The sequence below is a fragment of the Hemicordylus capensis genome, chromosome 3, assembly GCF_027244095.1.
Source record: "Hemicordylus capensis ecotype Gifberg chromosome 3, rHemCap1.1.pri, whole genome shotgun sequence".
NCBI lineage: Eukaryota > Metazoa > Chordata > Lepidosauria > Squamata > Cordylidae > Hemicordylus > Hemicordylus capensis.
The window spans coordinates 302,748,074-302,820,162 of NC_069659.1; the positions used below are offsets into that span (position 1 = coordinate 302,748,074).

The 72,089-nt window shown below is 42.1% G+C and overlaps 2 protein-coding genes across 4 annotated transcripts; one reads left to right on the forward strand and one right to left on the reverse strand.

Moving 5' to 3' along the window:
- Positions 1 to 7,039: 7,039 nt before the first annotated feature.
- MRPS22 (mitochondrial ribosomal protein S22) lies at positions 7,040 to 28,324 on the forward strand. Of its 2 annotated transcripts, none has more exons than XM_053309543.1 (8): positions 7,040 to 7,230; positions 19,165 to 19,328; positions 20,656 to 20,820; positions 22,821 to 22,964; positions 25,907 to 25,990; positions 26,104 to 26,249; positions 27,614 to 27,722; positions 28,145 to 28,324. In XM_053309543.1, exons 1-8 carry the CDS (start codon positions 7,068 to 7,070, stop codon positions 28,235 to 28,237), a joined length of 1,068 nt encoding a protein of 355 aa, XP_053165518.1. In that variant the 5' UTR covers positions 7,040 to 7,067; the 3' UTR covers positions 28,238 to 28,324. The 2 variants fall into 2 exon arrangements, with proteins under 2 accessions (XP_053165518.1, XP_053165519.1); XM_053309544.1 differs by lacking the exon at positions 7,040 to 7,230 and adding an exon at positions 7,480 to 7,619.
- Positions 28,325 to 28,437: 113 nt separating this feature from the next.
- COPB2 (COPI coat complex subunit beta 2) lies at positions 28,438 to 53,655 on the reverse strand. 2 transcript variants are annotated; one of them, XM_053309541.1, is made up of 22 exons: positions 53,503 to 53,655; positions 50,860 to 50,997; positions 48,675 to 48,761; positions 47,108 to 47,234; positions 45,971 to 46,119; positions 43,349 to 43,495; positions 42,787 to 42,886; positions 40,941 to 41,083; positions 40,352 to 40,551; positions 40,057 to 40,167; positions 39,224 to 39,312; positions 39,025 to 39,131; positions 38,670 to 38,813; positions 37,466 to 37,596; positions 36,931 to 37,138; positions 36,539 to 36,649; positions 35,570 to 35,784; positions 33,258 to 33,350; positions 32,998 to 33,178; positions 32,810 to 32,878; positions 30,744 to 30,848; positions 28,438 to 28,752 (listed from the first exon to the last, which is right to left on the reverse strand). In XM_053309541.1, the coding sequence occupies exons 1-22, from the start codon at positions 53,503 to 53,505 to the stop codon at positions 28,660 to 28,662; spliced, it is 2,751 nt and encodes a 916-aa protein (XP_053165516.1). In that variant the 5' UTR covers positions 53,506 to 53,655; the 3' UTR covers positions 28,438 to 28,659. The 2 variants fall into 2 exon arrangements, with proteins under 2 accessions (XP_053165516.1, XP_053165517.1); XM_053309542.1 differs by lacking the exon at positions 30,744 to 30,848.
- Between the last annotated feature and the right edge of the window lie 18,434 nt (positions 53,656 to 72,089).

Genomic DNA, 72,089 nt, shown 5'->3' on the forward strand with positions numbered 1-72,089 from the left:
AATTTAAAACATCACATCAATTAACAATTAAAATCATTTGAAAGATTAAAAACATTTAAAACTCAGTATTAAAGTTATTTAAAACTATAAATCTAATTAAAAGCCTGGGTGTCTTCAGTGCCTTTTAAAAAGTTGCCAGAGATGGGGAGGCTCTTATTTCAACAGGGAGCGCATTCCAAAGTCCAGGGGCTGCAATGGAGAAGGCCCGTTCCCGTGTAGCCACCAGATGAGTTGGCGGCAGCTACAGGTGAACTTCTCCAGATGATCTTAGCAGGCAGTGGGGCTCATGGTGAAGAAGACGTTCTCTTAAATACTCAGGGCCTAAGCTGTTCAGGGCTTTATAGGTAATGAGCAGCACCTTGTATTTTTCCTGGAAATGTATTTTGCCCAGCAGCCAGTGCAATTCCTTCAACACAAGAGTAATATGGGCTCTCCTAGATGACCCAGAGACCAACCTGGCTGCCGCGTTTTGAACCAACTGCAGTTTCCGGACTACGTACAAAGGCATCCCCACCTAGAGCTCATTGCATTAATCCAGCCTAGAGGTTATTAGCAGATGTACCACTGTTTTGAAGTCGTTCATCTCAAGAAACGGAAGCAGCTGGTGTATCAGCTGAAGCTGATAAAAAGCACCTTTGGCCACTGCCTCAACCTGGGACACCCGGGAGAGGTTCGGATCCAGAAGCACACACACACTGTGTACCTCTTCCTTGCGTGGGAATGTGACCACATCAAGAACTGGCAGATTAAAATCATCTCCCAAGTTTCGACCCTGCACAATAAGTACTTCCGTCTTATCTGGATTCAGCCTCAGTTTGTTATCCCTCATCCTGCCCATTACTGCCTCCAGGCAATTGTTTAGGGAGGTTATGTCTTCTCCTGACATAAAACTGCAGCAGAGTACTTCTGATCTAGGTAAAGTGTGCTGTCACGTCAGTTTCAACTCCTGGCACCCACTGAGCCCTGTGGTTTTCTTTGACAGAATACAGGAGAGGTTTACCATTGTCTCCTCCCGTGCTATATGAGCTGATGTTGACATGGAGAAATAGATTTGGGTGTCATCAGCATATTGATAACAGCCTGCACCAAATACGGCCTTCACAGTTTCTTCAAACCATGTATTGGCAGTATATCTTAGAGGTAGCATTATAGCTGACACTGAGCCAGTCTGTACGTCACACACACGCACCAGCCATTTCCAATACAATGCTGATCAGGGCTGCAAGGAGGTACGCAGCAGCTCCATGACAGGGTTTTTGGAGACAGTGCCGGTTGGGGGAAAATGGTGGTGGGAATGGGCACTCTCCCTACTCCTAAAATGTAACGCTCCACCTCCAAACCTATCTGAACAATGGACCTCTGGATTGGTTTGGCTGTCCATAAAATGACCGCCAAACTGGTCCGTGCGCATCTCTGCTCTCGGGAAATCCCTTAATTGTGGGAGGGGGCATTTATGTGAATTGTCCTTCTGCATGCACTCCAAAACCCTCCTTAAACAGGGTTTTGAATTACGTGTAGAAAGGAGGTTCCGATGAAAACCCCCTCACGCAATTAAGGGGCATCCCAACAGCATATAGGGGTGTTCTTCAGTGGCGTCAGGGTGGGTGTGGTCCCGGCACAGCCCTATCCTGATGGGGCCCAGCATGATCATGTGGCCAGTATTCATCTGAATCAGCCCATAAAAGGTTAGTCATTAAATGGTGTTAATAATAATTCTTGTTTTAACCACACATAAAACCAGAGTAATTTAATGCTTGACTAACAAGCAGAAGGTTGCCATTTCGAATCCCCGCTGGTACTATATCGGGCAGCAGCGATATAGGAAGATGCTGAAAGGCATCAACTCATACTACATGGGAGGAGACAATGGCAAACCTCTCCTGTATTCTGCCAAAGAAAACCACAGGGTTCTGTGGGCGCCAGGAGTTGAAATTGTCTTGTCAGCACACTTTACCTAGATCAGAAGTATTCTGGTGCAGTTTTGTGATACCTCAGAGCATTAGATTAGAATTAGAGACCCGAGTTCAAATCTCCATGATACTTGCTGGGTGACTCTGGGCCAGTCACTTCTCTCTTGGCCTAACCTCCTTTGTGAGGAGAAACTTAAGTATGTAGTACAGCACTCTGGGCTCCTTGGAGGAAGAGCGGGATATAAAATGTAAAAAATAATAAATAAAAATAATAGATCCTTGATACAAGCGGAATGGTTCATTTATATTTGCCCTCAGCTATGACTGATGAATAAGGCATTGCCTAATTATTTCTCTATGAGCTGTTTTGTTTCGGTTTTTGTGGAAAATTTGGAGGGGGTGTGTGCTTTTTAAAAAAAGAAGTGAGTCTTCAGGGTCCATATATAGATGACTTCTCCATGTTTAAGTGCACTCAAAGCACCAGAACACCAGCCCTGACCAGTCTCATGTTTAGCCCCGGGGAACTATTCCAATCTGATTTTGAGCTGTGTAAAACTGATCTTTGACTGGATTCAAAGATTAAAGACCATTCTGTTCAGGGCTTGGTTCTGACAAAATATCTTAATGGTAAGTATGGAATATGGCGTCCAAACATCCCACTTTTTAAAGATGTTCCATTATTTGGGGATGTGAAGTACTCCCCTCCCACCATGCACGTATTGCTCACAAATAACTTTATGCCTCCTTTGTGATGAACTAATTTCAAAATAGTGTCTGAAGTGACTGCTGAGTGGTGAATCCACTTAACATGATTTAAATGAACATTCCTTCCTATGTGCTATGAACTAAATATACCTTGATCTATGGTGTGTGTGTGTGTGTGTGCGCGCGCACACACACACTATACACACAAAAAAACTTTATCTCGCACTCCAGTAAAACTAATCCTCCCAGCAGCTGTTACCACTCAAGTTCAGAATGAATATGAATTTAACCTCGCCTGGATCTAATCTAATAAATTCTATTGTTTTCCTAAGCACTTCTGTGAATTAAAGTGAACTCTGGATTGTCATCCAAATGCACGTACAAGGCTGGAGTGGCTTTTAGGCATGTTGCCAAATAGCTTCCCAATTCCCTAATAGGGTATAGCCCTCACTCCAGAAGATCTTTGCCTCAAAAGCTGAAAATAAGCTCTTCTTTATTTCCCTTCTGTTTTTTTTTAAACCTCTTAACGTTGTCACAGGAGGCCCTGACTGCATGTTTCTGAAGTACTGAAGAGTGCAGTCTCTGTGTCTTCCTAGAAAATGTGCTTTCAGACTTCCCCCATTTTCAACTCATAACTCTAAGGATTCTGGAAGAGAACTACCAATAGCTGAATTAGTGTTGCCTGTTGAACTCTCACCACTGATTCAGGCAGCAAACAGGTATTGGTTATATAGCAGGTTTATATGCAGCTCTCTGGTAAGCCTCTTAATGAAGCCCTACAGAAGGGTTTTGCCTTGCTCATGGGGAAAGAAGAGAGGCCTGGAAGTTGTGGTGTACTTAAGGAGACAGTGCAAAGTGAATTCACTGTAAACAAATACAACACTGAGTTTCTTGTGTTTCTGGAAGTCACTCTTCTGGAAGTGTCTCCTTCAAAAGTTGCTAATTTTGTTGCATCTTGAACATGGAATGATCCAGTTATACCCAGTGCAGAATTACCTGCCTCCAGCATTAGCTGATTGCTAGAAAGAGGGCAGCAAGGCCCATGCAATGATTCATTCAGAAATGTGGTGGGTAGACTCTCCTTTGTGAAAGTGATTTAGGTTCATGAGATCCTTTAATTATTGTATTCATTTCTTTTTCATGGTAGACAAGAGTCGTATGGAGATTTTGGCTATGGTGTCACCAATATGCAGATGATATGCAGCTTTATCTCAGTTTGTCATCAGATCCCAGGGTGTCAGTGGACATTCTGGAGAGGAGAGCTGGTCTTGTGGTAGCAAGCATGACCTGTCCCCATAGCTAAGCAGGGTCTGCCCTGGATGTATATGAATGGGAGACTTGATGTGTGAGCACTGCAAGATATTCCCCTCAGAGGATGAAGCCGCTCTGGGAAGAGAAGAAGGTTTCAAGTTCCCTCCCTGGCTTCTCCAAGATAGGGCTGAGAGAGATTCCGACCTGCAACCTTGGAGAAGCCGCTGCCAGTCTGTGAAGACAATACTGAGCTAGATAGACCAATGGTCTGACTCAGTATATGGCAGTTTCCTATGTTCCTATTCTGAACCACAAGTAGTTACAGACTTGGATGTTAACAAACAAATAGAAGCTTGGTCAAGAAAGATTGTATCTTTCCTTGCATCATATTACATTCTCAAAGATCAAGAGCAAGAAGGGGTGAGATCTAAAATTTCTATTGCTATAGAAAGTCCCATGCAGAAGAGGCATACTTATCTTCAGCAGAAAAAGAAATGCAAGTATACTTTGCTGCAACTCCATACTCTGTGGCAAACTCTTGTTGGGCCAGTTTGCACAATACTTGTTCAAATAGTCCGATTCTATGTATCTATGTATCTATCTTATCTTATTTTTATACTACCCTATATAAAATCTCAGAACGACCAAACAAGTAAAACCTAAAAATCATGTAAAAACACTCCCTTGCGGGGAGGGCCTCAGAAGAGAGCAGGTCTTGTGGTAGCAAGCATGACTTGTCCCCTTTGCTAAGCAGGGGCTGCCCTGGTTGCATTTGAATGGGAGACTACATGTGAGCCCTGTAGATAGTCCCCTTAGGGGATGGAACCGCTCTGTGAAGAGCATCTAGGTTCCAAGTTCCCTCCCTGGCATCTCCAAGATAGGGCTGAGAGAGATTCCTGGCTGCAACCTAGGAGAAGCCGCTGCCAGTCTGTGTAGACCAGTGTTTCTCAAACTTTTTGGAGTCAAGGACCGCTAAATTCTTCGTGCAGAGTTTCAAGGACCGCTACATTCTTCATGTGCTGTTTCCCAGACCAGCAGTTAGTAAAGGGGTTTCAAGTCTGTCTATCTATCTATCTATCTATCTATCTATCTATCTATCTATCTATCTATCTATCAGACTTCTCTACTGCCCAAAACTTGCATCTCTGGGCAGTTTAGAATGAAAATAATATAAGCATTAAAATAATTAAATTTGGAATCTTTTGCAAACATGGAATATTAGGGGTTCTTAACCTTGGGTCCCTCAGTTAAACTCCCATAACCCCCAACAACAATGGCATTTGGCCATTATGGCTGGAGATTATGGGAGTAGAAGTCCACCAACATCTGGGTACCCAAGGTTGAGAACCCCTGAATCTAAAAGCCTGGGTGAACAAATTTGTCTCCAGTATGTCTTCAGTATGTGCAGGGTGGGGGTGGAGGTGCTTGTGATTACTCAATGGAGAGGGGATGTTGGGCCATTAGAAAAATCCAAAAGCTACATGGGGCCAATGAAAACAACATACAAGCAAGCCCCACTGATGCAAGAGAGAAACAGCGTTCCCTCTCAAGGCGCCTCGACCACAACAGGCAGCTGGGTTTCAACCAACCAACCTTTGGCTGCAAACAATGAGCATGCAAGAACCAGCAGCACTTCAAGTGGCGCCCACTGCCATACTTTTTCCTCCATGCCCCCGCACTGCATACAGTTTGAAGCTGTAAAGATAGGGAATAAGATAGCTGTAGGAAGATCTCAGCAGCACGTGGAGGCAAGGCACAAGAATGGTCCCATGTCTCCGTGATACTCTTCCTCTTCCGTACCATGTGCAAAATTGAGGAAGTGAGTGCCTTGATTTCAGTTTGGGGGGGTGGGGTTGACTCCCAGTCAGGGACCGGCACTCAACCCTTCGGGGACCGGCAGCGGTCCAGGGACCAGTGGTTGAGAAACACTGGTGTAGACAATATTGAGCTAGATAGGCAACAGTTTCCTGTGTGTGGGAAGAGGGAAAGGATGTGTGTGCTCATGACACATGCATATCCTGGTTACGTGTGCTCAGGCTAGTCAGACAGATATTGTCCGAACCAGCCCATTGTTTGATTGTCACATAATATGTAAAACTGCAGTAATGTTAGAGGGGGCCCACCCTCAGTACCTTTTTGTGAGTACTCCCTTATACTACTACTATTCATCAGTACTGAAAAATATGCCAACCTATATGATATTGGCCTGCAGTCTCTAGGAATTGGCATCAGTCTACAGGAAAGATTGAAAAGCAATCCTGTTCATTGTTCATTCTGTTCAAAAGCAATCCTGTTCATTGCGGGGTGGGGGTGGGGATCAGAAAAAAAAACAATATCCAGGAAGTTTCAGCCATGGGCTACTTAGGGGCTACTCCCTTAAGTACTGATTTTAGAAGGCAAAATGATTTGAATAAAATTGAGAGAAGTTGGAGGGGTAAGCCTTGCGGGTTACATTAAAGCCCTGGCCTGAGTTTCCTTCCATATAATACAAGCACTGAGAGGGTGAAATCAGATTGCCTGCATCCATTGTGATTAGCACCATTGTTTATATTTTGAATTAATTCCCGCCACATTTGGTTTGTTTGTTTATAAATATACATGCCTACCAAGCTCACAATATGGGACAACCTAAGCATGTCAAGAAATAAACACCAGGTCGCAATAACAGCTAGCACAAAGAGGCGCTCTACCCCTGGACTTCAGGGGTGAAGTCCAGAGTCTCCACACACACCCTTCAACTTCCAAATCCTTTTTACTCTGCCCTAGGTGGTGTCATCTCTTCGCCCCTACCACCAACCCGAAAGAAATATGTGGGATAGGAATATCTTAAGTTCAGTGTTGAAATGTTTCTGCTAATGCATATATTTCCATAACGAAACCTGTTTTATAATATTCTTACATTATTGTGAATTCAGTTGCTGTTTGTGCCCTCAGGAACCCACGTGTTAAAAATATTCTTGTGTGTGTAGGGGGGATGATGCTTAACTCGCAGGGCGTGGGGGTAGCAGGACTCCAAAGGCCTTCAGGTCCAGGCTCCAAAATTATCTAGGTGCGCCTCTGACAAACAGAACACCATGTGCAGCGCCGAGGAACTAGGACTAGGGTTAGCAGCAGCTGATCCGGAGGATAAGAGAAAGGGGAGGAGACTGGACTTTCCTGCTGGACTACAAATCCTAGGATTCCCTACGTGACGACCCGGAAATGCTTGTTGGTGCTGTTCCGGATCACTCTGCTATGGCTGCACAGGGAGCTATGGGAGGTTTACGGGACGGGCGGACTGCTTTGGTTTTGCTGTTTACGAGATGTCCACGCCTGTGCCGAACCGTGTGGGGATGGAGGGGACTATGCCAAGGCCCGGAGACCGGTGAGTAATTTTTTTTTTTTTAATGTCATCAATTTTCTACAAACGCGCAAAGGAAGGGTAAAGCGGAGAGGGGCACGCGGTACAGAGATACGTACGTATAGAGTGATCCATCTCATTCTCTTAATCGAGAACTTCCGGGTTTATATTAGAAACAGTTTTCTTGTTTGAGGGGAACTCAACGGAGAAGCTATGGATCTTAGTGTAACTGATGAGTGGTGCGTGTAGACCCCACGCTCTCAAATAAAAATAGCCGGAAGTGCAGGACTTCGTGCTTTGTCTCATTGGGGCGCTCTGTCGTGGGAAAAATATGACTTTGAATTAAGTTTCTAACACTCATAGATTATGCTGCCCGGTGGCGTTTTTAGATTGTTACAAGAATCAAGCTATGCGTAAGTCTTTTTATATCTCTACGGCACTAGCGTGTAGCACTGGCATCATTCAGAGAGGCAGCGAGACTCTCCGCCGCTTCCATGTTAAGTGGTTGGCAAAGATAAACATGTTCTCTGTGTGAAATGTATGTGATTTGACTCTATTGACAAGCATCATTCAGCTGCCGCTTATCTGGTGCACAGATGTTTAAAAAAACTTATAGCCTGCCTTTCCATTTCAAGGCAGTGGTGGCTGGTGCTCTCTCTCTGGGCATGGTTGGGATGGGGGTGGTGGGTGAGGCAGAGGACATGGCAAGGCACCTAATGGTAGGTGGAGCCAGGGGTAGTAGGTAGAGCTAACGGGGGGCGGGGCTAACCGGAGGCATTGCTACCCTGTTTCCCCGAAAGTAAGACCTACCCCGAAAGTAAGACCTAGCAGTAGTTTCTGATGTACCGCTAATTCCCCTAGTGCATTTTTTGGAGCTAAAATTAATATAAGACACCGTCTTATTTTCGGGGAAACACGGTAAGAGTTGTCTGCTAACAATAATATTTTGTTATTGCAAGCATAATACACAACTTCTAAGGTTTGTAGTCTTTTCCCACTTAAAAACACAAACATTTCCATTTTTAAGAAAAGCTATTAGCCATTGATAAAACTGCCACACACATTGCACAGTCCCAGATATAATTCCTGGCGACTCCAGGTTGGGCTAGGAAAGACCCTTGAATGAAAACCTGGGGAGCTTCTGCCAGTCAGTGCAATGTTAGGTTGGATAGACCAATTTTGATTCACTAGAAAACAGCTTCCTAAGTTCCAAAGCCTGCAACATTTCTTCCTCAAATATCCTTCCTCCTTCCTCATTCATTAACATTTTCTTCAAAGAAACATTAGAGTTCTCTTGTTGACAGGCCCATCCAAAAGAGACTCGCACACCAATTTAGCACAGTGGATGGAATATAAACTTTTGATTTCATTTCAGCTCTGTTATTTGAGAACTAGTAAAAACCATTTTCCACCGTAATCGGAGCCCATACTTTAGCTAGGGTATTTCCTTCATGCTATCAGAATCGACAGGAAGTTATCACAGCAGAGTTTTCCTGGAGGCTAGGTTGATGGCTAATCCCCAGTTCCTTTCCTGTCGCCTTCAGGATCGGCAGCAGAGAGAGAGCTCTCCAAACTTTACTTCTTTAGTTTCTTTGTTCTCTTTGTTTCTTTCTTTGGTCGATACCTGCTGGGTCATTTTCAGTCTGTCGCTTTCAGTCTAAGCTCTCCCAGCCATTCTGTCTTTCTTCAGCAGCTGCTAAGCTTCTTTCCCTCTCAACTTTGAATCTTCTGCTCCTCCCCAATCTTATCTTCTGCTCCTCCCCAATCTTATCTTCCTAAACTCAGCAATGGAGCGCGCTCATGCCGCCGCCGCCATCATGACTTCAATGTCGGAAGGGGAGACAAGATCCTCAAGCCCCACCCTTACAACGGGGGCGTTTTCCAGCGTGGGGCAACAGAGCATAGCTCAAAGTGCCACCCTTTCTACGGGGGGGTGCAGAGAAAAAAGACCAAAAAAGCCCCAAAGGCAAAGAAATGAGGGCGGGGGGCGGCGGAGCAGCTGAAGGCTGCTGGAAGCCGCCTGAAAACTACAAAGCCCCCGATCACGAGATGAGCGAACGCCTGCCTTTGCGGGCGGTCTGCAAGCAGCGGCAGCCCCGGCAGATTACTTCCCCAAGGCTACTAGACCACCAGGGAGCGGACCAGCTGGGGAAGGTGGCGGAAGCAGCGACGGGTGCCACGATACCGCCCACGATCGAACCTTTGGGAAACCAGGGCAAGGGAGCCCTGGAAGGAACCACAGCAGCTGCCGCCACAGAAGCCTCACCTGCGGATGCCCAGGGGCCCAACTCGCTGTTACTCATGAGTAATCCCCCATTCAGGGCGGTGTGGAACCACCCATATCAGAGGGGGTGGCCGCAGGGCTGAGGGGTTCGATAGCCAGGGAGTTTTAAAACACCTTTCCCTGCCCTGGCTTTGGAAGCGGGGACGTCCCCACCCCCAGTTGGAGTGGGGCATAGATATGATCCCTCGAGGCCATTCTGAAAATCAGAAAGAGGAGGCGATACCGTTCTCCCTCAACACCCTCCTCAGAGACTGAGGGCGCCTCTCCAAAGAAACCATCTAGAAAGCTCCCACCTATAGCGCCTACAATCCCAATCCCGCAGGGGCCAGGGGCCAAACCATCCCCAACCCCACAGGGACCAAGGGGCCACTCTGAGGTATCCCCCACCTCCTGGGAGGCCAGACACCCCGGACCACTCCTCTTCTGGGACTAAGGAAGGAGAGATATCCAAGGAGGGAGAATCTACTCCCTCAGGCAGGCAGCAAGTTCAATCTGCTCTGGTAGAGAACCCCCTCTTTTCATTATAGAAGAGTGCACAGAGGCACAACACAGCAGACTTAGTTGGGCATGCGTGTATGCTGAGAGTAAAGTAACTTGGAGCCAGTTCATCATTTCAAATCAATATATAAGGTATTTATTAGAGAACTTCATTCTAGATAGGAAAGTGAGGAGTTGGGATTTCTGGTCTGTCTGGCTGGCTGGATGCAGATGGATTCTGAATCTCTGCACACATCATGCAGGGAAAAGAGCTTACTTCCATGTTGCAAGGTAGAGGAACAGGAAGAGAAGAGAGAGAGGAAGGAGGAAGTGTCTCTGAGATCAGCAACCTACATTCCATAGGGATAGTGTCAGAACAGTAGAGAAGGGATCACCAATGTCTTGACCCTCTAGCCCTCTGACTCACTAGTCTGTCCTCCTTTGTTACGGAGACAAGAGACAGTGCAAAGCCCTTCACTACCAACACCCCCTCTCAATGTCTTGTGGCTCAGTTCACTAGGTTCATTTTCTCTCTCAGCTTTTCGAAGCAGGGTCTTGGTAGTGTCTTAGTGAGTAGATCTGCAAGCATTTCGTCTGTCGGGCAGTAGATCAGCTGCATTAGTCCATCCTTTTGCAGATTTCTCACTAAATGATACTTCACTTCAATATGCTTGGTATGCCTCCTTACGTCTGCTTGTCCGGAGAGTTGAATGCAACTTTGGTTGGCTTCATACACTGGTATGGGCTGTGGTACACCCATAACTAGATCTCTCAGTAGTTGACACAGCCATTGTATCTCGTGACAGCCCTGTGCAGCTGATACATATTCTGCTTCACTGGTTGATGAGGCTGTTATGTCTTGCTTGGTGCTTGACCAGCTTATGGCTCCATCTCCATAGAAAATTATGTGACCGCTGGTGGATTTCCTTTCTGTTAGGTCTCCACCCCTGTCTGCATCTACATACCCTTCTAGTTTTTGGTTGAACTGTTAGCTGGTAGCTTGAGCTCAGTGTGCAGTACCCTTTAGGTGCCTAACAAGTCTCTTAATTGCATTCCAGTCCTTGACTGTTGGTGATGCAGTTTTTTTCTGAAAAGTAAGCCAACTGCTGTACTAAGATCTGGCCTAGTGAGCATACTAATGTATAAAGCTTACCCAATGCTTCATGATATCTGTGGTGGTCAGATAGTGGCTCAGTTTGAGCTTCTTGCTTTATGTAGTTCCCTTCCATTTGAGTTGGGGGGATTCACATCTTCCAGCCGGAGCAGGTTTATTAAGTCTTTAAGTTTTCTGTTCTTGGGTGATGAGGAAACTTCCATCTTTCTCTCTGTGTACTTGAATGCCCATGTACTGTGCAATGTTGCCAGGTTGCTTGACTTCCACATCTCTGTTCAGATGGTGCTTTATTCCCTTGATATCTTCTGGATTCTCATAGGCAAGAATCAAATCATCAGGATACGCCAAAAATGTAACTCCACTGCCATCTATGAATGTCGTGTACAGGCAGGGATCCGCATCACTTCTTTCGAAGTTTGCTTGAAGTAACATATCATTTAGTTTTATGTTTCATGCTCTGGCAGCCTGTCATAAACCGTAAATACTCCTTTGCAGTTTGCATACATAGTCCTCTTTGCCTTTCCCCAAGAAACCGGGTGGTTGCTGCATGTAAATGTCCTCTTCTTGTTTGCCAGGCAAGAATGTGTGCATCTTATCAGGTCCAGGAGGCTTCTGTTTTTTCTTCTGAGACTCCATTTGGGACAGATTGTAAGCTACCGTGGTTTGATGCACGATTCCATGTTCTCTCAGGAACCGCGGGGTAGCTCTGGACATAAACTCTTCTCCATTGTCTGTGTGCAGGATCTTTGGCTTCCATCCAGATTTGTTGCTTGCCATGGCACGTAGTCCTGGAGTTACTCGAGCATCTGTGACGTCTCCTTTTCCTGCATGCTCCGGATTGACTCATAGCTCCTGTGTCCCAGATGTCTATGCCACAGTTGCTAGCAGTTTTCATGCAGGCACGACTTAGCGAAGTTCACTTCATTGGACTGGTATGCCTCAGTGTTGAACCAGGCTGGTCTTTCTTTGGCTGTCTTTGATACAGGTTGCTTCTGCACACTGTACAGGCCTTTGCATTCAGAGCCTACAAGGCAAACTTATCCATTCTGGGTAATAACACATTGTCCATTTCTAATATACAGCTCAAAGCCTTGTTTTCTCTAGCTTGGATGTTGAAAGCAACGAGCCTGAGAAGTCAGGAATATACAAGACATCTCTCACAAAAAACTCATTAATTGATCCATCCTAGGAATTGCAACACAAAATTCCTTCGCCTCTCTTCCTTGCTTTAATTGTAGTATTATTGCCCAAATGAACAATCTCTTTGGGAATATCAAGCAATTCAGTATAGAAATCCACAATTTTTTGAGAGATGAACTGAGGACCCACTGTCTAATATGAATCTTCCATTTCCTTGAAACAGTGAGGCACTAAAATTCTTATTGGAATTTGCATGCTTAAAGTTCTTAGTTAAATTCCTCTCAGTAAAATCGACTCTGCTTGTCTGATTCCTGGGGCAGCTCGCCACCTTGGGACCAGATTGGCTACACAGAAAACATCTAATGGGCATGTGTCCCAGTTGCCCTCATTCCAGGATCAGTCTCCCTGGTCATGTGACCTCTCTATCTGGATTGAATATCCTTGGCATAAAACTCTACAAGATCTCAGCCTTCCATGGGGAGCAGGCGGCCTTCGAATGAACTGTCCCTCAGCAAGTTGTCTAGCACACTTCCGTGACCCACCCAGGCATTGCTTACTGTTCATCCGGCTTGGGTATGTCCCTAGCTAAAGGATGGGCTCCAATTACGGTGGAAAAAGGAACATTGGGTCTTACCTGTGAAGGGTCCTTTTTCATCGTAATCGGAGCCCATCCGCCCCGACCCGCAGAAGCAAACTTAATATTGGAGGATAATAAGCATAGTTGGGGCCCACACTGAAACTATGATCATCGGGGCTAGTTCGTGTGTATATATGTGTACTATATAGAGGCGTTGGTGTGACAATGGTTAGTAAATATTAGTAGATATTACCACTCACACGGATGGGCAAGGGCTAATCTAATCAATTTCCAACCTTAGAAAAGATCATTCCTTTTTTGGCTAAGCTAACCTCAAAACAGAGCTCTCTCTCCAGTAGTTTTTCACAGCATCCTTCAGCACGACAGTCGGAACTGGGGATTAGCGATCAACCTTGCCTCCAGGAAAACTCTGCTGTGATAACTTCCTGTCGATTCTGATAGCATGAAGGAAATACCCTACCTAAAGGATGGGCTCCGATTACAATGAAAAAGGACCCTTCACAGGTAAGACCCAATGTTCCTCTCTATTGTAGTGTGGTAGCCCGGAGACTGGACAACAAATCAGAAAGCCCCTGATTTGAATCTCATCTCTATCACAAACTCATGCAAGCAAGTTTCTCACAGCATTACTACCTTATCTGCAATTTGGAGATAATTATCCTTCCTTACAGGGTTATTGTAAGCATTACAAGATAATGTGGTTAGTACATGCTACTCTGCACAAATGTCACCACTCTGGTGATACTTCAATTTGTCCTAATAATTTGGATCTTTTTCCTAGCAATTTTTTATACAATTGCCAAGAATCATTATGAGTTGACATAAAATGTATTTAACACACTTTTAGCACACCTTTCTAGCACACACACACGTACAAGAACAAACCTAATTTTCCCCAAATGAAGAATACCTGCAAGATCTCTGCTTCCACATGCAAAACCTTCAGAGTATTCAAATATTCTGTACAGTAAAACAAAGACTCCTATGTTTCTTTGCATGCAAGACCATTGCATGTAAACTACCACCACCATCACCCAACACATTTACTCTGAACCTTTCTTCAGTAGTACTCAAGGTAGCATACATTGAAGAAAGGTGAAATATAAGTGCAATAAACATAACCCCTAGTAAGGAACTGGGGAGGAGTCATAATCTGAGCTCAGAATCAGAATGAAGATATTTGTTTTCTGAAACATATACAGTGATCAGGCAACAGCTTCCAAATTAACTGTATATTACTTAATAAATCACTGCACTCAAAAGGAGCATAGTATTAGAAGCCTGGCTGAATTCCTTCTAAGGGAGCAAGAGAAGATGCAGTGGGATGTTAAGATTAAGTCCATCCTCTGTTTCATGGCCTTGGAACATAGCTTCAGATCTTGCATGATGCTTCTTCTGACACAGTAATATATGTATGTATGCATCTTTCTGTCTGTGTGTGCACAAAGCCGCTTTATTCCTTAGGGGAAACCAAAATATGTATTTTTAAAGATTTGTAACCAAAGAGCTTAGTAACCATGCAGTACCTTTGTAATATTTTTTTTAAAGTTGAAACTCTGCTTTTCTGCACCCCATCCCAATTAGCCTTTCTCTCTCTCTGGCATATTTACAAGGAGAGAGAGGACAATGCTGTGATCCTTACTTATTGACTTCTGTCTCTAAACTAGTCTAAAAGCACTGCTTGCTATATTAATTTAAAAGGGGAGGGGGGAATCCATCTCTCCTCTTTTTCTTCTCTTTCCCCTGCCCCCACTTTGATCTAGGTCTGAAAGGAGTCTGGGTGAGATAAAGAGTCAGAGATTGGATTGGTTAGATTGCTATTTCAACTGGGGTGGTGGGTGGGGTGTGATGTGGTCCCCAATCCCCATTGCTTCTTTGTCCCTGGTGTGATGCTTTTTCCTGTTGCAGATGTGAAACCTATGCATATTGACTCGGAAGTAAACAGGCATATTTTCTATGAGACCGGATGCAATGCTAAGGGAATTTTGCTCAGTTAATAAAATTCAAAATAGGTTTTAAGGATGCAGTCCTATTCATAGAAAATAACCTAACAAGGGCTTACTTGCAAGCAAACATGCATAGGATCTGGCTGTTGGGCTGCAGTTGTCTGCACATCACATGTGCATTGGGATCTTTACTCAGAAGTAAGTTCCACAGGGATCTACGGAACTTGTCTCCCTAAATAAAGTGTGTATTTGATTTCAGCCACAATCACATCCCATTTTTTAAGTTGCAAACATAAATTGGAGAACACACTTCCCAAGAAGAGTGTTTTAATTGACCCACTGACAGACTGCTGGAGCTCTGAATTGAGTGGCAAAAACAAACTGCTTTCCAAACAAGGGAGCTGGCAGCCAAAGTTGTTTTCATGTCGTCAAAGTGGCAGATTTGGTGGAAAATATTGCATGGGACAAAGCAGACCAGATGCACACACCTTTAGTCCAAGAGGAAGCCAGGTCACTTAGGAAACTCCACAACACCAGTGGCAACATTTGCAGCCACAACATCCTAGCTGAGAAGAGAAGAAAGTTCCCTTTAAATATCGTCAACTTGGGTGCAGCTCTTCACTCTGGAATCCTTTGCAGCAGAGCCAGGAGGCTGGAGCCTGAATGAGTGATCCACTTATGGAGCAAAGCGGAGGACAAGGTTCCACTAGATGGATGGGGGAAATCTTCAGTGGGACCTGTACAAACTTCCTGCTGCTGGGGTTCCTGGCAGAGGAAGAAAGGCCACTGCCACCTCCTTTCCCTGCCCACTTCAGCATGGAGAAGTGAAGCACATGTGTAGACTTGGGACTCAGTCTAGTCTAGTCTGCTGTGGGCACTTTAGGGGGGGGGGGAAATAAGCACACCTTGACTGCTTTTGTGTATGAAACCTTAGAATTGAGCAGGTGCAGAGTGGGTAGTGGAGGCACTGACCACCTGGAGCTAGAGAGGGGAGGAAACATAAGAACTGCCCTGCTGGATCAGGGCCAAGGCCTATCTAGTCCAGCATCCTGTTTCACACAGTGGCCTACCGGATGCCTCTGAGAAGCCCGCAGGCAAGAGATTAGGCATGCCATCTCTCCTGCTGTTGCTCCCTGTAGCTGGTATTTACAGGCATCTTGCTTCTGAGGCTGGAGGTGGCCTGTGTTCATCAGACTAGGATCCACTGATAGATCTGTCCACCATGAATTTGTCTAAGCCCCCTTTAAAGCCATCCAAGCTAGAGGCCATCACCACATCCTTTGGCAGAGAATTCCATATATTGATTATGCATTGTGTGAAGAAGTTGTTCCTAATTTTCCTGGTTTTCCTGTATGGAAAAAAATGAGCAGGAAAAAAGAGCCAGAGAGAAAGCCCTCTGTTGCAAAGCAGTGTCCTCTCTGTCAGGAAATGAGGGGAGCAAGAGTGGGGGGGGGGAGGAAAATAAGCAGAGAGACATGCCAGCCAAGAGAGAAAAGTAAATGGTGTGCATGTGGGGTTTTTTTTTGCCGGGGGGGGGGTGCACTGTATGTCTGGAAGATGGAGCTGCCTTTCTTGCCCACACAGAAGAGCCCCTGCTGGTTCAAGGCAGCTTATGTTAACTGAAAATCCCAACTGCAAAAACAACATGAAGATAGAATTCAGCAGGACATGATTGAAAACCCATCAAAGGCTTAAAACCATCAGAGGCTTTGGGAAATCAGTCAGTTTCCTGTGGTGTCTAAAATATATTTATAAGAACCAAATATGTAATCTGCTACTAAATGAAAACTATCTCTCTCTGGTGTTACATCTGTGATGTACATTTATAGCCATTTTGTGGCTCATTTTCCCCCAAACACACACACCTCTGCAGTTTTTTGTGGAAACATGAGGGAATTTGGACGGGGGGGGGGCATTCCTAGACAGCTGGAGGCCCGCGGAGCATGGTAGGGCACCCCACCCCCGATTTTTGCCCTTATCTCCAGCATCCAGGAACCTAAGCCCCCACCCCACTCTGACCATCCTCATTTCCTCAATGCTTCGGTATTCACAGTTTCGGTACCTGTGGGGTAGCAGAGAATGGAATCCGTCCCCCACGTATACAGAGGTCCATCTGCATTATCTAAAGAGTCAGTGCTCTAGAATTTGGAATAAATTTGGAATGAGACAGTAGGCCCATTCACACATGTTCAACACTTGTACAACAGTATACGCTGGTTCAGTCATTCACATGATATGTTGAACACAGGTACAGAGATACACTTCCTATCTGTACCATGCATTTGAAGAGCCTGTATCCAAGTTCACTTTTAAAATGAACAGAGGTACAATCTCTCTCTCTCTCTCTCTCTCTCTCTCTCTCATGAGTGTACAGACATCTGTACTCTCCTTCAGCATAATTTCTGAATTGGGCTAGTATAATGTCTAAATGTACTATTTCATGCCAGATTATCCATCCGGATTTATAGCTTTATGTGAAGAAAGCATCATGCAATTATGCAGCACCCCCCACCACCAACAATGGGTTATTTAATCCTTGCAATAGGAAGTTCTCATGCTTCATCTGTTCCTTTTTGTGCTTCAGTGACAGGCATCCATCTAACTACACTGGCTGGCAGTGGCCCTCCTGGGTATTTCCAGCCCTACCGGGAGATTCCAGAGATTGAACCCGGCCCTTCTGCATGCAAAGCAGATGCTCGGCCACTGAGCTACAATCCTTCCTGAAATGTCTGGACTAGGTTTGACATAAGGGACAAGGAAATCATGGATGTGCCTTTTTCTAAAGTTTTGAATTGGGGGAAAATTCCATCTGCGTAAAATTAGCATTTTTCACCCTCGGGAAAAGTTTACTATGCAGATTTTCTTGATGCCCTAAGTAGATTGTGATCTGATCTAGCATGTTTTTTTGACCTAATCGTTTTGGTGTTTTTTTTTAAATGCCACCATATTAATTTCCTGTGTTGTATCTGAAAAGTTTTTCCAGTAGCCAAGTAGTTGAACTGGGGTGGGGGTTTCCGTTAAAAACACTTCTCATTCAGCACTTTAAAGTAGCATCTAAACTAGCGCTCGGAAGTTCCTTCTGTGAATAGAAACATCCCTGTGTTCATGTGCACATTCAAAGAAGGAGCTTCTGATGATGGAGCACTAGTCTGGATACTGCCCAGCAAGATTTTAAACAAGAGCAAATCTATGGTTTTCAGAGAATTAGAATTAGGCTTGAGCCTGAAAAGTTTCGGAGGCCGTTATAGAGGCCTCCAAAACATTTCGGCCACCAGAGCCATTTCGACTTTCAGAGGTGACAGGGGTGTTACCTTGAGGGCGGGGGAGGGTGCGCTTACCCCTCCTGCCTCATTTCCCCTGCCGGCGCTCTGTTGGATCAAAGTCCCTCAGGGCAGCAGCATACCTCCCTGCCGCCTCGTTGCCCTTATTGGCCAGAAGTACCAGGCGTCCATGCACACGTGCACAGCAGACAGGCGCACACGTGTCCAGTACTTCTGGCCGATGAGGGCAACGGGGCGGCAGGGAGGTATGCTGCCGCCCCGAGGGGCCTTGATCCAGTGGAGCGCCGGCAGGGGAAATGCGGCAGGAGGTATAAGTGCACCCTCCCCCGCCCTTAAGGGAACACCCCCACCACCTCTGGAACGGTTCCGGGCACATCCCTAATTAAATTTATATGTGGCTATTTAAAAGCCACTAAGCTCATTTAAGAGTGTCACTATATTAAGAAAGTCACAGTGACTTGACAAAGCTGTGTACTTGGTCAAGTACACATTTCATTCATTTGATCCATTGTTTCCTTGTTGCATATGCCAAATCTACTCCTGATACTTTGGGAAGGACTGTAACTCGATGGTAGTGTATCTGCTTTGTATGCAGAAGGGCCCAAGTTAATCCCTCACATCTCCAGGTAGGGATGGAAATACTCTGGAGGGCCACTGCCAGTCAAGATAGACTGGGGTAGGCAACCTGGCCTGTCCAGGTGTTGCTGAACTACAACTCCCATCATCCCCAGCCCCCATCATTCCTAGCTGCAATAAATTGTGGCTGAGGATGATGAGGTTGTCGTTCAACAACAGCTGGAGCACCAAGGTTGCCTACTCCTGATGTAGACTGAGCTAGATATAACTAACTTTTGTACTCTCTGGGGTTGTTGTTTTTTTGCCCCCCTCCCTTGTTTATCTTTAACCTGGTTTACTTTCACCTGTTATCCTATTGGATAGGGAAACATAACATTTTGTTTTTGGTAAAGCAGGGAATACAGTTCACAGTTGGAACTTACTACAAGTTCAGCAGTAATACTTAAAAATAAATAAATTTCAACATTTTGGTGGATACTTCCTGGTGTTTTTGTGTTGTATTTTAGCTTTTCTGCAGTTTGAGCTAACTCCTTATTTTTCAGAGGAGAAGAAATCCGATATTATAAAGCCTTCTTTTATGGATGAGAAAGTTCAGAGCTTGCTCTACAAGATGACGGGACTGGATTTGCAGAAGATTTTTAAGCCAATAAAACAGGAACTTAAACCTCCAGCTTACAAGCTAATGACAGAATTGCAGCTGGAAGAGGTATATCTTCATCAGTTTCCTAGAAATAGATACTTGGTTTTAAGATGTGAATAGAAGACACTTGTGTTGTTTAATTCATACAGACATTCTAAACAATACTGTTACCATGTCAATTAAAAAAAAAAATCTGTTATCAAACATATTACCAGCATAACTAAACACTAAATCTGATTCAAAGCAACCCTTTACATCAAAAAGAACTGATTGAGGATTGGCAAAATCCAATATCATCTTTACCAGTAATAATACAAAGGTAGCCACTTTCTTTCTAATTCACATACAGTAGTTATTTTAGAAAGGAAGTCTTATTCACCACCTTGTTCTTTTGTAAGATTCTCATAAGCCTTGAACAGAACAGAGAGGGATGTATTCAGGGCACTCACAGCTATAAGTATTTCAATAAACACAGATCAGTAATTGTAAAGGAGCATTATGTAAATGGTGTACTTCCTATTTACCATGTGTGTTTTGCCATCATCAGATCAGATGTTTTTCAGATCAGAGCAAAAAAACAACATATTTGTAACAGATGCAGTTTAATGACCTTTGTGTCTGCATCTTGGAATGACTTTGTCCCATGACCTTACCATATTTTGTTTCTTTTTTCCACAATAGATAGGCTCTTCTAAAAAACAAAACACACACACACACCAGCTGACATACAGAGTAAGGGCACTGGTGCAGCAAGAAAGCAGCCTAGCAGAACTTCCCAACTAATTGTACTTGTGCAGTGGGGAAGTGGGAATTTTTGACCCCTTCTCCAGGAAGCTCTCTATACTACCCAAAAGTATATGTCCTTGAAGTTTTGTTTGTCCAATTTTTAATATCACCTTTCATAAGACATCCCAAGGTAGTTTACAAAAGTTAAAATACAATAAAATTCCATAAAAATCACATTTAAAACCTTAAAATCAGTTAAACAGTAAAAACCATCAAACATCAAAAAACCATTAAGAACAAACAACCAGAAGCAGGAAAGCTGAGAGACCCGGCAGCCCCTAAGGGGTAAAAACCTTAACAAATAAAAAAGTCTTTAGATGTTTCTTTGAAAGCAGCCACAGATGCCCAAGAGAAGACATTCACTGGGAAAGCAGTGCTGCACATATTTTTCAGATGGCACAGTGGGCTTCCTGGGAAGGGGAAGGGTGCAATCAAAAATTGCTGCTTCTCTGCTGCATCAGTGCAGTTAGTTGGGAAGTTCTGTTCGGAAGCTATCTCAGTGCATCCTTGCTCTGTATGTCAGCCACTGATGTGAATCGGATCCTTAGTTGCTATTAGATTGTTCTTATATTTTGTCATACTGTCCATAACTTTCTCTTATTTTTAGGCTACAAGAGAAGCTATTGAGAAGGCTAAAGAGAGGTTAAAAATGCCTCCTGTACTGAGTGAGCGGGAACCAATCGATGATGTATTAGCAGAAGATAAGATTCTTGATGGAATTGAACCATTCAAATACGTGTTTACTGACTTATCATACAGCACTCCGCACCGTGTGAGTCTATTAATTACCCAGTAGCAGCACTGCGCTTTCATGTGGCCTGACTTGTTTGATAATCTTAAAATTGACCTGTTGTAATTTGCCTAATGGGCACTATAGACTAGAGGAACTGCAGTGTGTCCAGCATATTATCATGCATAAAGGACCACAACAGTAGTCACAATGGTTTATTATTCAGCAGTTGCTTCTAACATTATTGAGATGTTCCATTTTTTAAAAGGATAGCAATACTTGCTTGATATATATATATAAAATTGCCAGGCCTGGGGGAGTGGGGGACCAATCTTTGTCTCCTACACAAAATCCTTCTTCTCACATAATCTCCTGGTCACAGCAGTCACAGGATTTACATGAGCTGAGCTAAATTTTCTAACTGAGCTTACTTTTCCCCTTGTGCTGGAGCTCATCAGTATGGCATCAGTCACTGAGCATGCTCGAGACAGGCCAGAAATAACTGAACTCTGACTCCTCCCACCAGAGGGTGCTATCCCCAGTTTCGGTCCTGTCTGCTCGAGGCTCGCATGCTGAGAGTTTTTTGCTCTGCATGGATCTTTCGATTTATACTAAAAAATTCTTTTCTTTGCTCCCTTTCCCCATCCTTCGAGTGTGTAAGGGCGGGAAGGGGCTTGCCTTAGGCATTTTTAGTTATTTTACCAACTTGCTACAAACAGTTTTTTCTTTTACAATTCAGCTGATTGGCTTCATTTTATTTTCATTTTTATTCTTTTGGTTTTTGGCTTTTTCCTCCATGGAGCTTGCTCATGCCGAGGAATTGCTTGGAGGGTCTCTCTCTGAGGGCCCTCCCTTGCTTAATCTGGCTTCTCAAGCCTTCCAACCTGCCCGAATGGAGCTTTCAGCTCCTGTCTGAGCAGCCATCCCCACTCAGGCGGCGGCGGCCACCTTACCAGCTACCCTCTGCTCACCTCACAAGGCATCAAAGAAATCCAGCCACACTAAAGAGGGCAATGAAGACAGACTTAGAAGAGGAAAGAAGCTCCTGGCTTCAGTGCGCTTAAGCGAGTGTTTACTAATTAAAGCAGTCTGCAAACAGACAAAGCCGCTTGCTAAGGATCAGAGGGCAAAAAAAAGGAAACATAAGAATAGCCTTGCTGGATCAGGCCCAAGGCCTATCTAGACCAGCATCCTGTTTCGCACAGTGGCCCACCAGATGCCACTGGAAGCCTACAGCAGGAGTTGAGGGCATGCCCTCTCTCCTGCTGTTACTCCCCTGCAACTGGTACTCAGAGGCATCCTGCCTTTGAGGCTGGAAGTGGCCTTTAGCCCTCCAACTAGTAGCCAATGATAGACCTCTCCTCCATGAAGGAAGGACGACCTTCACCCGGTGGGCGATCCATTTACGTCCAATAACTTTCCCTGTGGTGGTTGTTGAGGGGGAACCGTCTGGTCTGCTCAGTCCCCCACCCAGGCAGACCAACAGGAGATGGTGAGGATCTCTTGAGTAACGCTTCTGGCGGACACTGTCATTCCTGAAGTTTTTATTTCCTTTAGCACAATCTTAGCTGTTGGTTGCCACTCTTCACTACAGTCCCGGTACTGGGGATAGCACCCTCTGGTGGGAGGAGTCAAAGTTCAGTTATTTCCGACCTGTCTCAAGCATGCTCAGTGACTGATCCCATACTGATGAGCTCCAGCTACAGGGAAAAAGAACCCTTTACAGGTAAGACCAATGTTCCTTTCTCTAGATACTTCCTGGGTGGTTGATAAAGGTCTGCCTTCTTTATTTTGGATGATTGAACAGTGTCCTTTACTCTGGTCTTTAGAACGTTTCAAAGGGCAATCCCAAAATTCCATGTCTATATTCTGCTGTGTAGAAAACTGTGATACAAGTTATCTTTTCAGATAGGTTGATATGAATCTGCTGAGCAAATTTTGGTCTTCTAGGTTTGTACCACTAGCCATTATCTTCAGAGTCAAAGGAATGAATAGAACTGATGATCAAGACTGCAGCTTTACTGAACTCTTTTCGATTTCAGGAACGATTCATTGTAGTTCGAGAAAGAAATGGAATATTACGCAAGGCCACTTGGGAAGAACGAGACAGGATGATACAGATCTACTTCCCAAGAGAAGGGCGTAAACTTACTGCTTGGCCTGTGTTCAAGGATGAAACCCTTATGGTAAAACCTGCTGCTGAATCCTGTAAAAGTCATTAACTTATTGTGAACCACATCAGGCCCATTCAAGCGGCCTATAGGGTGTCTGATACACTCCCAGTGAGTTACATTCTGCTCAGCATTAGTTTGGCGTAATGTGTGCAGAAAAGCTGTATTGGGGCAGGCAAATACGGGCAGAGGACGTGGGGAGCGGGTTTTTTGCTTCTCTATCCTCTACAAAATTTTGAATTCAGAAATTTGTTTTTGAGAGTTACAAAGGCCTCAAGGACATATTTCTGAAGCCAAAAAGTACTATTACGGGGAGGAGAAAGAAGCAAAAATGGCTTCCCTCCCTAATGATAATTAGGGAGCCTCAGAATTGATAATGAAGACTTTGAAGTGGTGGATAGCTTCTGCATTTTAGGATCAACCATCAACAGTCAAGGATCCAGTGGTTAAGAAATACGCCGTAGACTAGCACTTGGTTGGGTTGCAATGAAGGCCTTGGAAAGGATATTTAGATGCCGTGATGTGTCTGCACCTACAAAGATTAGAATCGTTCGGACAGTGGTTTTCCCCGTGGCACTCTATGGATGTGAAAGTTGGACTTTGAAGAAGCAAAATAGAAAAAGCATTGACGCTTTTGAACTTTGGTGCTGGAGAAGACTTTTGAGGATACCATGGACAGCCAGGAAAACAAACAAATGGATCCTAGAACAAATCAATCCAGAATTTTCACTTGAGGCACAAATGACCAGGCTCAAACTATCATACTTCAGAACATTATGCAAAGACCCAGCTCCCTTGAGAAGTCTAGAATGCTGGGGAAAGTTGAAGGAAAGACAAGAAGAGGACAACCAGCAGCAAGGTGGATGGTCTCGGTTACGACAGCAGTGAATGCACCATTGAGAGACCTTAAAGGCCAAGTTGAAGACAGATCATCCTGGAGAGCATCTATGTGGTCGCTAAGAGTTGACACCGACTTGATGGCACTTAATCAATCAATCAATCACTTCTCCCCACCCATGTTTGTCTGCTCAACAGGATGCTAGGCAGAGCTCTGATACAGCATTTCTGTCCATACGCTGCTCTTTTACAGCCTACTAACACTACATAGAATGTGAGCCAGTGTTTTTATATGTTCCTGTAACAGGATGACCTTCAGTACTCTTATCATACTGTTCATACATGTACAATGTTGTAAGGAACTCTTGTAGCTAGGCCTTAAATACGGATGGCTACAGGGTTGGTGAAGGCTCCCAGTGGTTTTGGTGTGAGATGGACTCACTTCCATTCCAGCACAACTGAACTGGAACCTCAAGGTTTAATTCTCTACCTAGGCAGATAAATAAGGCTGCAGTCCTATTCACACTTACCTGAGATTAACCCTCATTGAACACAGTGGGCTTTCCTGCTGAATAATTTTGCCTAGAATTGCATTGCACAACTTCACGGCAGAGCAAAATTTGCTCCCCAATAAATCACAGGGGCTAATTACAAGCACACACACTAAGGCAGGCCTGCAGAATCTGTGACCCCCTAAAGCAAAAGGAGCCATATACTATGGATCACCAGCACCGGACAAACTTGATTATGTTGTCTGGGATTGCAAAAAAAGGGTGGTGCGGCGACTGTTGAGCACCCAGCAGGCCATAATAGTCAGCCCTTCACAAGTTGTACAGGTCTGCTTTAGGACTTGGAATTTCTAAGTGCCTCAGAGGCAAGGCCCTTCAATGTGGATGCAACAGAACTGTTGTGTTTTAATGTAAACCACCCTGAGTCATTTTGGAGAGGTGGTATAGAACTCAAATAAACAGCTTATTTTCAAAAACCGTACTCCCCCCCCCACCACCACCCCCGTTTGCGTTTAAGGTAGTATGTAATACTGCCACACTGAAGGCTCAGCTTTTTTTCTGAAAATAATGGCTGGTAGCTGAAGCAGACAATGTTTTTCTAACATTCACATCAGTGTGTTGTATCCAGAAAAAAGTGGATCATGGCTATTCCTGACTGAAATTGATGGGACTTAAGTTAGTTGTTCCTAATGTGTGTCTTGATTTCAGTGGCCTAATCATGATAACTTTTTTTGGATACAACACAGTGGCTGACATCCTAACAAGTGCGTATGTAAGGAAGGACTACAGGGATGTGACAGGGTCTGTTCTTTCTACAATGCATGCTTTGCTTTTGTTTAAAGTTTTTCTCCTTCCTTATAAGAAAAACTGTCTCTTTTTCCTACAGAATCCTAAAAAAACTTACACAATCTTTGAAAGATTGCAATTTCATTATAAAGCCAATCCAGCAAGCGCTAAAGTGTGTTTTCATTTGCCAGCCCCAAAATGGAACATTACTGGAATATGCTCATTGAATTGCTGTTCTTAGAATCCCATTGCAGAACTGGTCCAAAATATATTCCTGATTGTTGCCTGGTGGGATTTTCAGTCATATTATTGAACAAGGCTGTTTGTTTGTTTAACACATTTTTATACCACCCAAAACATTTCTCTGGGTGGTTTACAACAAAAACAAAAAGTTAAAACAAATACATGATAAATTAAAACATTGGTTAAAATAAATGACGAGATGACCCAGAGACCAACCTGGCTGCTGTGTTCTGAACCAGCTGTAGTTTTTGGACTACAAACAAAGGCAGCCCCACATAGAGCGCATTGCAGTAGCCCAGTCTGGAGGTTACCAGCATGTGTACCACTGTCCTGAGGTCATTCCTCTCAAGAAACGGGTGCAGCTGGCATATCAGCCAAAGCTGATAAAAGGCACCTCTGGCCATGGCCTCAACTTGGGAAACCAGGGAGAGGCCCGGATCCAGAAGTACCCCCAGATGGCGTACTTGCTCCTTCTGGGGAAGTGTGACCCCCATCCAGAACAGGCAGATCAAATTCATCTCCCGAGTAGATGTTGCAGGTGGTTTGATGCTGAATGCTCAATTTCATTGTTTTTTGTTCTAGACTGTGTTTCTCCAGGACCATCATGAAAAGTTGCTTAATCTCTGCCTTGTACAGTTTGAGCCAGATTCACCTGACTATATCAGAGTGAGTTACCAGTATTATGGTGGGGCATTTGACACTTCTGAGCTACTTGTGTTTGTTTCTGGAAACCTACATTGAAAGCTACTAGAGTGATTACATTTCAATTTTCTGGACAGGTTCATCATCGGACATATGAGGATATAGATAAACATGGAAAATATGATCTCCTGCGTTCAACAAGACATTTTGGAGGGATGGTGTGGTACCTTGTAAATAGGAAGAGGATAGATGGGTTGCTGATAGACATGATCCAAAGAGATTTGTAAGTGCTGTTTGAGTCAAAATGGTTTATGTACAAATTACTCTTGACATGGCCTAGCAGTTCAAGAGTGCAAGTTTGACCTATTTTCACTTCCAAGCCTCAACTTTTACACTTGTATCAGTGCAGCTGAAATGGTACATTAAGATCCATGTATGCGTCTCAACAGTTTGTTAGTACAGCACTTCCCAACCATTGCACTGTGGTTACTAGTACGCTGCTCCGACTCAGCTGCAAAAGGGAGTTTCCTGCTTTTGCAGATAACTTGACCCATAATGCACTGGAAAGGAAGCACCCCCTTCCCACTGCATAAAGAAATGAGTCAGCTGCAAAAGCAGAGAGTTTACATGTTTGGATCTGACTTGCCCCATAGTGCACAGGGTAAGGGGGTGCTGCAGCTGATTTGCCCCATAATGTTCGGTGGGTATAAATCTTGTGGTAGCTCTCCTGTCACAAAACAAATTGGGGATGGATGGTGGTGTGCCGGGGTGGGGAGAGAGGTTGGGAAACACCATTAGTATTATCCTGGAACACTTCTACCTCATCTGGCTGTACTACATGAACAGAGGTCTACCACCTAATCATATTCCAGCTAGGATAATTGGATTTTTTAAAAGCCACAACCAATTATCTGGTTTCTATAACTGAGTTCCAATCCCTTTTAAATCAGTGGGCTGTAAGACTTCTTGAAAATGTGAACTCCCAAAGGCAAAGAAGAATACCATTGCCATTATTGGTATTGGCAGTGTGATAGGTACTAATTAAGACAAAGTAGCTCTTATGTATAACAGAAAGGCCAACAAGTCAGGATTCAGTGTGTGGTGTGCAGAGGAGCATGCGTAACTAAAATATGCAAAGATCATTGGGTTGCCTAAGCATTGCTTGGCAAGTGAAAGACTAAGTAAGGCGCTTTTGGGGGTTATCTAAAAACAGGTTATGATGAACTGAAATAAGTAAATTGCTTTGAAATAATTCTGACTTGTTCTGAAAGCTAGGATGTGATAACTCATTGCAGAAAATTCTATGCAAGAGAGATCTGATGGTTAAATGGTTATGGCACTAATATGGAGATGGACATGAATAAATGAATGAAGCCATTCATTTTGGTAGAAATTCATTGTGTGTGTGTTTGTGCGTATGTATACACATACATACTCACACTCTCACTTTGCTTAAGCATAGAGGCTTACATTAACCAGCATTTCCTCATCTTGGAAATATATAAACTGTAGGTATAAAACTGTCAAACAATTAGTTCTTATAAATTGGTAATTAAAAACTCAATCTAGATTCCAATTAAAATGTAATTGATATTACATATTAACTATCTGAAAGTTTCTAAAAAATCTGCTTCAAACTTATTTCAGGATTGATGATGCTACAAGCTTAGTCACCCTCTATCACATGGTGCATCCTACCTGCCAATCAGCAAAAGAAGCACAGGAACAAGACATCCAAGGACTAGACTTAATTAAGGTATGGTACAATTGCCTGTTTCTGAATATTTAATTAAAAAGAAGATAATACTCTGCACAGTACATGGGGTCTGGAGTCCTACAGTATCACTTGTTTACAGTTGGGCTAAGGAGGACATGATCAAGTATTCTTGATACTTGCTGAACCTACATAATGGCCATCCTAAGCACTATTAGTTTGTTTGTGGGAAAATCTGCTTTTAAAGAGTTGTGTTACAGCTGTAGCTATCCCTGTTGAATATCAGAATTCCTTTCATTGACTGACAGAGCTACGGGGTCATTGACTGGCTTTTTTCTCTCATCTTCACGTCATGACAACTGATCAAATCAGTTGACATTTCAGACCAGTGTCATTGTTTCTAGGTAGCATGTTACTTTGTAACAGTTTCCAGATTACCTCACTCTCATTTTAATTCTTTACAGGCTTTTGTGAAGACAGAAGCACAAAGAGCTGGGTACATTGAACTTGCACTGCAGGCTTATCAAGCAACTTTGCCTCAGACTGCAGCTTCGTAAAGAGATGGCTAGTTTAGTCAGCCCTTTTAATGTAACCTGGAGGGAGGATGTAAAATGTACATAGTTAAAAATAAAAATTTCATTGTACTGAAGTAGTTCAGCTGCTTTTCTTGGCCTGTTCTTGATCAAGTGAAGTATTGTCTCTCAAATCAAATTGTGTAGGTATAATTCTCAGTAGTCAAGACATTGAAAGAGAAGCGAAATGTTAAAGACATTTATTAAGGGTATTTCTCTTGTGACAAGAGTTTGCAATATTTAAAGAAACTGACACATAACAAATAGACTCTTTAATGCATTCTGAGGTATCTAGCCCTGTCTACTTTATCCAGCTTAAATATAAAAATCAAGCAGCTTTCAGCATGATGACTGAGAAGTGTAGGAAAAAGCAATGTATAAGAAATTTGGTCATCTAAAAAAAAGCCTTAGTCAGATATCTCTTCATCCAAATTAATATCGGTAGTATCAATATCCTCCAGGTCTAAGTTATCCAAATCTTCATCCAGCTCCAATAAGGCCTAGGGCAGGAAGTACATAGTTAGATGCTTAATATCTACTAAAGCATTCCAGTATAACCATAGATTTTTCACTCCTAACTTCTCTAGGGGGAAAAAATCAGAGACTCTTGTAGGCAGTTATTTTTTGTACAAAGTGACACTGTGGAGCAGGTTAGTAAGTCAACATGTTGCAAAATGCTGGTATTTGAGAGCGACATCTGAACCCACCCAAGACAGGTTCCCATGCTGTGTTACCAAGAATTGTAGTTGGGCAAATGAAGTCGGGAGAATCTTGGTGATGCAGCACAAGAATTGGACTTGGGCAGGTTCAGACATCATGCCTGCCAGGAGCGTGCATTTGTGTCTTACTATGTTATGGGCTTCTTGATTAAAGGTGTGTCATGTGGACCTGCCATTACAACAAAATTACAACTCTGCTACCAGGAGCATTCTAAACTAACATTTCATAACTAACTGGTATCCTACAATAACTATAATGCAGCCTTTATTCAGTGAGTGGAAACAAGCTTGCTGTAGTTATAGAAATGGCAGTCGGACAAGGACTGGTAAAGTACAATGAATCAGTGGCAAGATTAAATCCACAATGGTCTGGAGTCACAAGATGTTCAGCAGATAACTAAGACAAACCATAAATCACAAGCATGATTGATCAGTGTTACATATAAGGAAAACTAGGTTGGAAAGCTTTCATTCAGGATTGTTCTGTGCCCTGCGCATGTGTATAGAGCTGTTTTTGTTCATTATCTTAATGGCACCAGGATTAGTTGCTGCTCTGAAGTCAATGAGAGAAGTTAATCATTACTTATTATAAGCTACAACTTTCTTCTTTGGAAACGAAATATTGCTGTGAAGGGAAGACTGTGTACATAATAGACTCTGCTGGGGTTGCTGTAATCAAAGTAACTAGAATCTGAATGTGTGGAGGATAACCTTTCAAAACTGTCTGCTTGGCTCAACTTTAAAGCAAAGATTCATTCATGACTTCAACTGGAGAGAAATACTCAAGGTACAAAATGCATTAATTAAGGCTCTGTTTCGAGGATTGAGATGCCGCTGCCCCCGCTTTACAGCTTGACTCATACCTAGGATATAAATACAGTTGTGGGGTGGGGGGGGCAGCTGAATAGATGTCTTATTTTGACACACTCTTCTGAACAAGTATGTAGCTGAGCTAAAAACATAGGAAGCTGCCTTATAACAAGTCAGGCAATTGTTCCATCTAACTCAGTATTGTCTACACTGACTGGCAGTGGGTTCTCCAAGATAATTACTAACTTCCTCTTAGTAATTACTATTAAGATATGACAAGTGGTCACCATGAGGTGGCTTTTCCTAATAGGTGCATTACAGAGAATGCACAGAAACACATTGAAGACAGCAACTTACATGATGTACAGTGTTATAAATACACACTCAGTTTGTTCAGAGCAGTGTCAGCTCTGAGATGTAACACTGCAATCCACGAAAACCAGGTTTTAATAATTCCTCAATATGGCTAAATGTAAATTTAATTATAGGTCAAATCTCAAAAATGATAATGTGCCATGGGAAAATGATAGTAAAAGTATGACAAAATGCTAACCTGTTATTGAGAAGTTGCTCTACTCAGAGACTGAGGTGACAGACTGAATTCTAGATTGTACCACCAGAAGGCAGAGGTGTAAGTCATTTTTGAATGCTGACACTGTCTGTTCCACCCCAACCCCCATGCAATGTTTAGGAAGAACTAAAGCAAACTTTTCTCCCTCCTATACTATGCAAGTTCCTGCATGTAGCATGTTACAATATGTAGGAGAACATCAAAAAATGCAGACTCACCTACAGTCTTAAATGGTAAAGCCCCCAAATCCTACCAACTCACTACCACCTGACTCTGTGTAACTTATAAAACAGCTCTAATCTGAAACTACCCAAGACAACTTGGACTGCTGGTAGAATCATCGCCTCCCAACTGAAAGATGTTTTTTTGTTTGGTCCATGTAAGCCTTTACCTTGTCATCTTTTATTATTTCAATTGAGTCGTTTTCGGCAACTGGAAGCACTGTCACAAGCTTAGGAGATGGAACTACTTCTTCTTCATCATCATCATCAGACTCCTTATGATGAAAAATAAGACTTTAATGTTTGGTGGATCTTGTCAAAAGAAAAGTGGGATGGTGGTGTATCCTTTGCATACAGGAGTTCTAGATCAAAGGCCTGGCATCTCCAGTACTGCACTGAGATAAATCAACAGGAGTTGCACCCTTACAGAGAGATTGCTTTGGAGCTCCAACAGCATGTTGCTGATCAGCAGAATGCAAACACAGGGAGAGTGATTTTCACTGCTCTCTCCTCCTTCCAAAAATACTTTGTGGCTTCCAGACACATGTTCCTAAGGGCTGTGTGACCCCCAGGGACATATTCCTGACAGTTAAAAAAAAAAAAAAAGTACTCCTGGAGGGAGGGAAGAGCTGTGAAAAGTTTTCAGTAACACACTGGCTGAGCTCCAAAGTGGTCTTTCTACAAGAGTGCAGATCCTGCAGTGTTGGATGCCCTGAACAGAGACCATGGAGAGCGGCAGCTTATTAGTGTCAGTATGAACAATACTGAGATAGATAAACCAATGTCTTGACTCAGTATAAGCTGAATCCTGGGTTTAGGTTGGATAATCTTTCCAATAACATGGATTTCAATTGATGCATCCCATCATATCTTTCTACTGTACCAAAGGCAACTGGACCCTTGGGTTTCCTGTTCTTCTCTTATGCCTGGAATACACTTCTAGAACTCTGAAGTATTGCTACAGTGTGTCGTTATAGCCTAACCAGTTAGCTGACATCATTCACTGAAATAAAGCTCAACATGAATAAGTGCATTTGCTCACATCTGTTCTTTTTACCCTTATCTCTGCCTCTCGCATTCTAAATTTACAGCAGAAGGAATCTTCTTTACCTATGCTCTAGAAAGTGCCATTTAGATAGTGGTGCTATACAAATAAGAGGAGATGGGCTCTGTCCCATCTCCTTAGCAGCTGAAGCCAAACCACTCATCTATACACATGAATATGACATTTATATACCTCTTTTTAACAAAGGTTATCCAAAGCAGTTTACACAGAATAAATAAAATTGCTCAAATGGCTCCCTGTCCCCAAAGGGCTCACAATATAAAAAAGAAAGACAAGATAGACACCAGCATCAGCCACTAGAGGGATGCTGTGCTGAGAATGGATAGGGCCAGTTGCTCTCTCCCTGCTCAATGAAGAGAATCACCACTAAAAAGGTGCCTCTTTGCTCAGTTAGCAGGGGATATGATGGAAATAATAGACTTTCACAGACAATTCTTGTGCATATAGCTACATTTACTTTACTGGTAACTAAAGTCAAGAACACAGCTTCTGTAAATTTGACAATTTATATTTATCTACACAATTTCCAGTAGTAGTAGTGAAATCAAATACATCTTTAGATATACACATACACACTTTTTAAAAAAATTCAAGATCTCTGCTTTAATGCACTACATATTTAACTTCATCTTCCATCTACAAGTTACACTCTAAACCGCTTATATTCAGCTATTTAACTTAATTGCAAAACTGCCAATTCATTACTTATAGTCAATATTGACTGATACACAGGACTGTTTAATAGGACTTCCCTCAAAAGGTATAAAAACCTTTAAGTGTTGCTTTTGAAGTCTCTGCCCAGTGATAGTTCGGAGTGCCTGAAGCAACTCTGATGAAGAGAAATACAGCAATGTTCAGACAGATGCGATTTATTCAGGCGAGACAGCAGCAACAGAGTTAATTTACATGACTCAAAGTGCCACTAAGAATTCCTTTACACAACACAACACAAAACGTATGTGTTTTGAGAAGCAACAGTTATAGAGCAGTCTCTTTATCATCAAAGTGAGTTTCAGAGGGGAGGACAAGTAATCTATTTGACAAACTCGAGCTTTCTCTCTCTCTCTCTTTTTAAAATTGTCCATAAAAAACCACAGGCTACACTGTTGAAGGATTCATAACACTCAGCAAAGATAATGACTGCTATCCCAGAATATCATTAACACTGACCTCTGATACTTCCCCTTTTTGTGGTATGAAACCTTTTGCTTCTTCCAATACGTTTCTCTCTTCATTTGGCTGCCAAAGAAAGAGACAATATTATGTAAGCAGGCACATTACTGTTGTGTAACTTGCTCAAGATTTCTTGCGGTCTGCCAGATTTCATATGAAGTTGTTCACAATTTGCATCTACTTACAGTGACAAGTGGATATTCATTGGCTGGCCGCAAGCAAGTATGTGTCTGCTTGATGTATTCTTCAGCAACAAAGGCTTCTTTTAATCCTGGAAACAAATTTTCATATTCTGTGGGATCAGCCAGAGATTCAGCAGCTTTCTGGTTTATTTTAGAGAGGTTTTCTCTCCACAGTTTCACGACCCTGTCAATAGAACAGATGGCTGTTGTAAGCAGTTCAGTAATAAGCAAAATATGTTTACTGAACACACATTTAAGGTTACCTTGAAACTTGGCTTGGCAAATATGTCCGTGCTAAGAAAGCAGCTTCTGGTAAGCGTCCAGTTCTAATCAAGAGCTCAAGACAACTGTCAAGCCTATGAAGAAACATTTGAAGTAGTTGTCATATTTGTTTAATTTCTTAACCATACCCAAACAAGGGGGAAAAGCTTCTTGCACTAGAGGCTGATAGGCATTGACTGCAGAAAGGTCTTTTTCAGTAGTGGCCCCGAATGTTTGGAATCGTTTACCAGGTCCGGTATGAAAGACATAGAATGACTCTTAAAATGAGCTGCCAATATCATTCTCTTAAAGCAAGTTTTTAATGGCTAATTTTATTCCATTGCTAGTCTCTGGTTTTTGTTCACACATGTTACTGTTTCCACTATAATTTTACTGATATTTTTTCTTAACTGTTTTCTTGTGAAGCCATTCTCAAACAATCGCTGAAAAGTGGGTTATAGAATGCCAAATACACAAATGTAATTATATAATCTAGGATAATGCTGTTTTTCCTTACATGAAGGCTAGTATTTTAAAGACTAATCACTGTTGGATACCCCAGTTCTATGGAGTCTTTATATAATCCATGGACTATTAAGAGCAGTCCAGGACAAAAAAAGTAATCATTAGGTCTCTACATCAGAACATGCAATTCCAATAAATTTTTAGCAACCAATCTCAAGATATGAAATAATGCATTTTTAAGTTTTCAGAACTGGAATACTAACAAAATTTAATGTGTGGATGGATTTGGGGAAAGGTGAGTAGGAGTTCAGTGGAAAAAATGGCAGTTATCAAGTAAAGAGTGAAAAAGAAAAGGCTCAATATGCCATTTTAAAAGTGATGCATTACATTCAAGATAGCAATAATTCATCTTGCTTACTTGAATTACACTTCAATTCCAGAAGCAACAATCTCTGGACACCTAGATGTCCAGATTAAGCTTACTTCTGCAGCTTAATCATATTCATAGGATCAGCCAGGACACCTAAATATATGAATTGGTGCCAACACAGCATCTATTACAGTAAGGCTCAATTTTTTAAATTTAATTTTATCAACAATAAAGACCACAGGGCACTTGTTCTCTGCTGGCCTCCCTTTATATGCCTTGCTTCTTTCTACAAAAACACATGCTTTAGAACTCTTAAGAGGTAGTCATGCTAAGTGTTTTAAAAGTTACTTCCATAATTTTTACTAAAACTTAAAGTACAAAGAGCAGACTCAGCACTAATGTAAAGCTAACGATGCTATTTATTCTAACATTTTTATAACTACAGACGGAATACTGTCTGGTCATGAAGAACAAGGCAGTTAATGCATTTCAGTAACTCACACTTCTGGCTGGCAGCTCATCTCTAGATTTTTGCATCAGCTAATAGTTTCGTTTTTGCTATAAATAAAATTGTTAAGCCAAATGAAATTGACAAAAATCATCATAAGTAGTGTGGTTGCCTAATTAACTGATTTTCAGCAGCCAAGCTGACAAATTCAGTAGACGAGTGACATTTTTTCTCTCCCTTACTCTGAATTACATTCCATTTAAATCTTAGCTAATGTACATTCAAAAAATAGGGATTAGCTGAAGCGACCTAGTTAATTGTGCCAACTCAGACTCACTAAAATCCCTACTCCGCACCCCTTTCCAGATTTCCAATTTATTTAGGCAAGACCAACTAAGCATTTGAAAAAGCACACAGAATATTTCTCAAACTGCCAGAATCCCACTAGTTCATGCTGAATCTCACACAAGTAATCCAAGAAATGTAAGAACATCTTCTTCTCCATGACTCCCACAACCCTTTGAGATAATCTGGAGAGGTTCATCTGCACTTGTCAGCAGCTTGTCTGGTGGCTACTCAGGAATGGGCCTTCTCCGTTGCTGCCCCAAGGCTTTGGAATGTACCCCTTTTGAAATAAGAGCCTCCCTATCTCTGACAACTTTTTAAAAGGCAGTTAAGACACATCTGTTCACCCAGGCTTTTAATTAGATGTATCGTTTAATAGTTTTTAACCATTTTAACATTGTGTTAAATTGTAAATTGTTTTAATGTTGTAATTTGTTCTGTTTTTATTGTAAACCTCCCAGAGACTTAAGTTTTGAGCAGTATAAATTTGTTAAATAAATATTAAATAAATTAGGCGAGTGTGTGAAAATTATAACCTTTGAAATTGACTTGAACAACCATTAACATATGGCAACAGCTGATTGCTTTAAGTTGCCATAAATGCTACTCAGCTTAAAATAGTTATATTTTCTCATATTTACTAACATTAAGTTAACACTATATATGGTAGATTGTTTGCTACTTACTTTCCTTGCAGGAAATAGCTCATAAACGCTACATTGTTCTTGCCATCTTTTTCTGCGCCTTCGGCTAACTTGTTCACCATGCTGGTATTTCCTGAAGCTGTGGCCAAAAGCAATAAGCCACCGTAGTCTTGTGCATGGTGCAGGCACTCCTGGGCAAGGCCAAACTGGCATTTACTTATTGCAAGCTCAGCCAGTTGCTTCCACTTCTGTTCAGACTGCAAAGATAAGACAGTAATTCCACCTCTTAAGCATCAGTGATGTTTCCAATTGCTTTGAAAACTATTCAGACGACACTGAGCCCAGTTAAGAGGCCTCATTTTAGCCATCTCTTCTATACTTCCTCTCTTGCACTTAATATTTTACTTAAAACATAAGGTCAATTTATTTATAAAGAGAAATGCTGATGTCACTGTTTTGTCATCAAGGAGCTAAAGATGCATATCCTCTAAAAATGCAGAACACAGTTCAGCTAGAGATAGCTCATCAGAACTGAAACATATCACTAGAATAAGAATTTTCTTAGCAATTGTGGATTTGATCAGCTTTTGAGGTCATACCAGACATAATGACCACTTTCTATTTTGAAGACTCCAATGGAGCAATTTGGATAGAATGTTAAGATAGCCTTCCCCGGATTTTGGCAGCACCTTTATTCAAGTGTATTTCTAGGAACACCCACTTTTATCTATACTACTTGCTATCAGTTCTGCTATTGCTTCTACACTAGCAGAAAGTCAAATGAAAGATGAAGTAACATAACTTGGGCCAGCAATATACAATGCTGTTATATGTTCTGGACAGAATCCTTCCATAGCCCTTACTTGAATGCAGCTCAACCCTGACAATAAGTGGTCCTGAAGTTTACTTTGCTTTGATGCATCCGGAACTCCATTTATTTCATATGTGTCTGCTCTTCTGCACCTTTTGCTTCTGAACTCCTCTTGCATTGAAAAGAGGATGCTAACTTACCTCTGCTTCCACTGCAAGCTGATATGCAATCTTAAGTTCCCCAAGCTGAAGAGCAAGCTCAAAGCGGTGTTCAGGATCTGTTGATACTGCAAGGGCTTGCTGTTTGAAACCCTGGTCAAAAGTTCAAGTGACAAGTCAAACCGGTGAAGGAATTTTCTTAGCAACCCATACAATCTACATCTGAAGCACCACACACCCACTTTTATCTGACCAAAATTCACACCGTTTGTCCTCAACATATACTAATGACTATCCAGAAGAATTTAAATGCCTAATTTATATGTATGTCAACCTTGCCTAGTCAAATTAGCACTATTCCCAACAGCAGTATACTGGATCTATAGTTTTCATTAGCAACATTTGCTTTGGTAGATATGACCTTTTTTTTTTACCTGCTTCTCAAGGAAGTGTGCAACTCTGGTCCTCTGTTCCTTTGGAATGGTAGGAAGAACTTTGTCTGCCATACTGAAATCCCTTCTCATCACCGCAGTCTGATACTCTAGCACTGAGACTAGCAAAGCATAACTCACTATGTTTAATTCTTTGTCACCAAGGTAAAGTCTGTTGTCTTTGGGGATATATCCTAGTAAATACATTGTCCTTTAAGGAGATAAAGACAAAGAGAATAAACATGAAGGTGTTTACCTTCATGAAGCAGTGAAGGTGTAAAATACAAGATTTTGAATCCAAGAAATCTTCTGAAAATGTATGCCACCTAAAGTAAATATTATGTAAAGCTGCACGTTGCTATGCCAAGCTCATGTTTTATTTATTCAAAATATTCAAAAGGGTCAAACTCCTGCAATTACTCTATTACATTAACAGTCTCAATTCAATATGTGTTGAACTGTAAACAAAGTAGAACATGCTGCAAGACATTAATGAGAGGATGATTTTGCACCAACTAGAATTCTGCTGGCTACTCACCGGTCCAAATGTGCAATGGTGACTATTTCTCCCCCAACATAGTAGTTCAGTCTGTTCACAGAGCTGGTATAAATAAAACAGTCACCCACCCACAATCCTGTTTTCACAATCTCTGGAATTTCACCAAGTACCTGCAAAGAAAGAAGGTTTAATTTCAGTATTGTCCTCTATACTGAACTATCTAAATGAATTAGATTGATCAAAAACAACAGGAATTTTGCTAAGTGGCAACCTAGTGGGCCTACTAGGTCACCACATTTTATTTTATTTATTTATCTATCAAATTTGTATACCACCCCAAACTTTTGTCTCTGGGCAGTTTACAATAACACATGACCTTAGTAACGAAGTGTTCTGATATTTTTAATAGATATGAAGACCTATTAAAAATCCTTGCACTGCAACAGTGATGAAATTCTTCAAAAGATAAGATACACTATTCACCACAGTGGTGTATGGCATAACAAGTTCCATATTAAAATTAAACATCCTGCACAGGAATGTTTAAATGTTTCTGCATTAAAAAATGCATCATGTGGTTAATTCACTATCTTCATCAGGATACTTTTATGCAAATGTAGACGGCCATGTTAAGATTACAGCCACGTAACTAACTTGAAAACTTATGGTTGTTAAGATATATGTGCCAAATGGCTGATTTTCCAAGTCAATCTTGTCAGTTTCCAGAAACTGAGCCAGTTCAACTGTAACCATGGTTTCCCACAATGTGAATGTGACTCAATTCTTCCAAGCAAGCATGCTCCCTTCTTCCCTTACTACTTCGGCCCCAGCTCATCAGCATCATGATTTGTTTAAATCACAGCTCATGCAAAGCTGGGAACTGTGGTTTAACTTTGGTTTGCAAACCAGGATGTTAAGCCAGACTTTAAAGCTGGTTTCACATCATGGGTTCACATCATGCCAGAATTAAACCACAGTTTCCAGCTTCATGTGAGTTGTGGAACAGCACAATATGGGCTTGGAAGATTTAGAAGCCACATTCATATAGTGGGAAACCATGGATTCCTATTACCTTTGAATCAACACTTTGTGTCAGAAGTCACTTGCAGTTATTTTGCTGCATGGCAGCAATACAAATATATAGGATACATTGATTCACCTATCTTTAAAATGTGTCACTAAATTTGTCACTACTAGTATCCACACTGATAGCCATAGGCTATCAATCTTTAAGTGAAGTTACCTCAAAGGCATCTTCAATGCCGTCTTCAGTGACTCCTTCATGTGTCTCCTGAGCTGCTGAAACTTTTTCAGAAAGATATTTCAGAATGAAGAATGATTCTTCGGTGGCTATACAGACAAGTTCACCAGAATCAGACCAGAAAATCTACAAAACAAATAATGACGGTAAAGTGTTGGCTGTAGCATGAGCAACATTAAGCTTATCAAGTTACCCAAAGAACAGAACTTGCAGCTTTAACAACGATTCTTTAAAATTCTCAATTTGCTTCAAAAGTATTTTTAAAAATTACCACCATGTGGCCTTGTAAGAAATGATATTTAATTATTCTGTATGATGAAACTGGAACATAACTCACATGTTTGGGCTGGATTTCAATTCTGCGTATCAGTTCTGTATTTTCCCAGTCATAAAATGCCAAGCCATTGACAGATCGGACACCCAGTAAGAAACCACCGTAGATACCTGAAAAGGACATAATCAGAAGAAACAAACATGTCACTAGAAAATGCTCCCAATGGCCAAGATTAATATTAGGCATGAAATACATAACGCACCTTCTGCTCCGAAGTCAGGTTTGAAGGACTTCTTCTCTTTGAAGTTTTTAAATATCTTGACACTGCTGTTGCTTTCCCTGATTGCATACCTATATATAGACAAAAGAATTCCATGTAACAAAGCTCTTACTCGGAGCCAGATTCAAACACAAGACCAAGAGCAGGCCCTGCCAAGTTTCTATCCCAACCTTCATAACAGAGTCTACTTGCTTACCCACCAGCTCTGATCTTCCAGGGCCTAAGAATGGTACAAAGATTGCTGGAGCGAGACCTGCATTGGCTTGAGGTAGCCAATGTGCCCTACCTGCCTCTCCAAAATGAGGCCATGCAGTTATTATAAAAGTTGTGCATACTAAACCTCTGAAATATTTTGTACCAAAGGTCTTAACCTTTAAAATAAGTAAAATATTGAAAAAACAAGCTTCATGCGTGAGAAAAAGACAATTCAGTTTTTAAGGGCTGAGTCACATGTGCTCGTTTGGTACAGTAGGAGTAACTCATATCTGCATATTCCCTATAAGACAATAGTCAATTGCACCAGTAGTCACACTTGTGTACTCTACATTTCTTTTAGTACACAGTTCTGATCACCGGAGAAAGCTGTGCATTCCCTGTTTTTTTCACTTGAAGGAGGAAATGTAGCTCTGCACCTTTATAGTCCTATAACAACTGAATGTGTTAATTGAGTCAGACCATACAAGTAACTTTCAAGCCACAGTTTCTGAAAAACTCCCACATGCTCCAAAGAGATAAAAGAAATTACCGAGGATTGCAATTCACAGTATGAAACCAGCCACCATATATTTAACAACGTACAAGGCAATACCACTTACTCTGAAGAATCATGAGCCCATGCAAACTCCTGCGCAGAACCAAAGCTCTTGTTTCTCAGTGCCATAGCTGTGTAAATTATGTATTCACCATCTCCACACACCACTACAAATCTGGGAAGTGGAAAGAACAAAAATGTTCATTAGTTACATATACAAAAGGAGAAAAGCAACAAGAAACTTGTATGCATGATTTAAAAAGCACTATAAGAAAAAACAGCAAAATGTCTCTAGCCCTAAACATAATTTCAAATCAGTAGAAGAATTTAAACACTTGTCTTCTCAAAAAGCCTCTTACCGTCCATTAGGATTGTGCTGAATAGTCTGAGGATATATCTCACAGCTACCCATATCTTTCACAGCAAGCGGAAGTCTCTCTCCATCTTTAATTTCAGCATCTCCCATTGCTTTCAGGTTAGCCTGCTGGATTTCTGAGTGCTTAGCCCAAATAATCTTTCCATTAGCATCCATGGACATGGCTGGCTCTTCACGACCAAGCTAGCAAGAAGACATTCACAACAAGTTGGTCAGTCTCCAATGCAGTATTCCAAACAAGACTCCCATTGCATACTGCTAACTTGGCAAAGAGGCACCTTTTAACATGGTGATTTTCTTTATTTAGCAGGGGGAGAGTAACTGGCCCTATCCACCCCCAGCACAGTACTTCCAGTGACTGTTGCTAGTGTCTATCATGTTTCTTTTTAGATTGTGAGCCCTTTGGGGACAGGGATCCATCTATTTATTTATTTATTATTTCTCTGTGTAAACCGCCCTGAGCCATTTTTGGAAGGGTGGTATAGAAATTGAATGAATGAATGAATGAATGAATATTAGTTAGATATGTCAAATAATCTGGATGCTCAGGACATGTTTTCCACAATACACACCTTAACAATGATGCTTCCTTCATCGTATCCCAGAGCCACATTATTGGATCCCCTCAGGCTAGCCACACACCACACCCGTTCCATGCCATAATTAAGTGTGCTTTCCAGTCGGTAAGTGCTTGAATGCCAGATCCGAACAGTTCCTATATAGAAAAGAGAATGGGAAGGAAAGAAAATAAGTTATTTGAATTGAACATTGACAGAATTATATGCAGTATTATTCAAACGTTTGTGGGGGCGGAGGGAGCTCATAATAATTAATTCTAAAAAATCATCCTCCCAAAGTTGGAAAAGAATTGAAATGGAAAGATGACAGAATCTGAAAGGAAAAGAAATGGGAAGAACTCAACTTTACTATAATTTGACAATTTTATGTGCCATAATAGTACAGCTGTTTCCAAGGAGTCCACCACACATGTACTTCTGCTCCTAATTCACTCTCAAGTGGGGACTAACCCAGACTAGTATAGTTTCACAGTTATATCCTTTATGCCTTTTATGTCTTTCATGACTTTAAAGCTTCCAATTTATTTCTTGCCTTGTACTTTATGCTAGTCTATGACCACAATCAAGATGATTTCATTTGAACCCAGATTCCTGGAAAGGTTACTTAGGTTTTGGGTAAAGGGTCCATCAAGAACTATAGATTCCTCATCTAGACTCTTACTGGCATACACAAAAAGAACAATGACAACTTGAAATGCGTAAATGACTTTTTTTTTTTAACAGAAAAGAAAAATCCAACTAAAAATGCTAAATGGAGAATGAAATACATGTAATTAAGCAAAAACTGAAAAACAGATAGCGATGTTGGATATTGGTATTTAATGAACATGAAAGAAAGAAAATGGCAAACTGGATAAGCAGAACAAACAATACATGACAGACACATTTAATTCTTAAAACAAATGTTAGCTAAGGTCTTAGGAGTTTCTGCAGAAGCAGATCTCAAAATACAGTAGGTGTTCCCTCTAAGGTGTGCGCACGCTCACACGTTTTTTGAAGTTAATTTTAAATCCTGCTCAGGTTGACTCAGGAAGGCCCCATTCTGAATGCAGGTGCACACACACACTACCTTGATACTGCCGCCCAGAACAAAATTCATTCTGCACACAGATGAAAAAAATAAGAGAGAATACTGGTCGGTGTTTGTACTCCCCAAAGGTCTGCTCACACTGGACCAAAGCAAACATTTATTTGATAATACATCGATCTAAAAGAGTTATTTGGGGGGGCAGTGGAAGGTGGAATAAATCTTCAGTTTGCTGAGCTACCTAAAATATATATTGGTTGATCAATCAGTCATTTGCTAATTGAGAAGAATTTTAAATTTCAAACAGGGCAGATCTCTATTTAAAAAAATTAGGTTTATAATTAAGTATGTAACAATTAGGTATGTAAATTAATGTTTTACATTCATGATTCTTGCATTTAAGTGTTTTTAGTAATATATTTATCTTTTAAAAACCAACATGTGATTTATTTTGACTATATGTAGGCCTACATGCATAGCAAAGCTTGGCAGCCTCTCCAGCCTTTGCACCTTGCACTTGTGTTTACAATGCTCCTTTCATAAAAAATCAGTTGAAAGGAAAAAGTTTCCAAAGCAAACCATCACAAGTCTACACTTCTCAGCAGCTACTTGTGCTAAGTTCAAAAAATGCTAATAGGCTCTTTACTCAGTCTTTCCTTTAATTAGAAATCTGTAAGCATCTGAAAGAAGTAAATTGAAAATTAACAGACTCTTAATAGGCATTGAATTCTGTAAATCAAAGTAGAAAGGTAAACAAATTCTCTAAAGAATATGAAAATGAGTTTCATGGCTTATAGATGAAAACTTAATTACCATCTTCAGAGCCAGTGATGATGATGGGCAGCTCAGGGTGGAAACTAACACAGGACACATTTTGTGCATGTCCCTCCAGAGTTTGCACGCAGGTTTTATTCTGGAAGAAAAGGTGAAGATGTCAATAAAAATGCAATAGCATTCCTAACATCTGTGCTCCATTTACTAAAGGATTTGCTAATGGTAGGGTTATGAACACCCACACCTCATCCAATAATATCAATCTTTAATTAAATATCGTCCTGTTACAAGCATACACACATATGTGATTTTCAATTAAATCACCAAACATAACTGTTTGTCTATTTCAGTTCTTAGCCCTTTTGCACCTAGGTCCACACTCTGATCCTCAAGTATTACCATGGACCCACATCCTATTTATAATTAACATTCGGGGAAAATAAAGGACATACATCATTTATAAGAAAACATAGTATCTGAGGAGCTAGCTTTACTTATATATTTAGTTTTCCATGAACCACCTGGACCTACCCCAGGTTAAGAACCCCCGGCTTATTTTCTACTCTCCCCAAAACTTCAGAAACAGGAGGACACAAAATACCTGATAATCCCAGATTTTAACAAGACGGTCATCTGCTCCTGAAATTAGGTATGGTTTATCTCCTCCACTGTAGTAGTCAATACAATTTACACCCTTTTCATGGCCTTCCAAAGTGAAGTTGGGTGAAGATGATCCAAGCTGCCACACCTTGCAAGTATATGAAATTTAATCACACTGGATCCTTACAAGTCATAGTTTAATAAAAACTTGATAAGCTTTTTAAAAATTTAAACAGATGGGAAAGCAAATCAAACGATACCATCCACTAACTTCATATACGTGTTTTGGGTGGTAGAGAAATGTATTAAAACAATCAACAAATAAAATATATGTAGTACAGCAAATAAAGGTACAACTAGGTTATGAAGTCTTCAAATGAATACAAACTAAACACAGAAGCCCTACTCACACATTATGTACAATGTACAAACTGTGTGCAGTGTATTCACATACAAATCTATATGCACATACAGCCATTCACATATAAACACACGTACACTTCCTATATCTACCCTGCATTTGAGGCAGCCTGTACCCAGGTTTACCTTTAAAATGAATGCACATGCAGTCATTCATACAAAAATATGTACATGTGTGCAAGTGTCTGCACACATGTACAACAGAATGACTGGATAGGGCATGACATTATCTCTTTGCCCATGGCTTTCATTTCCCTTTCATTTCAGGCAGCGCTGAATTTCATTTCATTTCTCTCTGAGGGAGAGAAAGGGGAATAGATGCTTTCAGGCAGCAAATGCTGTCACAAAAAGATCAGCAAGAGCTCGCCGGTTCCCGGTAGCCTGGGCGGGGGGCGTTCGGGCCAGGGCGCATGTCAGTATCGTGGGCGGGGCTGGAACCAGGCTGCAGCTCAGCTGGCTCTGCGCCTGGTGTCCGTAACCCTGCATTGCAGGGCTGCTGCAAAGGCAGCATTGGGGCTGAGTAGCGATGTGCAGAACTTTCTGGCTCGTAGTGTTCTGACTCAGAATGGACTGTTTCGAGTGTTCTAAGTTCGGAAAGGGGTCCTGTTCCAAGATTGGAACAGAACAAGCCTATTCCGTTCGGAACATTCTGAGTGTTCCAGCTTCCCCAACAAATTAGAATAGTGAGGGCAGTGCTGGGGGGTGGGGGTGGTACCTTTAACATTAAATTAATCAAAGCTCTTACCAGAGGTACTGCCAGCACTGCAAGCCTCCGGCACAGAAACCCAGGTGAGCTCCGGAGATGCGCCACCGCACGGGGTGGTGGCCGGAGTGCCGCATAGGCAGCTTTCAGTGCAAGTGGTACTGCTGGTAAGAGCTTCAATTGATTTAATGTTAAAAGTACCTCTTGAAGTCACTGTCCTCCCCCCGCCCCCAACAGCGCCATCCTCACGATTTTAATTGTTTCTTTAAAAATGCTGGAACACTCGGAACATTCCAAAAAAAACAGGATTCTTCCACAGAAACACCAGGTTGCCCCAGTGTTTTGGTTGGAACGTGAGACCATATTGCCCTCTGTTCCGAGCTCATAATGGAACGCAAAGCCTGCTCTGTGCACACCTCTAGGGCTGAGCAAAAGGTGTCATTGCACAAGCAGTACTTCTGCAGAGTCCCTATTTGTGATCATGGAGAAACCTGCAAAAGTGCTGCTTGTGCAACCACTCATTTCGTGCAGCCCCAACACTGCCTTTGAAGGGCACAGCACAGTGTTACAGACGTATGTATAGCTGTCTTATACCGAGTCAGGCCATTGGTCCATCTTGCTCAGTACTGTCTACATTAACTGGCAGCAACTCTCCAAGGTTACAGGCAGGAGTCTCTCCCAACGCTACTTCAAGATGCTAGAGAGTGAACCTGGGACATTCTGCATGCAGGCAGATGCTGTTCCACTCAGGAGATCCTGTTCCACAATGGTCCCATATTCCCGTAAGGGAGTATCTTACAGCACTCACATTAGTTCCCTCTCCAAATGCAAACCAAGGTTAGACCCTGCTTAGCAAATGAGACAATTCATGCTTGCCTCTGCAAGACCAGCTCTCCTCCCCGTGTAATGCTGCACTGGATGTTGGCCAATGTCTTTATGTAGGGCCCCAAAATAATTTTAGAATATACTGAGATGCAACCAACCTAATTCATGCAAGTTACTATAAAAGCAGCGAACCTTTCCCAGTGTATTGGGGCCAGTCTACACACTCCATTCACTTTGTGGACGCAACCAAAAGTAGCATCCCCGTGGCAAGCGATTCCTGTCCCATTCATCAGCATAGTCACGTAAAATCTCTGTGCTCCCTATTAATTGTCTTAGGTGCGAGGAGGTGAATGTGATGTAAACAATCCATGTGAAAAGAAGGTCTAAATATTACAGTCAGTGATCAATCACATTGTTTTTGGAAAAATCTGCATGGCAACCACAACAAAAACAGAAACATATTCAGTGCGAATACACTTTTTTAAAATCCAAAAGTACTAGTTGCTTAAACAGTTGTTTGTCACATAAACACATAAACAGTAGTTTGTTAAATCTGCCAGTTTGTCCACAGTGAACAGCTGAAAAGCATCTAGAGTGAACACATTGTAGCATCCACAAAATAACACATTTTACTTGAAATTAACATTATGATTTTCAAGTAACCACTCAACCTACCTTAATTGTCCTGTCCAGAGAGGCACTAGCAAACTGATTATTATCCTTAGGATTTATGACAATCTGCATAACGTAGTGAGTGTGCCCTTCAAACACTTGGGAACATGACCATTTTTTATCCCAGTCCCATAGTTTAATAAGCATATCATCTATGGAGAAAAGTGTAATTAGTGTAAAATTTTCAATTCATTACCTACTTCATAAACAGGTCTGTTGGTTACACAGAACAAAGAACTACATTTTCAACAAAGTACTATTGATTATTTTCTTTTTCTTGAATCCAGCTTGAAAAGTTCTGTGTGACTCAAAAACTTACTTATTCCTCACCTCCTCTATTTTTTTAAATATAGAACCCTTCTCAGAAGGCTGCTAACCTATTAAGAAGTCAGACCATATCTTTTAACAATGTGCAAGTTGGAGAGCATTATGTCTAAGTGTCCTTTGCTTGGAAATGTCTCAGCTCTTCCTTAGAGATCCTGCTGGATCCTCTCCAAGAAGGGTCAGAGCCAAGCTTCCACTCCCCCTCTTTGCTCCCCAATGGCTGTTTTGTTACATGAAGATATGGCACAGGCAATCATGTGCTGTTTTCAGCCAGATCTCCAGCTGCTGCTGTTTTATTGAAGTCTGGAGGGTTTAAGATTTTTATTTTTAATCAAATATTTGTGGTATATCCTTAGAGTTTCTACTTTGCACAGATCTACTAGGCATACCTTTAGATCCCTCTGAAGTTCTGGATATTGTGCGGGGAAATTGCTAATGCAATATGGATACCTGAGGCCCTGTTAGTACTTATATATGGGGAGTCTACATCTGTAAAAAGCCGCCTCTGTGACAATATAGCATGGAACCGGTAAGGGTGAGGGACTGGCATAAAATGCAGACAGAGTACTGTACACTAACGATATCGAAGGAAATAAATGGGAAGTACATGAGGTAATTTCCTACCTAGTAGTAGAGCCTTAGCTCTAAATGTTAACATTTTGCCAAAATAAAAATAAAAAATCTGGTATTAAATTCCAGAGTCACCAAAACGGGCTATTTCCTCAGGATAATACAGAGCTTAATTTCTCTCAAAGTTAAAAACAGCTGCCTAGAAATAACTGAGATAGCAATAAAAGCAAAACATTCTACTCTTACCACTGCTAGTTAGAATGAAAGGCTGCGTTGGATGCACAGCAATGCAGCGGATATAATCTGAGTGTGCTTCAAACATATGAACTCTTTCCAGTGTGTTGTAGTTGAAAACTCTAATTTGCATGTCATCCTACAGAACAGAGAAAACCCAATGAATATCAGCTCTTATATACAAGGACTGAACATTCAACAGTGAATTTACAACTCTACATTTGGACTCCAAGAAATTTCAGAGTTTCTTTATTCTTTTAGAGAAAAATGAGGCAATATCTCTTCAGATTTTTAATAAAAATGGTAAGAAATAAACGTTATTTATCTATCATATTTATAAACCACCTGATATATGCATCTCTAGGTGGGGTATACAATTTAAAACACAACCAATATAAAACAGAGTAAAACAGTTAAAATAACTTCACAGAATAAAATGTTAAAACAATCTCAAGGGTTAAACACATTAAACAGTTTAAAATTAATTTCAGTTAAAAGCCTGAGAAAAGAGGTATGTCTTGAGGGCCCTCCTAAAAGCAAACAGAGAAGGAGATGCTCTTATTTTGACAGGGAGCATATTCCAAAGCTCTGGGGCAGCCACAGAGAAGGCCCAGTTCCCAAGTCTCCACCTAAAGAGCTGAAGGCAACTGTAACTGGACCTCTCTAGATGATCTTAATAGGTGACAGCGTCCATGACAGAGAAGGTGCTCTCTTAAGTACCCTGGACCCAAGCCATTTAAGGCTTTATAGGTAATAACCAGGACTTTGTATTTTGCTCAGAAACATATTGGCATTAGACATGTTTATCATCATATGACACCAGACGCACATGTTTTGGGCAGTATATAAATACTCTAAAATGCTAAATAAATATTGTCTTTTCTTGGGTGCACTGTGGAGGTTTTTTCTTTCATTTTTACTAACCACATAGTAAATCATGTTTTTCAAATTCCCACCTCAACCCCACCAAATATAAAAATCAGTTTGAGAGTTCAGTGCAGAGAAGCTCCAATAGCAGAGATCAAAGAGTCATATATAGGCAATCATGTACAGTGGTCCCTCGACTTACGAACTACTCGACATAAGTATTTTTCGAGTTACAAACGACAGTTTTAGATCCGGTTTTAGATGCGGTTTTTTCGACTTACAAATTTTTAGATGGGGTTTCCTCGACTTATGAATTTTACATGCGGTTTCCTTGACTTGCCTGCCCGTTTACTGCCTGTTTATTCTTGAAAAGAAATGTTCCTGTGCAGTTTGCAAGCCTTACTGGGGGTCTGGGTCTTTTTTCTAGGCTCCGGAACGCATTAATCCGTTCCCAATGCATTCCTATGGGAAACCGCTTTTCGACTTACAAACTTTTCGACTTACAAATGTGCATTCGGAACGGATTAATTTCGTAAGTAGAGGGACCACTGTATAAAAGATCATAATCACAACCCATAACTGCTTCAAGACCACACACCTATAAAATTAGCAGAAAGGTTCCAGAAACAATATTCAGGTGATTAACAACGTCAAGATTCAAATACAATTAAAATACAGAAAGTAAATGGTAGGGGGGAAACTGACAACTTACAGCTCCAGTAACAACCCAGTTCTTTCTTGCCACAAATTTAGCTGCTCTAACTGGCAGGTCACATACTTCAAAGGTTTTCACTAGTGTCTGAAAGCAAAATTGTGAAAATTATATAACATAGTAATATTCTTGAAAATAGTTACATCACAGTCTTAAAACGGTGGATGCCTATGAACCAGCACTCTCATTCATGTGGTTTTATAACACTTGTGAAGTATACTGTATATTTAGCATACAACATTCTGGAACATGTAGAAGAGACTCTGGCTAGGGTGGTATAAAAATGTAATAAATAGGTATTTATTACATTTTTCTAAACTCATATATTATCCTTTTTTACTCAGTTTTTGGTGCTGGGCTCCCAGCCCTGTTTTCCAGAACATGTAGAGGAATGAAGACTGAGCCTCAAATTTGAAGGCAATGTGTTCAGATAAGTTTTTATTTTCATTTTTATTTTGCAATGAGTAAACTATGTTACACTCACAAATATCAATCCAGCTAGGCCACACACATGCATGGATGCAGGCTTTCATTAACATATCCTATGCTGAATGGGAAACCGTGCATTCAATCAAATACTGTGCATATCATCTCTCCCATAATGCAGCTGCTTGCACACAGCCCTGTTCAAAATTCAGCAAGAGCACTTACTGGTTGTTTGGGAGAGTACTGAATTTAGCCTACTCTTCTCTAAACAACTGGCCAGTGCAATTGCTGATTTTAGGAAAAGATACCCAGGCTATTGTGTGCAGGCGTGCACATATGGATCAAGACTGATATATTGAAAACTAGTAGGCGAGGCCTGTCATTGACTGGGCAGTCATCTTGCATAGACTACACTGATAGGAAAGTTCAAGGAATTAAACATATAGATTTTTAAAGTAACAGAACAATTTGAAATTTGTAGGATTTCAACTTCAGACTTTATTCATTTCATTGAATAATTACCATATATTAGGGATGTGTACGAACCATAAACGGGCCTCCAAACTGGTTTGAAAGTCTGGCGGTTTGGCCAGTTTGAAGGTGGGCCAAATAGCTTTAAGGACTGGGGAGGGTGCTCTTACCCCACCTGCCACGTTTCCCTTGCCAGAGCTATTCTTTAAAATGGTCCCGTGGGGCAGCAGCATACCTCCTTGCCGCCCGGTGCGTGACAGACCAGAAGTACTCGGAAGTGCCCAGTGTGCGTGCACACATCACAACGTGCGCACACACACCAGGCACTTCCGGTCTGCCATGCACTGGGGCGGCAAGGAGGTATACTGCCACCTCATGGGACCATTTTAAAGAACAGCGCCAGCAGGGGAAACGCGGGTGGGGTGGTGGTCCTTAAAGCTATTCCCACCACCACCACCTTCGAACCGGCAGTTGCTGGTTCCGTGCCCATCCCTACCATATATGGTAAGTTTGAATCACAGTACATCTGAATCTGAGAAAAGTCTTCTGCTTCTGTTGGGCATGTGATTTATTGATCTGATTACTGAGGATTAAATATCTCGAGAAATAACAGTTAAAATATTATCTTCAGCATTTCTGCTAAAAATATATATAAAAAATATATATTTAAACTTTCACTGAACATATTCCAGTGTAAAAAGTAATGCATTCAGCTAATTTCAGTGGCAGGACTGTGTATGCAAAATTTGGTATCTGTAGGTCATCGGGAAGCATGACTTTATTTAACACAAACCAATCAACAATCTAATTATTCAAAATATATATAATTGGAGTTAGTCACTGCTTCTTTTAGTGGCCCCAGTTTTAGTAGTATGAACACCATGGGTGTGCATGGACTGTTTGTTGCGGTTCAGTTCCAATTCGGTTCGAATTTGGACTTAACCTCGGGTATGCGAACTGGTTTGGTAGAACTGATTGGCTGGGCTGGTTGGTTTGACAAACCAGCTTGAACCGGTTCACAATTGAACCACTCGAACCAGCCCAGTTCATGATCAAACAGATCCTGCACATCCCTAATGAACACTCCTTTAAAGTCCCAAACAGATCATCTATATTCAGCAAGTATAAAGAACACTTTAAAAAGCAGCACTCCTTTTAAAATCATGCTAACATTTTAAAAATAATTATTGAAAGACAGTTGGAAGTTATTCTATTTCATACTTTAAAAACTTATGGGACAAACCTCAATCATATTGTTATAGCTTTTCATATATTTATCAACCCTTACCTGAGTTTCATGATTCCAAACACAGACACTACCATTGTAAAGACTAGCCAACATCCATGGCTCTGTGGGATGCAAATCCACACTCTTCACTCGGTCAGAGCGTGCTGTTAGCTTACGCTTTATATCAAGTCGGAGAGGCTAAACAGCAAGGTTATAAAGTAGACTATTTCAAAACATATAAACACTGTTTAATTGTTTACTATACAGAAAATCTTCAAATATTCCAAACACATACAAACATATATATTCCTTATTGTTATTACTGTGCTTTCAACCTACAGTGTTGTTTCCTAGTTGCAGATTTTGTTTGATTATTTATTTAGAGTTAGTACTTCTTTTATTCTGTTTTGTGTACGTTTTAGAAATATGTTTCGTGCATATCAATTTTATGTTCATCTACAGTTTAGAATCAGCAAGTTTTCCCCACCTTTCTTTTTCTTTGCAGTAATATGCTATAGTAATAACATATTACCTGACATAATAATATGTCAAGTTCTTCTTCTTGACATTTGTATTTTCAAATTAAAAGCTTAATGTTTAAAAAACCCCACTAACATTTAAAGTAGTCACACCTTAAGTAAAATGAAAACTAGATCTAAAACAACTGGGCTAGATGGACCATTGATCTATCTGAATATAAAAGTTGCTCTACATATTATTATTATTAACATTTTATATCCCGCTCTTCCTCCAAGGAGCCCAGAGTGGTGTACTACATACTTAAGTTTCTCCTCACAACAACCCTGTGAAGTAGGTTAGGCTGAGAGAGAAGTGACTGACCCAGAGTCACCCAGCAAATATCATGGCTGAATAGGGATTTGAACTCGAGTCTCCCTGGTCCAAGTCCAGCACTCTAACCACTACACCACAATGACTTCATATATTGATTGAGCAGATCTTGAACCTTCTTGGATACATGCATCTCAATATAATTATATTTCCACACAATTCAGGAATGATACATTTTTAACATATTAATCATAACAGGCAAACACAACTGACACTAACTCTTTCATGCAGCTTGTCCATTCTGTGCAAATGTCTAAACTATCAACCAGCTATCATGCACACCTCACAGCCCTTAAGATGTACACACCGGCTCTGGAGGCTACTCAGCAGAGCAGTGACAGTACCATCACCTATGAACTTCATACAACTCCAGAGTTAGATAAGCAGGCAGTGCAAAATGACTGTTTCTGCTTTGTTAAAGCAAAATCAGCCTATGTATCTGCTGCCCATATCTCCCAGTTCTATCCTCCATTAATTTGTCTAATTCCCTTCTATCTATGGTAATCACCATCACCACAGCTCACATCTTAAGCAAATTAACTAGGTGTTGTGCAAAAAACTACTTTTATTTGACTGCCATAAATTATTGCCAATCAATTTCACTGGATGAACCTTAAGTTTAGTATTATGGGAGAGGGAGAAAAGTCTATCTTGACCCACTTTCTCTACATTCTACAACATGTGTATAAATCTCTATCATGCTCCTTATTAACCCCTATTACATTACATTATATATGTATATGGGTGCACTTTTGAACAAATGCTTGTACATAACATTCATTTTAAACATGAATCTGGGGACAGGCCCTGTCAAATGCAGGGTACAGATAGGAATTATACTACTATATATGTGCTGAAAATAATGTTTGAATAACTGTACATGTGCACACCCTGCACAGATTGGTGTGTTGAACATAACATGATGTGAATAGGGCTTTAGTCACCTTCCCCCCCTCAAAACTAAAAAAACCCCAAACAATGTAGCTCTTCTTAAAGGGAAGATGCTCCAACTCTTTGATCATTCTGTTTGACTTTCTCTGCAGCTTGTCCAGCTCTACAACCTCTTTTTGAAGATGGAACGGCCAGAACCATACACAATGTTCCAAAGGTGGTCACACCATAGATTTATATGAAGGCATTCATATCAGAAGTTTAATTTCCAATTTTTTTCCTGGCATGGAATTTGTATTTTCTCTGTTGCTATACACTGAGTCAACATGTTCACTGAGCTATCTACCCCAAACCTAAGATTGTGTTTCTGGAGAGTCACAGCCAATTCAGAGCTCATCGGTGCACAATCTCAATGACAACAGAAAGCCCACTTACAGAAGAAGAGCCAGCAAACTTAGGAGCCCTTAGGCTAGGGTTTCTGTCACTTATGTCCTGTGCAGCAGCTCATGCGCAGGTTGGGGGTTAAAAGCAGCAGTCGCTGAGCATAGCTTTTGCTCTCTTGGACTAGGACTACCCTCATTTTTTTGTATGGACAGAGGTTCTGTGGCCCAGCAGGCAGAAATCAACTGGTACAGCTTCTCCTGTCACTTAATGTCCACGCTTGGAAAGTCTGTACCCACTGAACTTGTGAGCAGCTTTTAAAGATGCAGAGCCTCCCTCCATTAAAAGGAGGCAATACCGCTTCAAAGAATAGCGATGGGCTGGAAGATCTCACGCCACCCCACAACCGCAGAAATAAACCGCCCCTGAGCTGTTCCCTTCTGCCTTTCGCATCCCCACCAGCAGGCCTCTCCCTCCTCCCAGCAACGCCTCGATCCCTACCCACTGGCCATAAGGAAGGATTCAGTTCCTCCACCCCACGAGGAATAGCCACTCTCCAACTCCTGGGAGCCCACCACTCACCATGGCTTTGGCTCCCACGCAGGGCTACAGCCACTTCGAGATGCCAGGTTCACGCACACACACACACAGCCCAGTCCACTGACGTGGAGCTTCCGGCTCTATGGTTCACGCGAGAGCATGAAGAGCGAGCGAGAATATCGTGCACGGGTCTCTTCCGCTAAAGTCTTGTGCCAGCAGCAACAGGATAGGAGATAGAGATAGGAAAAGAAAGACTAGAGATCCTCCATAGAGATAGGAAAAAACGAGAGCACCCATAACACCTTCCTCCTACTTCCGTTTCATGGCGGGGAGGGTTCTCATTTGACTCTGTTTAAAAAGCGCAACGTGAATGCTTTCATTTGAGCTCCGGCTTTGGGTTGGGGTGATTTTTAAGTGAGCAATTTAACTAGGCTGCTTATACAGCCTCAGATGTTTGGGTGTTGCTTCAAGCGCCTGTTTTCAGCAGATTGTGAGTTCATTTTCGGCGATTAAAATATCCGGGCTCTAGCCAAATGAGTTCATTTGAAATATTTGTGCATTTTTCCGTGTCCCGGTAACTGTCCGCATCTTGAGAACGTGTCTGTGTATTGGGTGGGTAATTAGAGCTGCCAACTCCAGGAGTCTCCACAAATTAGCATTAGTCTCCAGGTGACTACTGCAAGAAATCCTGGAGATTTTAATGATCTGATATTGACAAAAATGTGGGGTGGGGGGTTGGAACCTCCGAGGACACCTTCAGTCAGAGTTGGCAATCATATGTGTGATAATGTAGTGGAGGCTACTAGAGATCATTGCTAGTAGGAGGTTCTTACAACCTTTATTAGAGAATTATTGTTTATATCCTGCTCTTCCTCCAAGGAGCTCAGAGCCGTGTACTACATACTTAGGTGGTTTTTCCTTACCACCCTGTGAAGTAGGTTAGGTTGAGAGAGAAGTGACTGGCCCAGAGTCACCAAGTATCATGGCTGAATGGGGATTTGAACTCCTAGTCCAGCACTCTAAGCACTACACCACGCTGGCTCTTCATTTAGAGCAGAGTTTCTCAACCACCGGTCCGGGGACCGCTGCCGGTCCCCGAAGGGTTGAGCGCCGGTCCCTGACTGGGAGTCAAACCCCCCCCCCCCAACAACTGCAATCAAGGCACTCACTTCCTCAATTTTGCACATGGTACGGAAGAGGAAGAGTATCACCTTCTTGTCCCTTGCCTCCACGTGCTGCTGTGATCTTCCTACAGCTATTTTATTCCCTATCTTTACAGCTTCAAACTGTATGCGGTGTGGAAGGTATGCCACCTGAAGGGCTGCCACTTGAAGGGCTGCTGGTTCTTGCATGCTCATTGTTTGCAGCCAAAGGTTGATTGATTGAAACCCAGCTGCCTATTGTGGTTGAGGCGCCTTGAGAGGGAACGCTGTTTCCCTCTTGCATCGGTGGGGTGTTGTGGTCCCTCTGCCCCCTGTAACCCCCTGGTCTGCACCGCCGGTGGAGGACGGCGGTCCCCTTCATTACCTCGCCGGGTGCGGGGGACAATCTCTGGCCGGGATCATGCCGCGGTGAGGGCTAAGCAGAGGAGGGAGGGAGGAGGGCCGCCTTGGCTCACCTCGCAGGTATGCGCGGGCAGCATGTGGGACCACGTGAGCTGCGTGGCCCCAAAGGCAGGCTGGTGTGATTGGCTCCCGCAGGGGAGTTGGGAGGGGGGCACAGAAGTGCACATTGTGAGAGAGGATGGGGAACACTTGCTACACTCTGGTGCGCAAGCACAGTGGCGGCAGCTCTTGGACCCAGGCGACCTTCCGAGTGCAGTCCGGTGCACCATTGCCTCACCCACCCTGAACAGTGCCTCGTCTCCCCAGCGAGGAAAATGAGGCATCTACCACTACAACGCCCCACACCCTCCGCCATCTCAGAATCACCCCCTTTCTTTTAATGCCAGGTCTCCACCGCTCTTCTTCACATTTTCTTTCACCATTAAAAAAAACCCCATTCCCAGCACCTGCCATGTAACGAATTTAACGAGTTTTGGAGGAGCTGCACGGGTTTCATTAGGTCCACCTCACAAAGTGCACATCTAAGAGCAGGATCCAGATCAAGTCAGGTGATCATGACCAAGCAGCATTGACACAAATGAGAGATGACTAAATTAATTTCAGTGGGTGGTCGTGACTAACGTTGTCTGGATCCTGCCCTGCGACTACACAACTCCTGCTAAAACTCCACCTCCATCATGAGAGGGTTAAACTGTAGATTTCCGGCTCTACTGAGCTTGCCCTGCTCTCCTCTCCTCACCTCCTTTTTGCTTTGCTTGACATCCAGCCTGATGAAGCATTTTGGGGGATTCAAAAGCTTGCTTGTGCGTTGTTTTCATTGCCCCCATGTAGCTTTTGAATTTTTCTAATGGCCCAACATCCCCTCTCCATTGAGTAATCACAAGCACCTCCACCCCCACCCCACACATACTGAAGACATACTGGAGACAAATTTGTTCACCCAGGCATTTAGATTCAGGGGTTCTCAACCTTGGGTATCCAGACGTTGGTGGACTTCTACTCCCATAATCCCCAGCCATAATGGCCAAATGCCATTGTGGTTGGGGGTTATGGGAGTTTAACTGAGGGACCCAAGGTTGAGAACCCCTAATATTCCATGTTTGCAAAAGATTCCAAATTTAATTATTTTAATGCTTATATTATTTTAATTGTAAACTGCCCAGAGATGCAAGTTTTGGGCAGTATAGAAGTCTGATAGATAGATAGATAGATAGATAGATAGATAGATAGATAGATAGATTTGAAACCCCTTTACTAACTGCCGGTCCGGGAAACTGCGCATGAAGAATGTAGCGGTCCTTGAAACTCTGCACGAAGAATTTAGCGGTCCTTGACTCCAAAAAGGTTGAGAAACACTGATTTAGAGTATCATGGCTGAATGGAGATTTGAACTCAGGTCTCCCCGGTCCTAGTCCAGCACTCTCTAAGCACTACACCACGCTGGCTCTATATTGCAAGTATCCTCCAAGAAAATCTACAATAGTGGGATAATTAAGTATGTAGTACACCACTCTAGGCTCCTTGGAGGAAGAGCGGGATATAAATGTAAAAATAAATAAATAAAATAATGCTAACCCCTGCTCACTGGGCAAAGAGGCACCTTTTACAGTGGCGATTCTCTTTATTCAGCAGGGGGAGAGTAACTGGCCCTATCCACCCCCAACACAGTACCTCCAGTAACTCTTGCTGGTGTCTATCTTATGTTTCTTTTTAGAATGTGAGCCCTTTGGGGACAGGGATCCATCTTATTTATTTATTATTTCTCTGTGTAAACCACCCTGAGCCATTTTTGGAAGGGCGGTATAGAAATCAAATTATTATAATTATAATTATAATTATTTATTAATATTGCGCTATGTTATAATGTTATTGTTAGCCACTTTCAGTCGTTTTCCAACCTGCATTAGGAAATAAATACTAAATAGTGTATGCCTCTCTTTCCTGTGCAAGAATGGCAATTTCTAAAAAAAACTATTCAAAATTTAAAAATCACCCCCCCTCCCGCACACACACAATACACACACAATAAGACTCGAGTGCCAAAAAGCAGAAACGGCTTGCCCTCAAATCACAACTGCAATAAAGTCCTGGATTCCTTTGCCTTCCACAAATAGCTGTCATTTGCCCTTCTACGGAGAAAAAAAAACAAGCGTCAAAGGTTACCAGGAAGTCCTTTCTACAAAGGTACTATCAATCTACTACTTTTTTGTGGTCTCAGGATGGTTTCATCTTCCTGCTTTCTCACCACAAAGCATTTTGGGGCATGTAACCGCTCTGAGCCTTTTAGAAGGGCGGTATAAAAGTTTTAATAATAATAATAATAATAATAATAATATTCTGCGACAATATCTATAACAACTGACAATAAAATTCAGCCATCCCAGGTCCTTGGGAAGGACTCGATGTCTGGATAAAACAAACCAGTCAATAACACCTGTCTGACTGTGTAAACAAGAAATAATAATAATAATGTAGTCAAACATTTGGACCACTCATCTGAAGAGGGAGGAGGAGACATCTTGTGATGGGATCTGTAGTTTCCGAAAGTATAAAGGAATAAGAGGACACAACTCTCTAACCGATTAAACGACATGTTGCTTGCTGTCAAGGAAGGAACCATAGCTATAATTCTAGCAAAAAGACACTTCGCTTGAAAGAATGCAAAGCAAAAATGCCCCCCCCGCCCCCCGTTTGAGATCGACACAAACACACACGACTTCTATGACATCTAGAAGATTCTCTCTGTGATTACAAGCACAGTGTTCCCAGTCATGGGGAATAATCTTTCCCAAGTAGAGTATCTGGACATATGCAGTACTTGTAAATAGTGTGTGGGATGAAGCACATCAGCATGACTGGCAAGTTTGCTAGTGTTCTACTACTGTGGACACTGTACCTAGGTGCATCATACTTGGTATAGTGACTGAATAGGTTTTGTACTGTCTTTTCAATCTCTACTAGCTCCCTTCCCCACTGAAAATAGGTGTAGGGGTAGAGCTGAGGTTCACACTTACATGAAGAATATCATTATGGGAATGTGCATGCAACTGTCCGTTAGGAAAGGAGATATTACCGATATATTTTGCATTTTCCTCCCAAGTCTGAAAAAGTGTGGATATTAAGCTAGTATTCAAACCTGAAACATAGAATTGTGCTATAACCATGTGTAGTATACCACATTTTATTTTAATAGATTTTATTTATGTTTGTTTATTTATATTTATTCATATCTATGTAAACTGATTTGGGAACTTTTGTTGAAAAGCAGTATATAAATATTTTTCGTATTCGTAGGTCATGTCCAATGAATTATCACATTACAAACAAACAAGCATGGAATGTCGAACATTTGAGTTAAACCAAACATTGCATTTGACTTGTCCCTCATTTTAATTATCTTCTTTGTGAGAACAAAGGGATCCTTCAAACCAACCATATTAAGAGGTAATTTAAATACAACTAGTCTATTTTAATGATTTTAGTATATATGTCCTGCCTAGGAATCTGATTCTCCTGTATAACTGTGTTTTTTCCCCATGCCCATTATGGATTTTGGATACATCTAAAAATTGCCAGAGGCTACTTTCTTGCAGAAATATGTTGCCTTGTAAATAATGCATACCGGTAGTAAAATATGCCTCTTCGTTTTATTTCAAATGTTGGAAACAAAATGAAACCCTAGCCTATAGCAATTCCAAAACTAAGAATACAAGTTTTGTCTGAGTGGAAGTAGGGGATTAGTGACATATATTTTGGGAGCTATACTACAACATCTAGTAATGACTTTCAGTCACACTCCAATGCTTGTTTGAGGGTACAAAGATATGTAAACATCAGTTCCTTGTACAGGATGCTCTTTCAGTTTTGTCAAATGAGGAACAGAGGACTAGGGACCAAAACCCCTGTTAATTGAGGAAAGAGGTACCTTGTAAAGTGGTGGGTATTTTCCTGTGTAGCAGGGGGAGAAGCTAGCAACTGTCCAACCTCAGCATAGCATCTGCAGATCTCTGAGCCCTTTGTGGACAGGGAACCATCTTGTATGCTTTTCTATGAAGACATTTTGTTTGTGTATTAAGAACATAAGAACAGCCCTGTGATGGATCCCAAAGCCCATTCAGTCCTGTTTCAGAGTGGCCCACAAGATGGGAAGCCACACAACCAGGAGATGTAGGCATGCTCCCTCTCCTGCTGCTGCTGCTCCTCTGCAACAGGTATTCGGTGGTAGGGGTATGCATAAAACTGGCTGGTCCGGTCCAGTTTGAGTCCAAACTGGACCCGAACTGGACTGGGCTAGTTCGGTCCGGCACCCCCTCGTACCCCATTCGGTTTGGTTCACATGGGGTTCGCAAGTTTTTGCTGTTAAGATTTTTAAAAACAAAAAACAAAAATCTTGTGTACTTACCCCCTCCAGGGGGCTTCTCTGAGGCTGAGGGGGGTCTCAGTGTTGTGTTTCCCCTCTCCCTCCATTATGCCTCCAATTGCCCTGTTCAGGCAGTCTTTGGCCCATTCCAGGCTTCACCCCCATTGCGGTGGCCACTCTGGAGGCCGATGCGCATGCCCAATGGGCCACTGCGTGACCCAAATGGGGCAATTTGAGGCATAATGGAGGCCCATGGGAGATGGGGAACCTCCAGGAGACAAACACACACACACACCACAGCCTTGGAGAAGTGCCTCCCCACAGAAAGGTAAGTAAAACATTTTTTGTTACAGCAAAAGCTTGTGAACACCCCTCCCCAAAACACCCCCGCTCTGGACGGATGGGGGTGGGGGTCCAGCCCAGAGCTGAACTGAACCAGGGGTGGTTCGGTTCAACATCAGATCATTGAACCTGTTTGTGCATCCCTATTCGGTAGCATCCTGCCTTTGAACATCAGAATCATTAGCCAGCCACTGATGAACTTGTCCTCCATGAATTTATCTACATCCCCATATTCTATGGCAGAAGATTCCACAGAATTATTATGTGTGAAAAAGTACTTCCTTTTGTTGGTCCTAAATTTCCTAGCAATCGGTTTTATCGAATGGCCCCTAGTTCTAGCGTTGTGTAAGATGAAAAAGAGCATTTCCCTATCCATGTTGTCCAAGCCATGCATAATTTTATAACCTTCTATCATGTCTTCCCTGCCTTGCTTCTAAACTAAAAAGCCCAAAATGTTGTAGCCTTACTTTGTAAGGAAGGTGCTCTAGCTCCCTGATCATCTTGGTTGCCATCTCCTGCACCTTTTCCAGTTGAAGAATATCCTTTTTGACATATGGTAACCAGAACTGTACAGGGAACTTCAAATGTGATTGCACCATAGATTTGTAGAAAGGCAAAGCACAGTTTAGAGGATATAAACATGGATTAGACAAATTAATAGAGAAAGAGAGGTCTGTCACTAGCTGTGAGTCATGATGGCTATAATGTGAATCATCCAGGTTTAGGGGCAGTTTACCTTTGAATACCACTAAATGTGGTCAAGATGTTATTCAGATTATCAGACAAGTAGACAAATACAACTTCTTCCTCACAAAAAATTAGGTTAGGATTACCTTGCCAAAAAATCTGTCAAGACAGAACAGACACCAAATTGCAAACAATATAGGCAAATACATATTGACCACCAATCAAATTTCAAGCCATACCTGGATTTACCCTTATTCTTTCATTCACTCTTTCTTTCTTATTTAAGAAACAGGAAGCACTTCAGTGGCAGGGCAAAAGGGAATAATTTTAAACAAGTCTCCATTATTCATTTTACAAAATCTTATTTTGATATCACAAAAAAGAACAAGTCACAGAATCATGTATTTATTAGTGAAGGGGGTGTTATAGAACTCTCCCTGGGAATTGACAAGTACCCCTGGCAACTAGGCTTGTGTGGAGGAATTAGTGAGCTTGAATGGAGCAGCCCACCTTCAGAGTAAATTTGTTCAAAGCTTCGGTCGCGGAAAGAACTGAACAGAGAGATTAAGGTTCAAAAATTAGAGTAAGGATTTTTTGAGGGTTTTTAAGAGTACAGGAAGAGAAAATAATGATTAACTAGCTGATTCGGCACAGAGCATCTGCGCCCCTAGTCCCCCCTCCCCCTGCCACTTTTTTGCTTGCCACCCCTCTTCTCCCCCTGCCCGCAGCCACCTTCTTCTTCTTCCCTGCCGGTCTCAGCCGCTGCAGATGTCCTGCCTGCCATTTGTGGCTTGCAGCAGCCGGTCAGATCAGATGCTTGTCAATGCTGGTTCTGCCGTCCCCCACATCACCCTCAAAGAACCATTTATTAATGTAACTTGTTGAATCTGCCAAATGATGGAGGAAATACAAGTGTGAGGTAGTGGTTTGTTTGTGAGCGGTTTTGTTTGCAGGCGGTTTGTTTGCAGGAGTCCGCTTGCTTTCTCAGCCAGCCAATGGATGGGGATTTGGGGAAGGAGGAGGAGCCCCCACGATGCAAAGGGTGGACTCGAGGAGACAAACAACAAGGAAATAGCAGGCAGCGCCAGAACAAGGAGGAGAAAATTATTTTTAAATCAATTCACAAGGAAGATCGGGTAGGCGCTGGGTGGGGGAGAGCCTCTGAGGGCCCCCCCCAAGGCGGGGGGCCCCGAGACAACGGCCTCCCCCTGCCTAATTGTAATTACGCTCCTACTGCTGCAGCCGCCCACCTGCCAGGCCCACCTGCCATTCGCGTCCACACGTCTGCTGGGCCCGCTTGCTGGTTGCAGCCACTCCAGCCGACCGCCTACTGGGGCCACTTGCCTGTCCACCAGCCGCCCATCTTCTCCCCACCACTCCCGGTGGCCGACCATTCGCCAGGCCACCACCGCTTCTCCCTCCCACGTGGTCCCCCGTCGCTAATTGGCAGCTCTAGCGAGAGCTGCCACACATGGGGTTAGCGACGGGGGCCCTTAAGAGGATTAAATATATAGAAGATAGGCAGCAATATTTAACTAATAACAATAGCACTAGCAAGACTAAAATATTACAAGGACTATGTTATAGCTCACAAGGAGGCAATGTGGCATGGGTTTTCGAATTATGTTCACTCAAGGCTGGCGAGAAAAACAGGATTTGGATTTTAGAAGAGAGGGAGTGAGAGGTTTGAGAGCAGGGTTTAGATACTACCTCGATCCTTCTGGTGGGGTACTGTCAAACGTAGTTTGGTTGTTACTAAGGGACTTCTCTCCTCCAAGGTAGTCAGGAAGGCAAAAAAGTTGGATCGGGAGTGTAGGGACCAGACAGAGGTCCAGGAGCCAGAAAAAACTCCCCAAACAACCAGAATCTTGTAGCCAGGAGTGCTGTGCAGACCATGTTAGGAAAAAGGGACAGTCTGGAGGTGACAAGCGGGACAGGAACGAGAGGCAAGGCAAGGCAAGATGGAGGTGCCAATGCCAAGATGTAGTGAAAAGCCGCTGGTGGAAGAAACACCTGGTGAATCTGGGGTAGAGACTCTATGTCTTGATTGTCTTTTGGTTCACCACATCCCCTTCAGGATTGTTTGTGTCTTGGTCACTTATAGAATTTTTTTTTTGTCCAAAGGCATTATGCTGATCACACCTTGAAAAGGTGGTCAATAGGGACAATGGACAGATTTCCCTATTGAAGGGGGAGGGCTGCTGATTGCTGGAGGATGTCCAGCCATTCCCAATTCACACCTGCATATAAAGTCACTTGGAACCTTGAAACATGTTGACTTTCCCATCTAGCTTATCTCCATTTCATGGGCGTTGTTAGGTACTGCAAAGACCTGGGGACCACAGATCCTGGCTCAGACTTCAATCTCAATCCCATCCCCCATTAGTACAGGTCTTGTGGCAGCAAAGCTTACTTAAGAATCCATCAAAAGTTTTCTGTGTATTTTTACTTATTTAAAATTGGCTTGCGGCTTGTCTTGTTTCTTTCAAAAAATGTCAGCAGTCTTCATTTTTTGATAGCAGGGCAGATAGAGAGGGGGCATAAGGACAAAGAAGGGTAGGCTCATTGGTGAAGTGGGGCAAATATGAGCCTGGCTTATATTTGCTCTGGAGCCTGCTTTCAGTTGTCCTGCTTGGAAAGAAACATCCAGAGTAACTTTGTCTAGTATTGGTAGAACTAAACTGGTTGTTGAGGGCAAAGCATATCTTAAAGCAAAGGTTCTCAGCCTTGGGTCCCTAGAAGTAGTGGGACTACAACTCCCATCAATCCCAGCCCTCATCACTTGTACACTTAGCAATCAGTGGAAGTGTGGACATCTCAGAGCAGCCACTGTACAGGAAAGAGAGCAGAAGCAGCGGTTTCCTCTCTCTCTCTCCCACTCCTTAGCAGACATGGCAGCTGCTCCAGCTATTATTTGTCTGTTCGCCAGAACAAGCAACAATAGTGAGAGCAATCAGGAGCAGCCACTACCCAGAACAGAGCAAGTGAGTGGATGCCATTTGCTGTTCATGCCCTTCCTCATCTCTTGCCTGTTTGCTTGCAGTTGATCAGGCAATCAGTAATGGAAGAAGGAGCAGTAACTGCCACTACTGAGGCCACAGTTGGGTGGTAGAGCTGTTGGAGATGGAGTTCCAGTGCATCCACCTTTTGCACCAACTATCCTAATGACCACTAGGGGCATTGGGAGTAGATTCATACATCTATACATCTATACATCTAAGCCACTGCTATAATAATTCAAAATATTCAAACTGCATTCATTACTGCTCAATTTTTACCCACCGCAACCTGCTGCTATTACTATATTTCAAACCCTACTGAAAAGTCCATCTTGGGAAAATAATTCTTTAAATAAATCAAAAAAGGTTCCCAATCTTCTTTAAAGCATTTCAAATTATCATCTCTTATAAATGTTGTAAGCTTTGCCATCTCAGCATATTCCAAAATTTTTATCAACCAGTCTTCTTTTGAGGGTATTTTAGTGTCTTTCCACTTTTGCGCATAAATTATCCTGGCCACTGTGGTTGCATACATAAAAAATGTTAAATTTCTTCTAAGAAGCTCTTCTTCTATTATTCCCAGCAGGAAGGGCTCTGGCCTTTTGGAAAATGTCATTTTGAGAATTTTCTTTAGTTCATTTTATATCATATCCCAAAAGGCCTTCACCCTCCTGCATGACCACCACATATGTATAAAATTTCCTTCATATTCTCCACATTTCCAACATTTGTTTGAAACATTTTTATACATCAGCGCTAATTTTTCCAGTGTCAAATACCAACTATACATCATCTTATAATAATTTTCTTTTAAGATATAACATACAGTAAATCTTAAATCCGTTTGCCATAATTTTCCCCAAGCATCCATATCTATATTGTGACCTACATCTTTAGCCTATTTTATTATTGTCATTTTAACCACTTCATCTCTTGTTTCTTTTCTCCTCCAGAAGCAACAACTTATACATCTTAGAGACTAATCTTTCATCATTTTCACACATCTCCTTCTCAAATCTCATCTACAAACTCAACCTTAAGGTCCTTTTTATAAATTTCATTTAGCTGATGATACTGAAACCAATTACTAACCATACTTTGTCCTTCACTCAAATTTTTTAATTTGCAGCTCTTCAGGGAGGGCGTTCCAAAGCCAAGGGGCCACAACCAAAAAGGCCCTGTTCACCGGCCCCAAGCCTTATAGATCTTTAAAGCCCCACCAGCCCCCACTCCCCAATGTGAAAACTTAAGGAGAAGAAGTCAAGAAGAAGATTGAAAAAGAAAGAGTAGACTCATCAGAGACCAGACCACAGAAGTGGAATACTGCACACAACATGGGTGAAGCCTTAGACTCTGTTAGTAGTACCCATTTAACACACACACACACACAAACACACACCCCGCTGGAATTGTGTATTCTTGGGGGGTTTTCCTGTTTGGAGGGAGGTTTGGGGTTGCAATTGAATTTTTTAAAAATTGTGTTGTTTAGTTTAGAAGAAGTTTAAACAGGGGTTATGTCTGTGGCAGGGATCCCCATTAGCTAGTACTAGTGGGTAGTTAGAAGGGTAGCATAGCCTCGTGGTTTTAAAAAACAATTTTGCCTTTTTTCCCATTCCAAAGATTTTTATTTATTTTTTTGGCATTTTTAAAAAACCAGCCCTCTGTGCCCATAATATATTAGTATTAATATTCTCTGCCCAGCAACCTACAGGCTCTGCGTTGGCAGGAAAGCACAGACTCTAGCCTCCTCCCTGTGCCCATTTACTCCTACCCCACCCTCAACTACAGCATTCTGAGGCCATGGCAAAAATTAACCCCCAACCCACTAACCCTTTCACAGAACACACACACACACAGGTATACTACTCTTCCCCCCTACATAATCTCAAGTCTATATAAACAAGTCTCTTGTATATATATTATACAATTCAAATAAATGCCTTGGATGGTTTGTTGTTGTGCTTGCATTTTGGGGACCTCATGGATGGGCACAGGACAGATTCTCTGTGTGTGGGGACTTCTTTTCAATGAAGATTAGGTCATATTGTAACTTCTAGCATCATCATCATTTTTATTCAAACTAGATTGCTTGCATCTACAATAGTTTGTGCTGGTGTCACAGGCTCCAATCTGTTGCAGAAAATTTTTTTTTTTTTAAAGAGCCAAAAAATTGTGTGCCATTGTTGTCATCATCACTCTTTTACTTGTGTAGGTGGAAGGTGGGCCAAACCTCGCTGTTCCACTGGCAGAATGTTGTTTTGCACCCTCCCTTACTTAACCCACTTTTATGGCCAGGTGCCACAGATGCCTGTTGCTTGTGGATTTTCCTCTTGCTTGTATTGCTTTTGGATTTTCAATGCTTGAGGGAAGGAGGGCAGGACACATTTGAGGCTGTTGTTGGCCCTAGTCTGCTGCCCTAGTCTGTGATATCACACTTGCTTGCTTGTTGCTGGTTGCTGCTGTTACCCTGCATTGGGAGAAGGCTCGTGGGGCAGTGCATTTCACTGTAGTTGTTTCACACTGTTGTGTGTAGATCAATTGCATTTCTGGGGGGGATGGTGGGACACAATTGATGTAATGAGTGTGTGACACAGTGGATGTGTGTGACCTTTAGAAACCTTGTTCTTTGCAAAGCTCTGCTTTTGTTGATGATGTGTACTGCCCTATGAGACAATGGGGACAGACAGTGCCCATTTCTGCCTGTGGGTGCCTCCTAGGAGTGCCAAAGTGGATCAGGTGGTAGTGCCCCAATAGGTGCCTGCTAACACCCAGATTCCAAAGGAGTTGGGCAAATGGTTGATTTTTAAAGAATTTCTGAAGTTTGCACATCTTTGGGGCAGAAAAGGGGCTTCGGGGGCAGAAGAGTGGGACAGGGTTGTTAATAACTGCAGTTATGGGGCTGCTGAAACTTCCATTATTCCCTATGGGAGGAAAGCTTAAAGACGAGCAAACTTCAGAAATTCTTTAAAAATCAGCCCTTTGCCCAATTCCTTTGAAATCTGGATGGTAGCAGGCACCCATTGGGGCACTACTGCCCAACCCACTCTTCTGCCCCCGAAACTCTCTTTCTGCCCTGAATCTTCATCAAAGATGTTCCAACTTCAATTTTTTTTAAAAAAATCAGCCCTTTGCCCAATTTCTTTGAAATCTAGGTGGTAGCTTCCTTGCACCCATTGGGCACTACCACCCACCCAGGGAGTTATAACTAAGACTGCTAGAATCTCCATTATTCCCTATGGGAAAAATCTTAAAGACGCGTAAACTTCAAAAATCGTTTAAAATCAGCCCTTTGCCCAGTTCCTTTGAAGTATGGGTGGTAGCTTCCTTGCACCCATTGGGCACTACCATCCACCACACCCCACTCTGGGCCACCCCGGTGCCCCCCACATGGAACTATAAGGTTGCTGGAATCCCCATTATTCCCTATGGGAAAAATCTTAAAGACACGTAAACTTCAAAAATGCTTTAAAAATCACACCTTGGCCTAATTTCTTTGAAATTTGGGTGGTAGCTTCCACCCATTGGGCACTACCACCACCTCTTTTGGCCCCAGGACCCTTTTTTTAAAAAAAAAATCCAAATCAATCTGGATTCAGATTCAGAAAATTTGGGTACAAATAGAATCTGGGGTGATTCGGGATGTGTGTGTGTTTCAGATTTGGACCCAAAACAAATCAGGGCTATTTCGATTTGGGTACAAATAGAAACAAAAAAATTGATTCGTGCACATCCCTACCACATTGTTTATTCATGCACAAGGGTCCTTCCATGCACAGAGATTACTTGCTTGATTGGGGAAAATGTATTTAATTTCCATATCCTATTTGTTTCTGTGGATGAATGTATATTTATTTAAATTTGTTTCACATTCTTTCTTTCTTTCTTTCTTTTTTGTATTTTATATTTCCCCCTCTATTCTAGTAGAGGGGGAAATCCACTAATTTATCAAGAGTTTTGGTTTTAAACATGTTTATAAATTTACAGTAATTTTCAGTATGTTGTTTTGTTTGGAAGTGCTATCCTATCCAGAACTGGCTGAAGCCCTATTCCCTGATCAGTGGTTTTATTGAAAAGAAGAACCTTTGTCGTGTCCGCATTAAGCTTCAATTTGTTTATCCTCATCCAGTCCCTTACCATCCCCAGATTAAAATGCAATATAAGGATTTTGGCAGCTTCCTTCCTATATGGTAAAAAGGAGAGACAGAGCTGGGTGTCATCCTCATTCTGTTGACACCCATCTTCAAAACCCTGAGGCTATTCACATGTGCATGCAAAACCGGGCTAAGGGAGCCCAGCTCAGTTTTGCACATGTGTGTGAACCACCGGGATCGTGCCTGATACTGGCGGCATCATAGTGGCAAACCCACCTATGAAGTCTCCTCTCAAAATGGGGTTAGGAGAGTGAGCGCTCTCCTAACCCCGGTTTTCTGCTTGTGTATCAGTCGCAGCTGCTTGAAGCCATGACTGGCAGTCTAGGGGAGGAGGGATTCCCCTAACCACCCTGAAAATAAATAAAACTAGCTGGCCCAGGTGCAGAGCATCTCCACCTATAGTTCCCCCCCCCTTCTTGGCCCTCCCGCATCCCTCTTAGCTCTCCCCCCTTCTCAGCCCCCCTCCCTCATTCTTGCCATATTATGCTTGCAATTGCTGTCTAGCTTGCTCTTCCAAGACTTTTCCAATTTGCTTGTTGCTTCATTGCATCTACTAAATCACAGTTAAGTGGGATAATAATAGAATATGCAAAGTCCCACCATTGCAGAGCGGTTTTGAAGCATTTTCCATTTTTATACTTTCTAAAACTCAATTCAGGTGTCAAAACCTAATTACTGCAACTTGAAGCGTATACTGCTTGATTACAGATAAAATAAACTGCTCTTTTATTTTTTTAAATAACGAAAACCCAAATTGGTGTAATGGCTCATTTGTTTGGCAGCAGTGATTTTGAGGGAAGTATGTGTTACAGGACCCACATAACTAACAGTGGTGCCAACACATGTGTAGAGTGCCTTTTTCTTTCTACCACCATTAACTGCAGAGTGTGTTTCAACTTTCTTGCCTGTTAACTACAGAGTGCCCTCCCTCCATATACCCAGGATTAAAAAACAGGGATTCCAAGGAATTTTTCTTGGCAGGGCTGGTGGCGATGCTTTGATCCCTACCTTAATTTAAGTGAGGCCACAGATCTGCCTGATGTCTCTGGAGCTTAAGTACCATAAGATGAGGGTCCTCCCCCACCCCCCAAAACCCTCAAACACAGTAAAAAGCATTTTACTCTCCTCCTGCTTTGCTCCTATCTTCATCTTGGCCTCCCAGCTCAGGGTATTTTTCCTTTAGGATCATGGGAGATACTCAGGAAACACAGCTTCCTTATGTCAGCATGCTGTTTGTTTTGTTTGATTCCCTGCTTCTCTACAGGCTTCCATTATGCCCTTTGGCAAGTTACAACCTATGTTTGATATAGCATAGCACATTGTCCATGGTTTATTCCCCTCCCACTACACCCATGCACAAAGTTCAGACGCTTATCTTAAGGAGTCTTTAATGGCAGGCTGAAGGAACCAACTGAGATAAATATATCTGTGCCAAGTCATTATTCTTTTGTGCTGCAGCAACATAATATGTCTCTGGGGTAGCCATATTAGTCTGTTGCAGCAAAATCAACAAATCTATGGCACTTTAAAGACATATTAATAGTTACATTATTACCTTTATAAACCTTAAAAACTTACTAAATTAATGTGTTAAGTGTGCTAGGTAATTATTAGAAATAAATGTATCCACTTACAAGATTTGTTGTCGCTTATAATACATTTCTTTATTGTTCATTGTTTATAAAACACCTGCTGAGTATTACAATTCCTGCATTCTGGGTGCTTGGTCCATAAGCTCAGTCAGGCAATAGGATGGCTGAACAGATGGATAACGGGATACACAGACTGTCACATCTAGATCACTCACTCGAATTCAGCCCAGATCAGTATGATCTGAAAGCAGTCACCATCTGTTCAACAGGGGTTAGTGAAGGGGATAAATAACCTTTCAGCCTCGACTTCTTTAAGGCCAGATGCCACTGAACCCACCATCCCAGTTAGCCAGCTTGTTGAAAGTCATGGCTTAAGGGCCAATAATCAAATTGGTCTTTAAAATGGGTTGAACCAACAGCAAGGCATCCAATTCAGACAATTACAACTGGAACAATGAGGTTGGCAGGACAAATGTACAAGCTGTACCTGATGATTTATCCCAATGCCAGTGGCAGAAGGGACAAATAAAAGGGAATTGCTTATATCGTGTTCATCCTGGATGCTACGGGTCAGCACGCACTTTCACCATAGGCCAATTCAAAGCATAGCTTCCAACAGAGATCAACTCAAAACCTGCCAAATCTTTAGATGTTGGTCTCTATCCACATAATATTTGTAATAGCTGTTAAAAATGTAACTTGCCACATGACAAAAATCCTGGAATCAATATTCATCCCAGACAAAGAGAGTGATTTGGGCTAAAAAAAAAAAATCATTTGTGTGTATCTGGGTATTCATAAAAAATATGTTTCTGCACTACCTATGCTTACTCATACGTTTTCAGAAAATTTAGTGATTCAACACGTATTTTAAAAACATCATAGCAGATAAATATTGAAAGGTGTTCACTAAGCAGTGAATAACACTTTGATCCTAAAGATATTGGCTGCAGGTTAATCTAGTGCTAAATCATGGTTTAACATTATGTGAATAAGCAGAGGTAAGAGCTAAGCCTCAGGAGCACAAGCTTCCTCTCCCTTCTCCTGTGAACAAACTGTGGTTAGAAGAAACCAGTTTTTCAAATTCAGAAATAATTCTGGCAATCCTCTCCCTCAGTGCACAAAGAACAAGAGAAGGGAGGGAGAGCACCCAATCCTAAGGATCTGCTCTCCTCATCAGGACTAGGGGTGTGCACTGAACCGCCAACTGCGGTCCGTCACTGGGGTGGGGGGTAGCTTTAAGAGCGGCAGGAGGGTTTACTTACTCTTAACATTATGGTGCCAGAGCAGGAAAGCGGCAGGAGGGGTAAGTAAACCCTCCCACCGCTCTTAAAGTTACCCCCCATCCCAAACCGAACCACCCAGGTCCGGACCAGTCCGGAGGCCTTTTCAATGGCCGGTCCGGGCCCATCCCTAATCAGGAACAGCCCACTAAAGAGATGCAGTGCAGCAGCTGCCTCAGGTGCAAATTAACAAAGGCAGCAGATTGGTGGAGGGTGCCCTGTGCACATCCCATGCTCACAAACAGAGGCGTATTTAGAGAAAATAGCGCCTAGGACAAGCACTGAAATTGCGCCCCCTTTCCAAACATCTGACACCCATCTTTCAGATAACTTTACCATAATATCAGCTGAAAAATACAAGTCAAGCTCGTTAATCTTTTAATATTTCAAAAACTATTTAGCAGTGGATGTAGCCAGACCAAAAAATGCTGGAAAACTACAAATTTCAGTATGCTGGGGCTCATGAAATACCCAAATACTATGTGGAGGTGTACTTGGAAAACTAAATAGAAGTGCCTGTCTTATTCTCTACTATGCAGTGTAGCATCACTATTACATAAGTTTTAAAAATAAATGGAGAATTTGACTTTTCCCAGATACTCTGAAAATAATTAAAGGATATGCAGAGTAAACTGTGTCACTGCTTGGAATATATTGTAGTATTTCAGGAAAGACAGTGAAAATGAGAGAAAGAGAGCAAGAAACTCCCAGTGGGCCTTAATACTAAGGATTTCACACTGATTCAAAGACAAACTCACCATTAATAGCCATATTATAAAGACATCACATTTAACTCGCTTATCACAAGAAGCAAAGTAAGAGTAAATGAATACAATCTTAGCTCATAAGCTTCAGCTCAGTATTCACAAGCCCTGATTCTCTGTACATAGTGCCCAAATGAATGTGTGTACCATGACTTATATTATTAAAAAAAATTTTTTTTACCTGTAGCCCTTTGGGGGCTTCCTAAAGGCTGTAGGGGGGAGTCTGCAAATGTTTCCCCTCCCCCACTGGCCTCTAGGGCCTTGCAGGGACCATTTGAGCATGTGCAGTGGCCATAAATAAATAAATAAATAAATAAATAAATATATATAAATAAAATGGCCTCTGAAAACAAAATGACCACCGTGCATGCTCAAATGGCCTCTGTGAGGCCTGGCATGGCCTAGGGCCTCACAGAGGCCATTTGAGCATGTGCAGTGGCCATTTTGTTTTTGGTGGCCATTTAAAAAAAATTAATTTTTAAAAATGGCGCCCCTTTAAGTGGTACCCAGGGCACGTGCCCTGCCTGCCCCACCCTAGATACACCCCTGCTCACAAACTAGCCCTCCTCCACTGCCTCCACCCTCAGCACCCCTCACCTTGTATGCCACATGCTGCCAGTCGGCACTCTGCTTTCCTCTTCTATACTTCCTTCGCCCTTGCCTTTTGAATATGTGGGAGCAAGGGTGGGGGAGGAGCATTGGCATTGGCATGCTGCTGGTTGGGGAAGGGGGGGGTGTCAGCTAGGATAGAGGAAGGAGCAGCGAGCTCTACTGTCCTAACTAATATTTGCTGAATCATGGCCAGTGAGCCACTGTTTATGCTCACTCATGAGTAAACAGCCATAGGACTGGACTGCAAGACTGTCAAGCACTATTTATGGACTGC

What these genes read in the sequence shown, in the direction of transcription:
- MRPS22 (XM_053309543.1), top strand. Translation starts at nt 7,068, where the DNA reads ATGCTTGTTGGTGCTGTTCCGGATCACTCTGCTATGGCTGCACAGGGA. An exon ending in ATGCCAAGGCCCGGAGACCG is followed by an intron (nt 7,231 to 19,164) that starts GTGAGTAATTTT and finishes CTTATTTTTCAG; the next exon opens with AGGAGAAGAAATCCGATATT. An exon ending in CAGAATTGCAGCTGGAAGAG is followed by an intron (nt 19,329 to 20,655) that starts GTATATCTTCAT and finishes TCTTATTTTTAG; the next exon opens with GCTACAAGAGAAGCTATTGA.
- COPB2 (XM_053309541.1), bottom strand. An exon ending in ACCATTGCACATTTGGACCG is followed by an intron (nt 37,139 to 37,465) that starts GTGAGTAGCCAG and finishes ATCTCCTTAAAG; the next exon opens with GACAATGTATTTACTAGGAT. An exon ending in CACACTTCCTTGAGAAGCAG is followed by an intron (nt 36,650 to 36,930) that starts GTAAAAAAAAAA and finishes ACTTTTGACCAG; the next exon opens with GGTTTCAAACAGCAAGCCCT.